We start from the raw sequence: 72,089 nt of genomic DNA on the forward strand, positions 1-72,089 counted from the left end.
TGTAAATAGTGCTACAATGAACACTGGAGTGCATGTGTCTTTTTGAATTATAGTTTCACTAGGTATATGCCCAGGAGTGGGATTGCTGGGTCATATGGTAGTTCTATTCTTAGTTGGTTTTTTAAAAATATTTATTTTTTTAAATTTTTTTGGCTGCAGTAGGTCTTCATTGCTGCACTTGGGCTTTCTCTAGTTGTGGCAAGTGGAGGCTACTCTTGGTCGCAGTGCACAGCTTCTCATTGTGGTTGCTTCTTTTGCTATGGAGCAACAAAGCCACAGTCCACAAAAAAAAAAAAAATGATAAGCTAGACTTCATTAAAATTAAAAATTCCTGCTTTGCAAAAGATATTGAGAAAATATAAAGACTAGGAGAAAAAAGCTTGCAAAATACATATCTGATAAAGGGCTGTTATTCCAAATACACAAAAAGTGTTAAACTCAATAGTAAGAAACCTAGTCAGTTGTCAGATAGGTATTTTGCAAGGTTTTTCTCCTAGTCTTTTTATTTTTTTGATATCTGTAATAATGCTAGTGGTTAAAAAAAAAAAAAAAAACCCACTTGCCAGTGCGGGTAGATGTAACAGACACAGAGTCAATCCCTGGGTCGGGAAGATCCCCTGGAGAAGGGGACAGAAACACACCCCAGTATTCTTGCCTGGAGAATCCCATGGACAGAGGCGGCCACGGCCCAGAGGGTCGCCAAGAGTCGGACACAGGGAAAGTGACTTAGCGCATGCGCACACACACACATGCACGCATGCACTCAATTATAAAATGAGCCAAGGACCTTAACAGATCCCCCACCAAAGAAGATATGTATGTAGATGGGCAAATAAGTGAGTGAAGAAACACTTCACATCATCGAACCCAGGTCTCCCACATTGCAGGCGAATTCTTCACCAGCTGAGCCACCAGAGAAGCCCTCATGTGTTATCTGGAAGATACCAATGGAAATGCCAATGAAACACCACTACACACTTATTAAAATGACCAAAATCCACCATGTTGCCTCCACCAAATGCTGATGAGAATGTAGCGCAATAGGAACATGCATTGCTGTTAGGAATACAAAACGGTACACCCACTTTGGAAGACAGTTTGACAGCTTCTTACAAAATTAAACACGTTCTTACCATATGATCCAGAAATTCTACTCCCTGCTGTTTACTCAGAAGAGTTAAAAACTTATGTCCACACAAAAACTTGTACACAGATATTTAACTAATGGTTTTTACCAATAATTATTTAACAAAGGTTGCAAATAATATTAAAATTGCATCTAAGATTCAATCTTAAATTCTTTAGGTCTCTGTTCAGAAGGTCCTTTTGTTCCCAGATCCATAGGTGGAGATTTCTCTTTCAGATTTCAAAGTCAGATCAATTTTGCAGGTTGTTTCACTCTTCTGATTGTAACTCAGTGGTCCTCAAACCAGAGACGCTTGGGGCTGTCACATAAGGAGGGAGAGGGAGATACTACTAGTAGACAGAGGCCAGAAATGCTGCTAAAGACCCGGACCACTGGACAGCCGCCACAGGTGGCACAAGGACAATCACGCCGAGTCTGGGAAAGCCTGCTCCAACACCTTCTGTCTCTTAGATGTCTTCTGTGTTGTTTCCTCCTCAGCCTACCTCCCATGTATTCTTCTAAATCCCTAGGCTAATTCTTGATTATAATGGCAATACAATGGTTCTTACAATAAGATCACTTGTGTCTCAGATAAAAACCAGTGTTCTTAGAATATGCATGTTATTTCTGAAAGCATTTTGTCAAATGTAAGTTTCTATCTCACAGAGATACGAGTTCATTATTTCATGTTTAGCCTTCTTTTGAGAAGAGATACTTGTCAAAGCTGGCCTACTTATTATTCTCCATCCTTAAGATATGTTTCAATGATGCATCTGACAACTTATACTCAGATTTTCTTTTGGATGTAATAGTTGTACCATAATAAAGATGAAGCCAATTGTAAGAATCTCCCAAAGTGTAGAATTCAATCTTGTAACTGATTAATTCCTCGCACAAAACCATTCCATCAAAGATGGGTGTTTTTAAATTCTTTATGATAAAACTTAAACAATACAAAGAAAAAACACCAAACTAGATATGCTACCTTAAGTTGCAGCTGGTGCCTCCCCTTACCCAAAATGCTCAATAAATATTAGCCCTTATTATCTGTAAAAATATACATATATATATTATTTGAAAGCACAATAGCTTCAAATAGATTAGTATTACTAGATCTGTTCTTATTTCAAGATGTACGTTTTAGTTTAAAATCTGTCCAAATCTTTAATATCCTAGTTCAAAATACATAGTCTATATAGCAAACCAAGCAATGAATTATTTAAGAAGCATCTTAAGAAATTTCTACTTTGGAATAAGTCTGACTGTCTCATGGAAGGCTTATCCCCTCGCTCCACTCTACTCCAGCCACACTGGTCTCCTTTCTGTTCCTTAAGACTTCCAGGGAGCCTCTTGTCTCAGAATCATGGCACTTTCTGCTCCCTCTCCTGGATACTCCTTCCCTAGGAACTCACGGGGCTCATCCTCTCACTTCCCTCAAATCTCCACACAAGTATTAATATCATTGTCATTCTTATTTTTAAATTTTTGGCCACAGTATGTGGCATGCGGAATCTTAGTTCCCTGATCAGGGATTGAACTTGTGCCCTCTGCAGTGGAAGCACAGAGTGGTAGCCAGTGGACTGCCAGGGAAGTCCCAAGTATCATTTTCTTAGGGAGCCTTCCTTTACCCACTCATTACTCTCTACTTGCCCAACATTATTTTTCTCCATGGCACTTATCACCTTCTAGTGAAAGTCACTAAGTCGCATCTGACTTTGCAACCCCATGGACTATACAGTCCATGGAATTCTCCAGGCCAGAATACTGGAGTGGGTAGCCATTCCTTTCTCCAGGAGATCTTCCCAACCAAGGGATCGAACCCAGGTCTCCCACATTGCTGGCGGATTCTTTACCAACTGAGCCACCAGGGAATCTCTATCACCTTCTAATGTACTATATATTTTAGTCATTTGTTGTAGTAAGTACTCAATAAATATGTGTGTGTTCACTTAGTAAATAAAAGGAAGGAAAGGTGAGGGTGCCAGTAATGTTTTGCTGGAGTGGGTGTAGTAGGCATGGTCTCTCCCTGGAGCTCTAAGGTTGGAGGAAGCTTCTGACTCCAGTCTGTAGCTATTGTAGCTAATTCTGGAAGTGTGCCAACAGGGTCTTTCTGATTCCCCAGCTTCCTGACAGTTGCAGAGGTAGCCCTTGTTTTAGAGAATATTCTGGGAGTCTCTCCTGGAGACCCAGAGAGAATCAGCTTTTCTTCACCATCTCTCATTCATCTTAGTTTATCCAAATGTGCCCTGTTATCTAAGACTGAACCCTGACTAATACTACACCCTCATCTGACATCAAGAAAGCTGATCATCAGGAACACTAAATGACCGCAATAAGCCACACCCGAGTTTATTTGACCCCACAAACTAAATGAACAATTCTAAATTCCTCTTCCAATGACTGAGTAACACCTACTCCATTTTAGAAATTTCTCTTCCTAATCCCTCAGAAACATGGATTTCTGGAACTGATGAAAAAATATATTCTTTCCAGCCCAGCCCTCTGTCTGGAATAGTTTGCACCTGCTGTGGATGACTGTTAAGACTGCTCCCCAGGGGCAAGAAAATTGTGCATCTCAATATTTGAGCATTTTGCATAATGTATCCTTAGGATATTTTGTGGAATTTTCAAGATATGTTGCATTGGGTAACTCAAATTAAGTCACAAAAACCAGCTGTTTGGTTATAAACCATCCATTGTGGATTTGCAGTGCATATTATGGATTCAAATCTTCTTTCAACTAAAAATGGCTTGTTTTCCTTTTCTGATTACTCAGTTGATGACTTGTGTGATTTGGGACAATCAGAGCCTGAGAATCTGGCTGTTGCTTCCTGTCTTCTGTACATTCTGTTGAAGCAGCTAAATTCTGTGTCTAGTGTGGTTTTTCCCTTCTTTTTTTTTTTTTTTTTTTTTGGTATATCTGTGGTGTTTGCCTTTGAAACTGAAAACATTTTTCAAAGAGAAAACCATCTCAGAAAAACATCATAGAGGGAAAATCCTCTTCACTGTTTGTATAATTTTATAGAGGCAAGCCAAGGACAGGCTACTCCTCTGAAAAGACAAACCTAGTAAGAGGAGATTTCTTAATACAGAAAGCGGGTGAAGTAGAAGGTATCAAGAGGATGGATAGGGCCAACATATTTTTTCATGGGTATGAAAATTTGTAATACAAAGTTACTGAATAACATGTGAGTCAATTATATTGCACTTTTAACATACTTTGGGTTTTTTTTTTTCTATTTGTTAAAGAGTTACTGTACGAGTTTTTAAGAGTTGGTTCCCAGGAATTCCTTGGTGGTCCAGTTGTTAGGATTCCGCGCTTTCATGTCCGAGGGCCCAGGTTCAGTGCCTGGTCAGAGAACTAAGAACCCAGAAGCTGCACAGCACAGCCAAAAAAAAAAATATTGGTTCCCAAAAAGTACAGAAGGGACTGTCCCTTCTAAAGTTGTAATTTATATCATGAGAAATTGTCATTGAACATTGTTTTTCAAAAGAGAGTTTCTCTTTTGGTTGTCCTAGTCAGTATATTTCCCACTTCAGATGAAAGTCAGACCCTAACAACAAAGAGAATGCGCTTTAAAAATGGGAGTCTTATATCATCTAACATAATAGCTTGTTAGGTGTTGAAGACAGGAGAAGAGAGAAAGCAGGAGAGAAAATAAATACTCTTGACAACCATTAATAAAATTTATATTTTTTAAAAGGGTTTTACATTAAGGAATTCTGCCACAAAACACCATTACATAAAATATTATCCTAAACATATGATATAGTGAGTATAAATAAGTTAACTCCTAGGATGTACCAAGAAGACTCAGGATAGAGGAATATTCCTACTGTGAGTATGCAGGAGTTCAAGATAGATTCTGCATGAATGAGATGGGAAAGGAAACCCTCGGAAGAAGAGCCTCATATTTGAACCTGTAGGATTTGTTAAAGGGCCCAGAATATACATATTTTAATTAATCACTAAATTCCACAGTCTGATACATTGCCACACACATGGTGTTTCAATACATGTTGGTCAAACAATGTGATACCAACGATGCCTGTTGAGCACATATATAGATGTCAATTCCTTTCTTCCTTCTTCTTGACTTAAAAGATGAAATGATACCTACCATAACAGGCATCATATTTCAACCATGAAGCCAGTATTCTTAGGCTGATAGGGCAGGAAGATGTAAAAGATGTGAGGCTTTGAGTTTATCAAGGAGTTGTTTGCTCCAGATGTTTTCTTATGTTAATATATATATTTTTTGCTTCCAAGTGCAAATTTATATTTTTTCTATTTTTTTATTGAAGTATAGTTGCTCTACGATATTGCCTAAGTTTCAGGTGTGCAAAACAGTGAATCACAGTTTTTAAGAGTTATAGTTCCTTCATAGTTATAAAATATCGGCTGTATTCCCCATATTGTACAGTAGATCCATGTAGCTTATTTTGTACCCAGTAGTTTGTGCCTCTTAATCCCTACCCCTGTACTGCCCCTCTCCACTTCCCTCTCCCCACTGGTAACTACTAGTTTGTTCTCTATGTCTATGAGTCTGCTTCTTTTTTGTTATATTCACTAGTTTGTTGTATTTTTTTCAATTTCATACTTAAGTGATAACATGTAATGCTTGTCTTTCTCTGAATTATTTCACTTTGCATAAAGTCCATCCATGTTGCTGGAAATGTCAAAATTACATTCTCTTTATGACCAAGTAGTATTCCATTGTATGTGTCTGTGTGTGTGACATCTTTCTTTTTTTTTTCCATTCATCTGTTGATGGGTACTTAGGTTGCTTCCATATCTTGGCAATTGTAAACATTAGGGTGCATGTATCTTTTCGAATTATGGTTTTCTGCAGGTGTGTGCCCACGAGGGGGATTGCAGGATCATATAGCAACTCTATTTTTACTCTTTTAAAAAACCTCTATACTGTTTTTCACAGTGGCTGCATCAATTTACATTTCTACCAACATTGTACAAGTTTTCCCTTTTCTCCACATCCTTGCCAACATTTGCCAACTTATTTGTTTGTTTGTTTTCAGCTACACCACACAGCATTCAGAATCTTAGTTCCCTGACCATGGATCAAACCCATGCCCCTGCAGTAGAAGCACAGAGTTTTAATGACTGGACCTCCAGGGAAGTCCCTGTAGACTTTTTATGAGAGTCATTCTGGAGAAGGAAATGGCAACCACCGACTCCAGTATTCTTGCCTAGAGAATCCCGTGGACAGAGGGGCCTGGTGGGCTGCTGTCCATAGGTCGCACATTCATAGCGTCACACAGAGTCGGACACGACTGAAGCAACTTAGCATGCATGCATGCATGCATTGGAGAAGGAAATCACAACCCACTCCCGTATTCTTGCGTGGAGAATCCCATGGACAGAAGAGCCTGGTGGGCTGCCGTCTATGGGGTCACACAGAGTTGGGCACGACTGAAGTGACTTAGCAGCAGCAGCAGCAGCAGCAGCATTCTGACAGGTATAAGGTGATATCTCATTGTGGTTTTGATTTGCATTTCCCTGCTAATTAATGATGTTGAACACCTTTTCATGTGCCTGTTAGACATCTGCATTTCCTCTTTGGAAAATATCTATTCAGTTCTTCTGCCCATTTTTTAATTGGGTTATTTGATTTTTTTTTATGTTGAGCTATATGAGCTATGAAGATAAAAAGAGTTGTACTCAGAAAACTATAGCACACTGATGAAGGAAATTGAAGATGGAAAGATATACTGTGTTCCTGGATGGGAAGAATCAATATTGTTCAAATGACCATATTACCCAAGGCAATCTACAGATTCAGTGCAATCTCTATCAAAATACTAAGGGCATTTTCCACAGAACAAGAACAAATAATTTTAAAATTTGTACGGAAACACAAAAACCCCAAACAGCCAAAACAATCTAGAGAAAGAAGAACAGATCTAAAGAAATCACACTTCCTGGCTTCAGGCTATGCTCCAAAACTGCAGTAGTCAAAACAGTAATGGTAGTGGCACAAAAACAGACTCATAGATCAGTGGAACAGGATAGACAGCCCAGAAATAAACCAACACACTAACGGTGAGTTAATCTATGAGGACAGAAGTGATAATTCACAATGAAGGAAAAAAACAGTCTCTGCTAAGTGGTGTTGGGGAAATGGAACAGCTACATGTAAAAGAATGAAATTAGGGCATTTCCTTGGAAGAAAAATTATGACCAACCTAGATAGCATATTCAAAAGTAGAGACATTACTTTGCCAACTAAGGTCCGTCTAGTCAAGGCTATGGTTTTTCCTGTGGTCATGTATGGATGTGAGAGTTGGACCGTGAAGAAGGCTGAGCGCCGAAGAATTGATGCTTTTGAACTGTGGTGTTGGAGAAGACTCTTGAGAGTCCCTTGAACTGCAAGGAGATCCAACCAGTCCATTCTAAAGGAGATCAGCCCTGGGATTTCTTTGGAAGGAATGATGCTAAAGCTGAAACTCCAGTACTTTGGCCACCTCATGCGAAGAGTTGACTCATTGGAAAAGACTCTGATGTTGGGAGGGATTGGGGGCAGGAGGAGAAGGGGACGACAGAGGATGAGATGGCTGGATGGCATCACTGACTTGATGGACGTGAGTCTGAGTGAACTCTGGGAGTTGGTGATGGACAGGGAGGCCTGGCGTGCTGCGATTCATGGGGTTGCAAAGAGTCGGACATGACTGAGCGACTGAACTGAACTGATAGCACCATATACAAAAGTAAGAATCCAGATACTATAAAATTTCTAGAGGAAAACATAGGCAGAACATTCTTTGACATCAATTACAGCAATATTTTCTTGAATCTGTCTCCTAAAGCAAGGGAAATTAAAACAAAAATAAACAAATAGGGCCTAATTAAATTTTTTAAAGCTTTTTCTCAGCAAAGGAAACCATTGGCAAAATGAAAAGACAGTCTCCTGAATGGGAGAAAATATTTGCAAGTGATATGACCCATAAGGCATTAATATCTAGTGTAAATGTTTTATTCTTTGTACCTGAAACCACTGTTATTGTAGAAAAAAAGGAATTCTTCATTGATAAACCCCTAAAAGGAAGAGTGCATCTTTTTTCTAGGTACTGAAAGGTAGGCCTGATCTGATGTCACAACAGTCTTCTCGGATAAAGAAAAACACGAAATCATTTGTTTGCTGATGTCTCCAATTCTTTATGCAACATAACACTTTATCCAGAACATGTGATATTGACTCATACGTATTTGTATAGTACCTATTTGGGCATTATTTTTGGGTCTGTTCCAAGAGAGAATTTCCTGTTTGGGGAAGTTCTTGGCTCACAAATTCAGATAACCTGCAACATAATCTGTTTTTCAATTATTACATATTTCCTGCTTCAGCCATTGCTAAGCTTTTGTTCTCAGACTAATCACAGTGCTACCATTAATTCCACAAATGACCACCTCTGAAACTTTCCTTCACAAACCATAAACCTGGGTTCTCCCCTCAAACAGTCATAGTCACCATCTGTGCCAGTTATCAATTTATTGTCTCTGAGCTCCTAATTCAACTTTGTTTGCTTTGCTTTGTGCTAGCTGGACTCTGCAAGCATTTCCCCATATCAGCTAGTGCGATGTTAGGCTTTGTCAGCAGAGGGCGAGGCAGTGCTATTGCTGGAGGCAGGGACTGCTCTTTTGGGCTCTTGTGTGAAGATGGAGGGTTGGGGCTGTGGGGGGAGGTTGCTCCTACAGCTCTTGACAGAAAGCAACATATAGGACACCCATGCAGCACATAGGCACTCATGCGCCAACATGTTTTGCCAGGGATATGCAAAAATCAGAAAGTGAGTTTCTCCAGCATCCCAGAGGGCTGATTCCCAGCTAGCTTTCCTAGGGCCCCAACAGGTGGTTTCCAGCCAGCCCTGGCTGGTGGCACTTCAGCAAACTCTCTGTCATTAAGTAGGCCATAGCCACACCCTCTCCAACAGGGCCTGTATGTCAGTGTTGGCTTCTTTCCAAATCTTCTCCTTCCATGGGTTTTAGCCTCAGCTGTAGAGGTAGTAGCCCCTCCCTACGTCTGCTTTTCTTGTATTCGGTCAAGTTTACTTTATTGCTAAGATGTCACCTCCTCTTATTTAGTTAACTATTAATTATTTATCCCTTAGTTACTTAATTGCTATTAGTAGTTCATTACTATATAATAATGCTTTATATTTAAATGTTCCATTCAATTTACTGAGTGGTTTCTATCTCCTGGCTATCCCCTGACTGACACATCTTCTGTAGGTCATTCATAGCAATTCTGCATGGGCTGTCTTTATTTTACAAAAATTTCAGGAGTCTACTAACTTCCAAAATAAATCAGCCTATCAGTTGTAATGTTAGACATGTACAACCAAATTTCCAAGCCTGATAATCTAGTACATTAAATTTAAATTCTTTCACAAAGGTTCAGAAATCAGGAAAGATTCAGAGACATTGAATTTCTGTTGGTGGCCTTTCTTAAAACCCATTAACATTTATATTAATTATGGTTCCATGGTCATATTTCAAATAGTCTGAGAACTAAATTGCATGTGTAAAAACTCCAGTGTTTAGGGAAATATTTGGATATTAGATATAGGCTCTAGAATTGCCTACAACTAAAAGATCTGAGAGGATGAGAGTGAAAAAGCTGGCTTAAAACTCAACTTAAAAAAAAACAAAGATCATGGCATCTGGTCCTATCACTTCACGGCAAATAGAAGGGGGAAAACTAGAAGCAGTCTTAGATTTTATTTTCTTGGGCTCCAAAATCACTGCAAACGGTGACTGCAGCCATGAAATTAAAAAATGCTTAATGGAAGATGCTCCTTGGAAGAAAACTCTGACAAATCTAGACAGCATATTAAAAAGCAAAGACATCACTTTGCCAACAAAGGTCCATATAGTCAGTTCAGTTCAGTTCAGTTCAGTTGCTCAGTCGTGTCCGACTCTTTGCGACCCCATGAATTGCAGCACGCCAGGCCTCCCTGCCCATCACAAACTCCCAGAGTTCACTCAGACTCACGTCCATTTAGTCTGTGATGCCATCTAGCCATCTCATCCTCTGTCGTCCCCTTCTCCTCCTGCCCCCAATCCCTCCCAACATCAGAGTCTTTTCCAATGAGTCAACTCTTCGCATGAGGTGGCCAAAGTACTGGAGTTTCAGCTTTAGCCTCAGTTCCTTCCAAAGAAATCCCAGGGCTGATCTCCTTCAGAACGAACTGGTTGGATCTCCTTGCAGTTCAAGGGACTCTCAAGAGTCTTCTCCAACACCACAGTTCAAAAGCATCAATTCTTCGGCGCTCAGCCTTCTTCACGGTCCAACTCTCACATCCATACATGACCACAGGAAAAACCAAAGCCTTGACTAGAGAGACCTTAGTTGGCAAAGTAATGTCTCTGCTTTTGAATATACTATCTAGGTTGGTCATAACTTGTCTTCCAAGGAGTAAGCGTCTTTTAATTTCGTGGCTGCAGTCACCATCTGCAGTGATTTTGGAGCCCCCAAAATAAAGTCTGACACTGTTTCTACTGTTTCCCCATCTATTTCCCATGAAGTGATGGGACCAGATGCCATGATCTTAGTTTTCTGAATGTTGAGTTTTAAGCCAACTTTTTCACTCTCCTCTTTCACTTTCATCAAGAGTCTTTTTAGCTCCTCTTCACTGTCTGCCATAAGGGTGGTGTCATCTGCATTTCTGAGGTTATTGATATTTCTCCTGGCAATCTTGATTCCAGCTTGTGTTTCTTCCAGTCCAGTGTTTCTCATGATGTTCTCTGCATAGAAGTTAAATAAGCAGGGTGACAATATACAGCCTTGACGTACTCCTTTTCCTATTTGGAACCAGTCTGTTGTTCCATGTCCACTTCTAACTGTTGCTTCCTGACCTGCAAGCAGGTTTCTCAAAAAGCAGGTCAGGTGGTCTGGTATTCCCATCTCTTTCAGAATTTTCCACAGTTTCTTGTGATCCACATAGTCAAAGGCTTTGGCATAGTCAAGAAAGCAGAAATAGATGTGTTTCTGGAACTCTCTTGCTTTTTTGATGATCCAGCGGATATTGGCAATTTGAAATCTGGTTCCTCTGTCTTTTCTAAAACCAGCTTGAACATCAGGGAGTTCACGGCTCACGTATTGCTGAAGCCTGGCTTGGAGAATTTTGAGCATTACTTTACTAGCATGTGAGATGAGTGCAATTGTGAGGTAGTTTGAGCATTCTTTGGCATTGCCTTTCTTTGGAATTGGAATGAAAACTGACCGTTTTCAGTCCTGTGGCCACTGCTGGGTTTTCCACATTTGCTGGCATATTGAGTGCAGCACTTTCACAGCATCATCTTTCAGGATTTGAAATAGCTCAACTGGAATTCCATCACCTCCACTAGCTTTGTTCGTAGTGATGCTTTCTAAGGCCCACTTGACTTCACATTCCAAGATGTCTGGCTCTAGATTAGAGATCACATCATCATGATTATCTGGGTCGTGAAGATCTTTTTTGTACAGTTCTTCTGTGTATTCTTGCCACCTCTTCTTAATATCTTCTGCTTCTGTTAGGTCCATACCATTTCTGTCCCTTATTGAGCCCATCTTTGCATGAAATGTTCCCTTGGTATCTCTAATTTTCTTGAAGAGATCTCTAGTCTTTCCCATTCTGTTGTTTTCCTCTATTTCTTTGCATTGATCGCTGAAGAAGGCTTTCTTATCTCTTCTTGCTATTCTTTGGAACTCTGCATTCAGATGCTTATATCTTTCCTTTTCTCCTTTGCTTTTCGCCTCTCTTCTTTTCACAGCTATTTGTAAGGCCTCCCCAGACATTTTGCTTTTTTGCATTTCCATATAGTCAAAGCTATGGTTTTTCCAGTAGTCATGTACTGATGTGAGTTGGACCATAAAGAAGGCTGAGTGCTGAATATTTGATGCTTTCAAATTGTGGTGCTAGAGGTGACTTTTGAGAGTCCCTTGGATTGCAAGGAGATCAAATCAGTCAATCCTCAAGTAAGCCAACCCTAAGTATTCACTGGAAGAACTGATGCTGAAGCTGAAACTCCAATACTTTGGCTGGTGACATGATGCAAAGAGCTGACTCATTGGAAAAGACTCTGATGCTGGGAAAGATTGAAGGCAAAGGGAGAAGAGGGTGGCAGAAGATGAGATGGTTGGATAGAATCACTGACTCAACGGATGTGAATTTGAGCAAGCTTCAGGAGATAGTGAAGGACAGGGTAGCCTGGCGTGATGCAGTCCATGGGATTGCAAAGAATTGGACACAACCTGGTGATGGAACGACAACAATGAAAACAAAGGATTTCAAAATTTGTATCTCTACTAATAATAAGCCTGTAGGCAAACTAAAAAAAAAAAACTCTACTCAACCCACACAATGAAATATCGTTAACATTTGAGAATTTTGGGTTTTGTGCTAATCTTTGTCAAGAATGACCCATAGAGAGAAAATATCTACAAATAATATACCTGATGAGAACTTAGCGTCCATAATATATTAAGAATTCATATAATTCAGCAAGAGAAGACCAACAATCCAATTAAGGATGGACAAAGTATTTAAATAGACATTCTCTAAAGAGGAAATATAAATGGCCAACAAGCAGGTGAAAAAATGCTCAGTGTCATTAAAGAAATGCAAGTCAAAACCACAATGAGATACCATTTCACATCCACTTGGATGGATAGAATTAAGAAATAAAACAAAATAACTAGTGGTGGTGAGCATTTAGAGAAATTGGAAACTTAATACATTGCTGGTAGGAATATAAAATAGTACAGACACTGGAGAAAGAGTCTGGCTATTCCGCAATGATTAAATTCCACCTCTAGGGATAAACCCAAAAGAACTGAAAATAGGTGTTCAAACAAATGACTAAGCAAATGTTGATAGCAACACTATTCACAATAGACAAAAGGTGAAAACAAGCCAAATGTCCATCAGCTGATGAATGATTAAACAAAGTGGCATATCCATACAATGGAATATTATACAGATATAAAAAGGAATGGACTACAAATTACACTACAATGTGAATGAACTTAGAAAATATTATACTAAGCTAAAGAATTAGGTACAGAAGGTCACAAGTTATACGATTCCATTTATATAAAATATCCAGAACAGGAAAATCCAGAGATTAGTGGTTTCCAGGGGCCAGAAGGAAGATGGAATAGGGAGAGAGAGTTGAATGGGTATAGGTTTTCCTTTTTGGTTGATAAGGTTCTAGAATTAGACAGTAGTGATAGTTGTAGGACATTGTAATTATACTACATGCCACTGAACTATACACTTTAAGGTGGTTAAAATGGTGAATTCTGTATTGTATATACTTCACTGCAGTGAAAAGATTGTGGAAAGGAAGGAACTGGAGGTGCAAAACATGAACAATTCTTTAAAGAAATTTGGATGTAAAGAGTAGTTGAAAATGGTGCAATGGCAGGAAGGAGATGTAGTGTGAATGGAAAGTTTTTAAAATATTAAAAAATTTTAAAAGTAGATTGAAAACAGTGTTATCGTATAGTAATTATCAAAGGTACTTGCTGAGTGGTAATTAGGTGTATGGTTACCACACAGACATAGAGGGTGGCAACACTGGATGAAGAGCCATTGATCTGTTAGATCCCAAACATAAGATACAATGATCACCTTTGCCTCTGATTCTCATGGTCTCACTGCATGAAAGAAATGAATGATAACAGTAGGTAAGCAAGATAAAAGATAGAAGACTATAGGGACTAACTGTGTGTGCGTAGTTACTCAGTCATGTCCCCATAGATTGTAGCCCTCCAGGCTCCTCTATCCATGGGATTCTCCAAGCAAGAATACCGGAGTGGGTTGCTATTTCCTTCTTCAAGACCCAGGGATCGAGCCCACCTTTCCTGCTTGGTAGGTGGATTCTTTACCACTGAGCCACCTGAGAAGCCTCAATCTCAGGGGTTGACAAATTCACATTCCCACCTGGTCCAGAGACCTGCAGCATCCCTGGGGCCACTCCTGGCCCCTGGCGATATTTCTTTGCAGACAGCTACCTGCCAGAACAGACCTTTAGCACGGCCTTGACAGGGATGTTTGCTGCACCTCTCCAGAGCAGGATCCTGATTCAAACCCACATTCCGGAAGCTGAGCATGTGATTGTGAATGAAATCTAACATTTCTGTGATTTAGCTAACTTAATAATATGATATTTCAATACCAATGTTTTGTCCTTAGTCCTGCTGCTTCTTAAATATAATACATCTGACTATAACATTTTTGACTATGTTGTCCTTAGAATGTGTTCCCTTTTTGATCAAAATAGTACCATCCTTTTTAGGGATAAAAAATATTGTTGACATTAGAAGAAAAGTCAGAATCTAAACAGAGAAAAATGGACATAATGACTGGAAAATGTTTATACCAAATCTTAAAGGGTTTATTCACTCTTTCTGGACTCTAATGAACTTTAATAACCTCATAAAACAAATATTTTATACTTTTTTATTTATTTAAATAACTTTTAAATTCCGTTACAACATACTTAACACTCATACTTAACACTCCATTATTAATCCTGAAAATCTGTCCATTTGCCTTATTGCTCTCTTAATCTAATCTCTCCTACTTTTAATCTAACCTCTCCTACCTACACTATATATTTTATGCCATAGAGAATTATGTTTTGAAAGTCTAGCAATTCTGATGATTAGGTCTATGAAGTTGTGTTTACATCTTAAAGAACTCTGTTACCGTGTGTTGATCATCTACTTCTGTAACAGTTTTGTTTTTGCTTTGGTTGTTGGCTGAGCTGGGTCTTCCCTGCAGCACACGGGCTTTCTCTAGTTGTGTGGAGGGGGCTACTCTCTCGTTGTAGTGTGTGGGCTTCTCATTATGGTGGCTTCTCTTGTTGAGCCCAGACTCTAGGTGTGCAGGCTTCAGCAGTTATGGTGCCTGGGCTCAGAAGTTGCAGTTCACAGGCTCTAGAACATGGGCTCAGTAGTTATGGTACATGGGCTTAGTTGGCAGCACTGCATGTGAAATCTTCCCAGACCAAGAATCGAACCCATGTGCCCTGCATTGGCAGGTAGATTTTTAACCACTAGACCACCACGGAAGTTCTGTAAATGTTTTAAACATTTAATCTGTATTGGTTGAGGGAAATAACATTGAAAATAATAACAGTGCTTGCACCCCTTCCCTACTTAGCTTGGAATTTCAACAGCTATCCTTATTGCCAGCCCCTGAAAGTCCCCATTCAGTTTAGTTCAGTTCAGTCGCTCAGTCGTGTCCGACTCTTTGTGACCCCATGAACGGCAGCATACCAGGCCTCCCTGTCCATCACCAACTCCCAGAGTCCACCCAAACCCATGTCCATTGAGTTGGTGATGCCATCCAACCATCTCATCCTCTGTTGTCCCCTTCTCCGCCTGCCCTCAATCTTTCCCAGCATCAGGGTCTTTTCCAATGAGTCAGCTCTTTGCATGAGGTGGCCAAAGTATTGGAGTTTCAGCTTCAACATCAGGCCTTCCAATGAACAGCCAGGACTGACTTCCTTTAGGATGGACTGGTTGGATCTCCTTGCAGTCCAAGGGACTCCGAAGAGTCTTCTCCAACACCACAGTTCAAAAGCATCAATTCTTTAGCGCTCAGCTTTCTTTATAGTCCAACTCTCACATCCAATACATGACTACTGGAAAAACCTAAAAGACGATGCTGTGAAAGTGCTGCGCTCAATATGTCAGCAAATTTGGAAAACTCAGCAGTGGCCACAGGACTGGAAAAGGTCAGTTTTCATTCCAATCCCTAAGAAAGGCAATGCCAAAGAATGCTCAAACTACTGCACAATTGCATTCATCTCACACGCTAATAAAGTAATGCTCAAAATTCTCCAATATGTGAACTGTGAACTTCCAGATGTTCAAGCTGGTTTTAAAAACAGCAGAGGACCCAGAGATCAAATTGCCAACAATCAGCTGGATCATGGAAAAAGCAAGAGAGTTCCAGAAAAACATCTATTTCTGCTTTATTGACTATGCCAAAGCCTTTGACTGTGTGGATCACAATAAACTGGAAAATTCTGAAAGAGATGGGAATACCAGACCAGCTGACCTGCCTCTTGAGAAACCTACATGCAGGTCAGGAGGCAACAGTTAGAACTGGACATGGAACAATGGACTGGTTCCAAATAGGAAAAGCAGTACGTCAAGGCTGTATATTGTCACCTTGCTTATTTAACTTCAATGCAGAGTACATCATGAGAAACGCTGGACTGGAAGAAACACAAGCTGGAATCAAGATTGCCCGGAGAAATACCAATAACCTCAGATACGCAGATGACACCACCCTTATGGCAGAAAGTGAAGAAGAACTAAAGAGCCTCTTGATGAAAGGGAAAGAGGACAGTGAAAAAGTTGGCTTAAATCTCAACATTCAGAAAACAAAGATCATGGCATCCGGTCCCATCACTTCATGGCATATAGATGGGGAAACAGTGGAAACAGTGTCAGACTTAATTTTGGGGGGATCCAAAATCACTGCAGATGGTGATTGCAGCCATGAAATTAAAAGACACTTACTCTTTGGAAGGAAAGTTATGACCAACCTAGACAGCATATTAAAAAGCAGAGACATTACTTTGACAACAAAGGTCCGTCTAGTCAAGGCTATGTTTTTTCCAGTAGTCAAAGTCCCCATTAAAAAATAGCAAAAAAAAAAAAAATTGCCCAACTAAAATAGGAGTTACCAAGTTCCTGCTGACATGACCACTAGGCTAATGGACTCCAGCTTGTGAGTTGAACCCTGCCCCAAGCCAAAATCAGGTGACTCAGAATAAGTGGAGCAGAAAGCTGCTCACTTTCTTATCAACCTGTTGCTACAACACAAGAAAGTTAAAAGTGAGTTGCACAGTGTGAAAACACTGGAAGGGTCCAGGGCAGTTGAAAAACTAGCACACAACTGGGCTGGATTAAAAGCACTAGGTGTCCATATCCAAAGATGATGATCCTACTCTCCTTCTCTGGCTTGGAGCATGATGTCTAGCTCAGGGTGCCATTCATTAGGGGGGGGAAATTATAGGGGAGAATAATTTTGATAATGATAATGAAGATATTAAGTAATAAAACTTAGATTACTTGTAATAGGCCATGCGGCATTCCAAAAGCTTCTACACATATTAATTCATGAATCCTCGCAACAGTCCTCTCAGGTGATAAACCAAAAGCACAGAGAGAGGCTGTTACTTACTCATGGTCATACAAGCAGAATTTGGCAGGGCCTTGTTGTAAAGCCCTTAAGTTTGGGGCAGGATGAAGACCTTTTCTTATAGTAATAGTGTTATCCTACATAATACGGAGGATCAGGGAAGACTCTTGAGGAGGTGACTTTTCAACTAAGATGTGTAAGATTATCTAACAAAACAGAAATAAAGTTAGGGATGTAGGAAACAAAATTTACAGTAACCAGGGGGTAAGGGGGTGGGGGATAAATGGAAAGATTGGGATTGACATATACACACTACTATATATAAAATAATAAGGACCTACTGTAGCACAGAGAACTCTACTCAATACTCTGTAATGGCTATTTAGGAAAAGAATCAATGAGTGGATAGATTGTGTGTGTGTATAACTGATTCACTTTGCTATATACCTGAGACTAAAACATTGAAAATCAACTATACTCCAATAAAACATTCTTAAATTAAAAGCAAAAGAAATCAGACAAAAGGGGAAGGGATGGAACTGCAAGACTGTTTTAACCACGGGGGCCAACGAGTGGAAAAATCGTTGAGGCAGGAGCGTTCGTAGTGCATTCGGTAATTTAAAAGGCGGAGTGACTGGAGCACAGTGAGGTAGAGAGGGGCCAGGAAGCTTGAGCAGGAGGCGGGGGCAAGACCATTGTATTTTCTTAAGCACTTTGGGAAATAGCACTTAGGCAGATATTATCTCATTATATAGTCATTAGATTCCAGACCCTAGCATGTGTTTCAAAGACCGTCTATAACTATAGGTTGACTGAATGAATGAACCCCTACATTTTAAATAATTTATATAATGGTTTTATGCTACCTTAGTTGCTACAGAATCATTAAAATCAATGCGTCAGGGGCACATAAAACTGCACAAAGACAAGTTGTTGTCTTTTTTTCCCCCTTTAAAATAAGCCAAAGAATAAAACTGAATCCAATTAGCGCTTCACTGGCAAGCACTGCGCGTGAGCCACTTGCCAGTGTCGCGAAACTAGAAGACCCTCTAGCAAGAGCAACCCCTTTGCGCTTGCTCAGTCCGGGGCTGCTCAACCAGAGGGCGGGTTCCTAGGAAAAGGAAATGGTCGCTGCGCTTGCGTCGCTCCTTCTGGGTCCTAGGCTGGCTGCGCAGGCGCACAGGTACCATTTTTGACCGTAAACATCCTGCCGATTTGAACCGAGGATTTGGGCGGCAGGAAGAGCCGCGGCGTAACGGCAGCCATCTTGTTTGTTTGAGTGAATCGGAAAAGGAGGCGGCGGCTGTGGCGGCAGCGGGAGCTGCTGCGAAGCTACACCGCACTAGGGCTCCCCTCCCTTTCCCCGCCCCCTCCCCGACCCTTTTCCCCTCCCCAGGCCACCCAGCCCGCCCAACTCCCGGCGGAGAGCAAGGTAAGATAGACGGCCGGCCCCTTCTTTTGCTCCAGCTTCCTCCCTCCCCCCCCCCCCCCCGATCCCCGCCGTCTTGCCGTCGGGGAGCCGGACTCCGGCGCGGGGCGGGAGGGCGAGGAAGACCCCGGCACGGCCCGCGCCCCGGGACGGAGCCGTGCTAACTCTTCTGAGCTCCGGGACGGCAGCGCCGCCCGCCCCGGGTCCCTGGGCCGGGACCCGCGCCGCCTGGGCCCGCATCGTCTCTTGTTAGCTAACAAATGGTCCAGGTCTGTTTCTAGGCCAGAGGAGCCGTTACTCGGCGGGTCCCTCGGGGAGCGGGGGAAAGCCTGGGCCGCGGAGGGCGAGGAGGAGGTTTAAACGAGCCCGCTCTCGGACCGGGCCGCCTACTCCTCGGGTGAAAATGGCTGTCTGGGAGGACGCGGGATTCGGGGCGGGAGGCGGCGACAGCCCGCGATGCCAGCTCCGAGGGGCCGCAACCGTCTTTCGCGCGCGGGTGCGGGGATCGAAGACACGCGGGCCGGGAGGATGCGGCGGGCCCCCAGCCGGGGACTGCTGCTGCTCCCCTTTTCCTCCCCTTTTTTTTTTTAAGGAAAATGGTTACGATGGGGATAGCAAATGTTAGACCAATAGAAAAGGCGACCAAGGGAAGTTGCCTCTGATTCTTGGGAAATTAGCATAATTGGTTTTCCTCCCAGACTTTTCTTGGAGATTGAGGATATTGAATGTTGTGTTTGGGAGGGAAGTGTGTGTTTCTGACAAATAAGTGGTGTCTTTTTTTCCTCGCTGAGAAGGCTTTGAGAAGGATCTGTAATAGTTCAGGGGTGACACTGTCGAGCTGTGCTGCCAGACTTCGCGACCTTCTTCAAAGAGGGAAATGCTGGAGGGTTTGGCCGCCTTTAGATTTGATAGATAGGCTACCAGCGTTTGAAAACGCGCTTATGTTTTTAAGGGTTTCTGGTAAAGGCTAGTGTTTATCGGCTTCTCTTTGCAAGCCAAAGTTTAACATCTGCTCTCCTTACGCTGTTTATAGAGTAATCATTGAATTGCAGAAAATAAATTTCTATTTTCTTCCAATGAATGTCGGTGCCAGTGAGCTGTGTGATTGTGCAGAATGTTGAAGACAGATTGGGGAAGCTTTTTGAAGTTGTAGGGTCATTAAATTGCCTATTGTTGGAGGCTGCTAATCAGTTACTTTTAAAAAGACGTTGATGGGGACCTGTGCCATATCCAGTGATTAAATTATTTAACAGTTTGCAGATGAGATGACAGTAGTGAATAACTCAGTGGACTTTGTGCTTTTTTATATACAAGTCAATTATGCTGGTAGCGCATAATCTTTACCATTTTTGTGTTTAGAGGCAACACATTACTGCACTCTAGAATTAACTTCTTGAGGATGAGATTCTCCTGGTGAGTTCCCATTTATTGGAACACAAAGATTCTGAGTTTTCTCTCGTATAATTTGGTACAGAAAGGAAAGTTCTTGATATTGAAAATGAAGATTTTATGTTTTATGTTTAAATGTTGTGATATCAGAGTTGTTAGGCATGTTCTTGATAACTTCTGTATACTTTGGAGGAGATTTTTTCTCAGAGTAACTGCGTCTATAAAGGCATTGTGTTGGGTATGATGTTTTATTTAATTCTCAAAATCCTGTTTAGGAAACATCCCCATTTTAGAGCTGAGAAGGCTGAGACTCACATGTTAAATCGGTTTCAACAGTTACAGAACAGCGAAGGAGGGAGCTGAACTTGAACCTAGGACTATCTGGTTGTAAAACGCTCCTTCAAAGAACTTTAGTATCAAAAGGGACGCAGCTCTAATGTGTAGCATTGCAAATACCCTTTGTTCTGGAGACCCTCCCCCCAAATACCCCCCAGAAGACAGTTCCATTCTTACCTGAGTTAGATGTTGATGTTTTCCAAGGTTAGTAATCACTGAATTTCCACCTTCCAATTTTTTATGGTTAGGAAAAATGAACACCACAGAATAACCAGCCTAATTCACTAGTTACTGAGAAAGCACTCCCAATAGAATTGTTTTTACTTTGAATAGGTGACATTTGTGTATGCTTTAAGTTAAAAAAAAAAGCCCGGCGGTGCAGAAGGGTAGGCCTTACTTACTCACTGGACCTACTTTTCAGAGGTGACCAGTTTCATCAGTTCTGTTTTCACTCTGCAGGTATTTTATGCTCCTGCAAGTGCGTGTTAACATACATGTATAGAGAGAATTCTCTTTTTCAATACTTTATCATTGTTTTGAGAGTGCATAGAATACTAATGCCTCATTGTATTGATTTGCTTAAAATCATTTCTTAGGGGCTGCTGCTGCTAAGTCGTTTCACTCCTGTCTGACTCTGCGAGCCCACTAGGCTCCCCCGTCCCTGGGATTCTCCAGGCAAGAACACTGGAGTGGGTTGCCATTTCCTTCTCCAGTGCATGAAAGTGAAAAGTGAAAGGGAAGTCGCTCAGTAGTGTCCGACTCTAAGACCCGCTGGACTGCAGCCTACCAGGCTCTGCTGTCCATGGAGTTTTCCAGGCAAGAGTACTGGAGTGGGGTGCCATTGCTTTCTGCGTCTTAGGGGCTAGGTAGGTTTTTTTCTAATACCTTGTTGTAGTCAAGCTGGCAAGGCAACAAAACATTCAGTTAGGCTTGTGAGCTCTGAAGTTCAAGTTGCATTTGCATTGAATACTGGTGACCTTTGCCAAGTTCCTTATACTTCTCCTTCTCTTTCTTGGTCTATAAAATGGGCCAGTATTTATCTTCTAAGACTGTCATGAAGAGGATAGACACATAAAATCCTTAGAGCTTAGTAAGTTTAATTTTTGATCTGTCATTATTATACGTCCTCAAGTATACCTTTGGCTTATTAATGGAAGCCCAGTTTCTGGCTAGAGAGTATAAGATTTTGCCAAATTGCCCTTCAAAGAGGGCATACCAATTTATACAACCACTATCTTGCCCTGCTTTCTAACAGATGAGTGAAATATTAGAATGATTTAACATCATTGTAGAAACATGAGCTGTAATTTGACTTTGGTTTTTCCGAAATATCTTAAAGAAATTGCCATTTTTTGCGTTCCTGAATATGTTCCTAAATACTAGTCTGCCATTTCATATCAGATTTTTAAAATTACTTTTTAGGATCAGTTTTTAAAAGTTGCTGCTTTAGAAAAAAATTGAGAAATTACGAAATTGCTAAGCTATGTTTCTGGTAAGCAGAAATGTAGGCTTTTTGCTAAGATCTATTGTAAGGGAGTTCCAAAATTTAGAATCTTGAGAACTTTTAATCAACCTTTTTTTGTGGGGGTGGGGGTCAGGCTAAAGGTTTGGTATCACTAAGGGAAAGAAATGCTGCAAAAAGCGAGGATGATCAAATTTTACTGTTATCTAGATAAAAGCCAGTAGTTCATCACTACTGTCCATCAGGCTTCCTTTAGTTATTAAGGTGATTTCCTGTTGCTAATTGTTTCCCAGATTAATTTTAGCACCACTCTGCTTTAGTTACTCCCCATCCAGTGCCAAGAAAGCATCTGTTTGGGAATCTCTGTCTGGACATAGCTGGGATATTTTAAGCATGGAACTCTTAACCAGCAGCTGAAGTGCTGGCCGTGAGCTACTGACACCTGTTGAGACATGCTAGTTTCAATTTCTAAAATTTCCAAAATTTTTTACATGTATCAATTATGAGATCACTTGGTGTATTTCATTTCCATTTTCATTAAATACATATTTAGTATTTGACTGCAGCAGAGTCTTGTAGGTGCTAAATAGTAAGAGTTCTTTTAACTTATTTGGAACATGACTGTCTTCTGTAGTAAAACTTGGGGCTTATTGTGCATCACCGACTTGATTTCTAAGTCAGTGTTTTTAGTAACATTTCAGAGCCATATTGGATTTCTGCAAAATCCTGTGGATTATATTTATAATGCTATAGAGGCAGCCTGATTTTTATACTAACAGACTTTAAAGCTTGAAGTAGAAGTGCTACAACATAGGAGGCTCTTCTTGATTATGGGAAGCATATTTTGATTTACTAGGGTATAAGGTACACTTGTGCTGTTTTTTTGTTTTTTGATGGGGCCGGTGCGGGGAGGTTTAGTCCTTTTACTTTAGAGTGACCTGAATTCTTCTTTAGTTCTTTTCTTAACTCCACATGTGCAAGAAAAACTTCACAACTTTAGGCAGTTGATGAAGCCTATTTTTTCTTTTGAATAATTTTTCCTTGTGTGAATTAATGATCCCCTGAAAGCATCTGGTTCAGAGAATGAAAATTCCATCAAATTATTGGCATCAAGATGAGGCAAACCTGACCTTATTACTCTTGTACCACCACCCTCCCAAACATTTTTGACAGGTGTGAAATCTCTTGCCTGGAATATGTTTAGTATATATGTATTTTCTGTACCGTACGGGAAAGAATGAGCACAGTTTTTAATTGAAAATACAGTAAGCAAAGTTCTTATTTAAAGTTAGGGTCCCTTTATGAAAGCATGAAAATTCAAATTGACTTAGTCTGGATCTTTTTTTCTTAAGCTAATTCAAAAGGAAATTTTGCATTCCCAGTAGCCATTTATGATATGCGGCTTCTCTGTACCCTCACCAGCATGAGCTGTTGCCGTTATTTTTTATTTTAGCTCTTACGAGAGGTGTGCAGTGATATCTCATTGAGTCTTAATTTGCATTTTCTTAACTAGCAGTGCTAAGCATCTTGTTCTTAATTTGCCTTCAGTATATTCTCTTCCTTGAAATACCCGCCCTTTTCTAGTTGGATTTTTTTTTAACTCTTTAGTTTTGAGAGTTCTTTATTTATATTCTGGATCCAGGTCCTTTTCAGATATGTGGCTTGCACATATGTTTTCTCATTTTCTGTCTTGTCTTTGCATCCTCAGTGGGTTCCTTCATAATAGGTTCATCCCCTTTATGGGACATGTTTTTGGTGTGATGTCTAAAAATTCTTACAAAGCTTCAGGTGTTAAAGGTGTTTTCTTGTGTTTTTTTTCCCCCCTTAAAATTTTATAGTTCTATATTTGAGTCTGTAATTTAATTTTTATATAATGTGTGAGATTTGGGTTGAGGGTTTTGTGTTTTTGTTGTTGTTTGTTTTGCCTGTGGGGTGATACCTAATCACTGAAGTGTCATTTGTCAAAAAGACTAGTAGACTACCTCCCTCCTTTGAATTCTGCATCTTTGTGAAAACTCAGTTGGACTTAACTGTGTGGATATATTACTGTGTTCTCTACTCTGTTCCACTGATTTGTGTCTTTCTGGTCACACAGTAATTGACTAGTATATCTCTAAAATAAGTCTTAAAATTGGGTAGAATGAGTCTTCACAGTTTTTGTTTTTCAAATTAGTTGTTCTAGGTCTTTTGCCTCTCCTTATGAATTTTAGAAAAATCTTGTCGGTAGCTTATTTTAAAAAGCCTCATTAGAATTTTGATAGGAGCAGTGTTAAAGTTTCTTTAAAAATTAAAGGAATATTTATTGTGCTGTCCAGTCACAGCTCAGACTATTTGTCTTAGAAAGTGAAAACTTATATTCACCAAAAGTCTGTATACACAAGTATTTATAGCAGCTTTATTTGAAATAGTCAAAAAACTTAGAAACAACCAGATGTCCTTCAATAGGTAAAATGGCTAAGCAAATTTGTGGTACCATATCCATCCCAGGGAATGCTGCTCAGTGTCGAAAGGAAACAAACTATTAATACATGCACCAAACACCTTGATAGATTTTTTAACATGATGCTGAATCCAAAAAGCTATTCCAAAGTCAGATACTGTATGATTCCATTTTTGTAACATTCAAAAAATGATAAAGTTTAGAGAAAATTTGGTGTTTGGCCAGAACTTAGGAATGGTAGGGAGCAAGGGATAGGTGTGCAGTAAGTTTTAAAATTTTACTTTCTTTTCATGCTTTCTGTAGAGGTATGACTTACCTTTTTCCAGTTACGGACATTTTAGAAAAAAATAGAAATTCATTTGGTGAAAGATTTTTAAAATTCTGTGGAAAAGAAAAACTACATGGTATAAGGGAAATGACCGTTTGACACAGTTAGTGTGTTTTCTAAGCTGGAGTATTTCAGGCTGTTTTTTTGCTTTAAGTATTTCTACATTAGATTACTAAAAGGAAAATAACATACTTGTATTTCTACTAAGAATATCATGATGAATTGTATACTGTATCATTGTTTTAGATTTAGTATTTAAATTATAAGAGGGCAGGTGCTTTCCAGACTCCTGAGTTGAGAAAACTTAGATAATGCTTCTTTTTAAGGCTCAGCTTTTCTACACTACTCACTTGTAAAATGGGGCCAACCCACTTACTTATCAACTTGGTGAAATGTAAAATGCTTGACATGAGGTAGCAATTATTGTATAATGCATTTGGCTGAGAATCTCATTTTTAAATGGGGTTCTAAAATGGAAATTTCCTCATTGATTAATATCTGTGCTTGAGTGTTTTTTTTCCTGGACATTCTTTTCTTATCATGAGGAATAAATTTTCTAACTTTTGGCCGAAAGCAAACTTACTTCTTACTTTCACAGTTAGTAGTCTGGATTGGAATAGAATTAACACTGGATGGAACTTCAAAAAGAGTAGATTTTCTGATGACAATTTTTACTTAAGTGAAAAAACATACTAGCACTTTTATTATAAGATGACAGTGTGGCATGAAAGTGATCTGACCTTTGTCCCCTTTTCACCTTAATATGGGAGGAGCAGTCTTTTTCTTAATGCTATCAAAATTAAACAATAGGTTTTTCTCTTTTAATTTATACTCTACTTCACTTGAGCCTTTCATACATAGTTCTCAGATTTAAAAGGAAACTTTTCAGGTTTTTTTGAAAGTGGCTCAGTCGTGTCCAACACTTTGAGACTCCATTTTACAGTCCATGGAATTCTCCAGGCCAGAATACTGGAGTGGGTATCCTTTCCCTTCTCCAGGGGATCTTCCCAACCCAGGGACTGAACCCGGGTCTCCCTCATTGCAGTCGGATTCTTTACCAGCTGAGCCACAAGGGAAGCCCAAGAACACGGGTGGGTGGCCTATCCCTTCTCCAGGGGATCTTCCTGACCCAGGAATCAAACCGGGGTCTCCTGCATGGCAGGTGGATTCCTTCCCAACTGAGCTGTCAGGGAAGCCCGATTTCTTGTACATCTTGATAATTCAGTTCTCATGTGGCATTTGTACTTTTCTTCCCCCTCAGGTTTCCTCCTGTTTCATAGTCAACCAGAACAATGTTCTACGCACATTTTGTCCTCAGTAAAAGAGGGCCGCTGGCCAAAATTTGGCTTGCGGCCCACTGGGATAAGAAGCTAACCAAAGCCCATGTGTTTGAGTGTAATTTAGAGAGCAGTGTGGAGAGTATCATCTCACCAAAGGTATGTTTGATGTTGATATTTTTATTCACTTTGTTGATTGTTCACTGATGTGTGAAATAGAATTCTATAAAAACGACTTATTAGGCAGGCATCTGTGTATATTGGGAGTAAAGAAAATCCACAGATTACCCAGAGTTTCAATTTGATACTCTCTTCTCTAAAAATTCTGTGGTGAGTACAAAGATAATTTTCATTTGCCTCTTTTAATGACAGATAAGGATGGTCTAGCAGTACCCAAATATTTTATATTTGACTTTCTAGATGTTTTTGTACTAAATATGTGTATAGGTGTTCTTGATTGAGGAATTTATAGAATTTATATAAAGTTTTCAAAATAAGGACCCATCATTTGGAAAATGTTACAGGGCCAGATCTCACTACTTTATCCTTATGGGGAACAGTGTCCAGAACACTTGCTCCACCTCAGCTTCACAGGCCTACTTGCTCTTTCTTGACGATACCAACCTTTTCCCATCATAGAACTTTTGTACTTGGCCATGCCCTTTCCCTAAATACTTAATCACTGTGTGCCCCTAGAATGGAAGGCTTGGGAATGTCCTAACCTTATCTGCCTTGTTTGCTGCTCTGTTTCTAGAGATTCTCTTGATATCCTCTGAAACTTCTGAAGCAGTGGTTTTCACCCTTGGATTTCACAAATAGTATGACTTAATACATGTTTTTTGTGTTGCCAAAGAAGGACCATTAAAACACACAGACACAAAGCTACTAACATTATTAGCATTTCATTGAGGAACAAACAGGTTGATTTAAAAAATGTATGAAGGGCTAATCTCAAAGGTATAGTCCTTGAATGTAATTTTTTATACATATATTACGTCTGTGTTTTAAAGGTCCTTTCCTGTATGTTGTATTTTTACATATGCATATACACATAAATCTACCAGTTTTCCTGTTTTTAAAGATTCCAGATCTCTGGATCAGCATTGGGAGCTACTGTTACAATTGACAGTTAAATGAGAGTAGTTCTTCATTGCTGAAAGAGCAAGAGGATCCAGGAATAAACCTGGGATGTAGCAGACACTTGTTCAGAAAAGTTATGTGGAAAAATGTTTTACAGGGGAGAAGTGAAAGTTTGATTTGGAATTAGTACATTATAAAGTTTCTGTGGAACTTCAGCCAGCTTTAGAGTTATTAATATAGAATTTATGGTGTTAAAGATGTTTTATTATTTCTAAGACAATACTAATTAGAAAACTTTCTGCAAATGGGAAAATAAGTGACCTTTAGTCCTATCACCTAGAAAAACCTTTAGTATTTTGGTATGCCTTCTAGACTTTCATGGGTGCATGTGTTATACATGTAATTTTCTCCCTTTTAATGAATGTATACAAAAACTGCATTGTATGTTTTGTAACAAGACTGCGTTCGGGAAAAGCTCTATTCATAACTCTGCCGTCGTTTTAGCAGTTGTATTGTACAGTGTCATAGTGTCTTATGCACAGAACTTAAAATACAGAGAAAAACCCAGAAACACACTTGACTGTAATTGAAGTGAGGTCATTTGTGTTTTCATAAATTCACTGCGGAAACACTAAAGTGTATGATTTGGGGGGGGGGGCGCTGTTGCAGACACTTCTGGGAATGTTTTGATAAATGGCATGTGTACTGCACTGACTTTATAATATTCAAAAAAGCTTTGAATTCCAAAACGCAGTTGGCCCCTAGGACTCCAGAGGAAGGGACTGGACTTCGATTCATAGCTGTGGCTGTGCAGGATTCGTTTCACCAGCTGCAGTCTTTGAAAGGAGGGAGCTGATCCATAGTTTTCCCCAAATTTTCTGCATTGCTCTGGTTTTGTAATGCAGCCATTAAAAATTACAATAACACTATAGACAGAGCTTTTCCTGGATAAAGGCTCATTACAAAACAATATGCAGTTTTATGTACACATACACACACAAAAAGGAAAATTGTGTGTATGTACATATAAAAGCCTAGAAGGCATGTTAAAACATTACTAAAGATTGCTCTAAGTGGTATGATTACACGGTTTTATTTTGCTCTTTAAAAAACTACCATTTGGTAACCGTTACTTGTAAAATCTTTTGTTCTGTGTCTTTCTTTAATGTTGATGTTTTAGGAATATGATTGTTGGAGCAGGTGATATACTTATTTTTAAGATATCTGATGCATTAACAGTGTAGTCTGTGGGGAAGTTATACCAGTGTGCACTGCTGGTCAAATTGAGAAATGTTTTCTTTTTATAGGTATGCTTACTGAATTAAGTAAACGGAGAAAGGAGAAATTGCACTCTTTTCTGGAAATGGATATGTGTGGCTAATCTTTAACAAAATCCATAAGCAAATACTGAAGCTGATTTGGCTTTTAAAAAAACATATTTTTTCATAATACGTGCAGAGTACTTTGTACGCCATTAGGGACACTTATAACTTTAAAATCATTTCTAAGTCTGTTCTTAGATTTTGGTTTATTGTGATCGAATGTATCACAATAGATACCTCCACAGGGTGAAATGACCTAAAAATTTCTAATGTTAGATCTGGTTGTGCAGTTCTTGTGGGGAAATGTTGATTTAGTCGTTTAGAACAAGTGTCAGACAGATGGTACACTCAGAACTCCGTGCCTTCCCCCGCTCTGGTTGGAACGGTCCCTCTTAGCCCCTGTAGAGCTGTCCTTGGATGTATATAGCCTGTGTTCTTGATCATACCTACATGCTTAATAATGAGCAAGCTCAGCAGCAAAAATTCCACTCCTCATTTTACCTCCTTCTAGACTAAATTATGAACCAAACTAATCTAGAAAGAAAGAAAGCCTTTGCCCAAACACTACATTTTTTTAAACTATTACCTTCATTTGTAAGTAATTTACTTTGAGGTGATATTGATCTATAACATTACGTAATAGATTTTGTATTTCTACTTTTGTATCCCGTGCCCCGAGCTCACCACCTAAAGTTCTGTTTCCATCCACTCCCATAGAGCTGATCCCTCTGCCCCTTTGCCTCTCCCCCATCCCCTTCTTCTAAGGTAACCGCTACTCTGTTTTCTGTATACCTCCTTCTAAAAGTTGCTAATTCTGGACAAGATAATGGCATACCATTGTTGAGTTTTTTGCCTCCTTTTTTCTCACGGGAAGGGTTAGGCGTAGTCATTATTAATTTCAAATTTCCTGAGGCAAGCCATAAAGGGAGAGTCTGATTTTTCAATTAAGAGCAGTGTTTTAATTGGGTGAGAGATTCAGCATCAGATGTGTCTTAGATTTAGTCAGAAATTTATTACAGTTTGAAATAAGAATTTATAACTCTAAACTTCATAAGAATCCCTTATGATTATACAGTGGAAGTGAGAAATAGATTTAAGGGACTGGATCTGATAGCGTGCCTGATGAACTATGGATGGAGGTTCATGACATTGTATAGGAGACAGGGATCAAGACCATCCCCATGGAAAAGAAATGCAAAAAAGCAAAATGGCTGTCTTTTAACAGTAGATGTTCAGTTTGTTAGTGGAGTCCATCCGTTCAGTTCAGTTCAGTTCAGTCGCTCAGTCGTGTCTGACTCTTTGTGACCCCATGAACTGCAGCAGGCCAGGCCTCCCTGTCCATCACCAACTCCCAGAGTTCACTCAAACTCACGTCCATCGAGTCGGTGATGCCATCCAGCCATCTCATCCTCTGTCGTCCCCTTCTCCTCCTGCCCCCAATCCCTCCCAGCATCAGTCTTTTCCAATGAGTCGACTCTTTGCATGAGGTGGTCAGAGTATTGGAGTTGCAGCTTTAACATCAGTCCTTCCAAAGAACACCCAGGACTCCTCTCCTTTAGAATGGACTGGTTGGATCTCCTTGCAGTCCAAGGGACTCTCAAGAGTTTTCTCCAACACCACAGTTCAAAAGCATCAATTCTTCAGCACTCAGCTTTCTTCACAGTCCAACTCTTACATCCATATGTGACCACTGGAAAAACAATAGCCTTGACTAGATGGACCTTTGTTGGCAAAGTAATGTCTCTGCTTTTCAATATGCTATCTAGGTTGGTCATAACTTCCCTTCCAAGGAGTAAGCATCTTTTAATTTCATGGCTGCAATCACCATCTGCAGTGATTTTGGAGCCCCCAAAATAAAGTCTGACACTGTTTCCACTGTTTCCCCATCTATTTCCTATGAAGTGATGGGACCTCAGTCTAGACCCACCCCATAAACACTGGTCAAGATCCACCTTGATAAAATACAGGCTGAGGAGTGTGATTTCTTGTTAAAAAAAAAAAAAAAGAGTACTGTTACCCTTTATCGGTTAGTATGCTTTCCAGTCAGGTGATAAAAACTAAAGTGGCTTAGGAAATTAGCAGTCTTGTTTAACTAGAAGTTTTAGAAGTAGGAAGATCTAGGATTGGTTCAGCAGTTCAAACATGTCATCCAAGGACTCACCTAGACTCACCTTTCTTAGTTTGTTGGCTTCTTGTCCTTTGTCCTCATGCTTGTGCCCTGTGGTTACAGGGCTACTGCAAGCAGCTATAAGCTCCACCTACTCAAAGTGCAGGAGGGGAGAAGGAAGAGAGTGTTCAGTTTTTTTGTGGAGATTTTTGTTTTGTTTTTTTAATTGGGAAAATCTCAGAATTCTCTGACCTACTTAACTAGGTTATATACCCACTCAGAAACAAGCATCAGCAGAGATGAACGAGACCATCATCTTTCGAGTCTGGGGATGTTCACTTCCCACATAAAATCAGAGTTCAGTTAATTGACAGGGAGCAGTGACTCTGGATTGGCATCCAAAAGTGTCACATACTTAGTGTGCTAATGATAGCACTTCATGGGTTGCCTTAATATTTGCTTAATATGTACATTCACATCCATGTTCATTCATGGATTTCTGTCAGTCTGTTCTTTGGGTATACTCAGGAAATTTACAGGTGAGAAAAAATATACATGATTATGCTGCTGCTGCTAAGTCCCTTCAGGCATGTCCAACTCTGTACGGACCCCATAGACGGCAGCCCACCAGGCTCCCCCATCCCTGGGATTCTCCAGGCAAGAACACTGGAGTGGGTTGCCATTTCCTTCTCCAGTGCAGGAAAGTGAAAGTGAAGTCGCTCAGTCATGATTATGAGGTAACTTCAAATAAATGGTTAAAAGTATGAAGAGATATAAACTGCCTATAAATTGCACAACATACAGGCTTTGAAATTTTCTCTAAAACCAGAACATTACTATATAAATTAATGTTAATCCGCAGGTGAAGATGGCACTCCGAACGTCAGGACATCTCTTACTGGGAGTAGTTCGAATCTATCACAGAAAAGCCAAATACCTCCTGGCAGATTGTAATGAGGCATTCATTAAGATAAAGATGGCTTTTCGGCCAGGTATTGTTGACTTTTTTAACTTCGAAGTTTACTGTGTTCAGGGTGAAAAACTGCTAAGCATGTATTTCTAGATGGTCATAGTTTAATTGCAGTACAAGGAGCCCTTCAAAAATGGGCAAAGCTTGGAGAGGCAGTGTTTCAAGGGAGATAGCCCATTTCAGTTTTGTTCTGTGGATGGAATTATGGCAGACCTTTTTTGTTATTCCTTTGGAGCTACCCTTTTAACTCCTTTTTCAGCAGTCATCAGAGGTTGAAGTATTGAAAACTCATTGTTATATGTTTTTAAAAATACAGCTCAGAAAAAAATCTTAAAATTTTGATGTAGTCTTAAAATCAAATTCACTTTTAACTGAAGTTGTTAAAACTTTATTAAATGTTCTCTATATTTCTTTGTTGTTTTGTTTCAGGTAATAGTTGATTTCTAAAACTGAACCCTTGGAACCAAACTTCCATCTGCATAGATAATTACAATTGTATAATTTTTTTTAAGTATTGATGAAATTTTATTCTGATTAAAATAATCTCAGTGTGTAGGAGAGCTGCTTTATACTGTTAATTTCTACTGATGTTGTATTCTTCTATTTCAAATTATTGTAACATGAATAGTGAAATCTTTGAGATTCTAAGATTTGATTAAAAGTGAAATGCTTAGGCAGAGGGCATGATACCTGATTGTTTCCTACTTTGTAGGCTACTAAGCATATTTTGCTGAAATAACATTTTGTTTCTTTTTATCTTAAATCAATGTATGTTTATTATAGACCACTTTAAAATATAGGGGAAAATGTAAAGAAAATAAAAAATAATTCAATCCCACTTTTCTAAAATAACTAATTCCTCTTAACGTTTGTGATACTCTTGCAGTCATTCCTTTTCCTCATAAATTTCATGCTTATATAGAAAGCTATTACTGATACTTATTTGTTGCTATGTCCTTTTATTTAAGATTTCTCAGTTTAATTCATAATTAGTGCTTTGACCTTTTTCTTCTGATTCAAGTAGTGTGAATTATGATTCTAGAAAAACTTAAAGTACTTGTGCTTCAGTGGTACTGAAGCACCCCTCATGGTATCTAACCTTAGGAAATTAAACTGATATTTTACCTTCCTTGACCCCTTGATAATCTTTGGTATAGCCAGGGCTTGAAGCTTACTGTTACTTTTCCAGGTGTTGTTGACCTGCCTGAGGAAAATCGAGAAGCTGCGTACAATGCCATTACTTTACCTGAAGAATTTCATGATTTTGATCAGCCACTGCCTGACTTAGAGTATGTCTCTCTCTCTTTTTCTTTTCTTTTTTTTTTAATTATTGACTTGGTGTACCAAAAAACATTACTGGCTTACAAATACATAGTTTTCTTGGGATGTTTTGACATTGAGTTAACATGTAGCTAAAATGCATATGCTGTATTTATAATAGTATATAAATATGAAGCATATAATTAGGAAGTGTTTCTTCTGTAAGAAAACCATGTAAACGATGTCAGCTTTACCACTGCTAAGGAGAATTTGATTTGCTTAGGCCGTAATGTAAATTGAACAGCTGTCTAGCTGTTCACTTTACATGAGAATATCAATAAACTTGAACTGTAGCTTCATGATTTTTTCCCAGAGGTATTTACTAACATCTTCTAGCATTTTATCATCTTGACCAAGCTATACTCAGCCACAAGTTTTTTTTTCTTTTTTTAATAAACATGTGAGATAACTTTATACAAAGAGCGAGTGAAGGTCGTTGTCACAACACACACTTGAGAACAGAAAGTGGTACAGAGACGGCCATTGTAACCGCGCGCTTTGCTGGGTTGTCTGCCTCTTCTCAAGTCTTCAGAAGCCAGGTCTCAGGACCGTGACGGGGCATGCGACTGTGACCAAGTGATTGAGTAGCACAGTTAACCAGGAAACCCTCTACCTCAAGCCCCATTCACTGTTGAACTTTTTTTTTTTTTTTTGCTTTTTAAAAAAACAATCTGGCTTAAATGTAAATTTATTACTTACTTTGAATTTATTGTGTTAATTAGTGCTTGGCACTATTTGACTGCTTTACTTTTTCTCTTTATACTTTGGTGGGTTTTTTTGTTTGTTTTTTGTTTTTTTAATTTTTATGGTGGAATTTTTCCTTTTTAACACAGCTAAAAAGTAAGAGTGATTAGTATTATGAACTCCAGGTACTGATCATCCAGTTTCTTTCATTATCAATACATTGCCAGTTGTACATAATGTGTACAGTTGACACTTAACACCAGTTTCACCTGCAAGGGTCTGCTTATGTGCAGGTGTTTTTTTCCCCACTAAATGCATGCTGCAGTATCACCCAATCTGAGGTTGGTTCATATTAAACAGAGTTCCAGAAAAGGCAGTTAATGTCAGTGTTCACATTGCCTATAAATTGCAGGGCCCTGATGGAAACCCATGGTTCTCTAACCCAGGCATCTCTGAGTTCTTCCTTTCTGTATTCCATGTTGCTTTATATAGTGATTTCAGCATACTATATTTTGCTCACTGGTCATTAACATTTTTAAAATGTAAATACAAATGAAATTCGCTTCTAAATCATTTAGATTCTTGGATTGTATTTATTTAATGCCAAATATTTAGGCTCCATAGGTTGTGTGTTTGCTTTTCTCCCCCCTTATAGAACAGAATTTGAGATATGTTTTCCCTTATAAAACAATACAGTGAGAATTGAGACTAAAGTGTTTTTGGAATTCTTTTATAGTGACATCGATGTGGCCCAGCAGTTCAGCCTGAACCAGAGTAGAGTGGAAGAGATAACCATGAGAGAAGAAGTTGGAAACATCAGTATTCTACAAGAAAATGATTTTGGTAATAGAGAAGGAAATCATTAGCCACTAGCTGTAATGTTAAAGTTATGTCACTAGACATATTTAGGATAACCTTAATTTGGATCTTATTTGAATTTTCTGATCATGCCCCAGAATCGGTTTATGCAGTGTAAATGCTGAAGATTTAAAGTTTAAACCAGATGTTTCAATATTCAAAGACTTTATTAGGCAAATATGGCATTCTAATTAAATCATAAGGCATTTTCTTTTGTGTCAGCAGTATTTCTAACTTTTTTCAATTAATGACTGACTAAAATTTGTTTAGGTGACTTTGGAATGGATGATCGTGAGATAATGAGAGAAGGCAGCGCTTTCGAGGATGATGACATGTTAGCAAGCACTGGTGCTTCTAATCTCCTATTAGAGCCTGAGCAGAGCACCAGCAATCTTAATGAAAAAATTAACCATTTAGAATATGAAGATCAATATAAGGATGACAATTTTGGAGAAGGAAATGATGGTGGTATATTAGGTGAGTCACTACAAGGTGATAAATTATTTAGTTGCAGTGTTTTAGAGTGGCTGCTAATTCTCAGTCTTGAGCATCTCTCTGGGTATATGTATGTGAATTGTGACCAGTTGGTTCAGTTGAAGTTTTCTGTAAGCCTGTAACCTTAAAATGTTAGCAATACCTAATTTTGTTTATAAGTGCTTGTCTTGGAATTTTAAGTTTTATTAATTCTTCAGGCTTCTCTATCTGTGTCTGTAAGTATAAGTTTTAAAATTAAGAAGGAGACTTTTTTCCCATGTGTGGAAGTATTTAATACTTCCGTATACTACCATGAAGAGAACAGATGCATACTGAATACAGATTTAAATTTTTAAAATTTCCATTTTGACATAATTTTATTTTCCCAGTGATTGGCTATTGATCTTTCAGCATTTCTTTTCTAAACTGCAACTAAGTTACATTCCCTATTTCAGATGACAAGCTGATTAGTAATAATGATGGCGGTATCTTTGACGACCCCCCTGCCCTGTCTGAGGCGGGGGTGATGTTGCCAGAGCAGCCTGCACATGATGATATGGACGAGGATGATAACGTGTCAAGTAAGCATTTCATGCTCAGTGATTGCATGTGACTGTATGGCATCCAAAAACATATTTCATGTAGGAGACCAAAAACTAACCATTTCAGCTTTTAATGAACTGTGAAACTTAAAAGGTGCTTATACTTGAGTCTCTTACGTGTTTAACCCTGTGCTCCTCGCTGTGTTTTGGCCAGGAGGTCAACTGAAAAGACCTTATAATTAGAAAAATGTTTTCTCTTTGGTACCAGTGGGTTTCTTTCAGTTACTCGCAGGGGTTTTTTCCCTGCCATTTGTTGGATGTATAGTAAATTCCAAGCCTTTTGTGATCAACTTTCTGCTTTTATAGTGGGTGGGCCTGATAGTCCTGATTCAGTGGATCCTGTCGAACCAATGCCAACTATGACTGATCAGACAACGCTTGTTCCAAATGAGGAAGAAGCCTTTGCTTTGGAACCTATTGATATCACTGGTGAGCAAACACACTTCCTAGTAATCTCCTCATTTTAAATAACTTCTCCTTTGTCCAACATCTATCGTAGAATCTTGAATCAATGACAATTTTAGTATCTTACAGAATGTTTTTACTAGTTGCTGTGAAATAGCTTTCCAAAGGATGAAACAGGCTTCCTGCAAATATGTATCTCAGTCTTTGGGGGTTACAAAAAAATGCAAACAGGTCACATGTATAATAGTTTAAAAACACTGCAAGGCATTTTTCAGTAAAATAACAAGATTGACTAAATCAGTTATAGTGCTTAAATAAGAATTCTTGCATAGCAAAGTATAATTGGAGGTGCCTCTTCTGAGTAGAAAAGGCAATATGTAATTTGGATGTGAAACTTAAAAATTTCTAAATGGTTTTTGGGTACAGTGGGATGGAATAAGTTATTTACAGTGTGACTCAAGATATTGTTATTACTTCTAAGTTAAAACAAGATTAACTTTTCAAGATTTTCTACTTAGAATCTGATCACCAAAATTGGTACATGGCTTCTGGTTTAAAAACAGTGCTTTCTGTGTAACGAACTCGATTTAGGAACTGAAAATATAGAAATGAACAAGTCTTTCCTCCCGGAACTTCACTAGTAGGGTAACCTGGGTAATTAAGTAAATTTTGTACTGTATTATTGACAGATATCACAGAGATCTTTAAAAGGACAAATACTGCATTGTTTAAGACAGCTGAGTTTAGCCAGCTGTTACAAGAACTTGAACTTTTAATTTCAAGGAAGGGAACTCAGTAGCTGGAGGACAGGGGCTGGACAGAGGCTATCACTGTGTTAACAGCTTCTTGAATTTTGAACGACGTGCATATTTTATCTCTCAAACCAATAGAGTTATAGAACGTATGACAGAATGAAATCTTAAGGAATTTATTTAATACCATGAGCCTTTCTGTATCTTAAGAAACTTGAGATAATGTTACCTGCTTTTTAAGAATTTAGTAAGGATTAGAAATGAAAACACAAAAAGTGTACAGGATGGAGTTTCAGGTTCATTTAACTGGGTTTGGGCTTGTTTCACTTCATCAAGGTGCTTATGCAGCTGCCATATAGGAATTGTAACTTTTCTAATAAAAGTCATAGTAATTGCAACCATTTATGGAGTCCTCAATCTATGCCAGACACTATACTAATTATTTTACAATCCCTTGTAAATGGTTGGCCATATTTCAGATGAGAAAATAAAGAGGTTAGCAAAGTAAAGTTAATTTTTTTTAATGGTCACTCACCTAATTGGCAAAACCTAGCGCTTGGGTCTAACTCTGAATGAGGTGTGACATGTTTCGTGTTTACAGTATAAAACTACATGGGCAAAAATGAATTGGTTCTTAGAAATTTTTTTTTTTTGCCGATTTTGTGCTAAAAGTCTATACATATTCATTCGGCAAATTTTTATTGAATATTTATCATATGTCAGCTTCTATATGGTGCTTGGGAAACATCAGTTAAAATAGATTGTGTACTCATCAAAGTTGTAACATTTCTTCTAGGCATGTAGAAAGGCAGAAATACAATGAGACCAAAGTTGTACAGTTCTTGCTGGCGTCTCAGAAAGATGACCTTATTTTCTTTTATCATGACAGTCAAAGAAACAAAAGCCAAGAGGAAGAGGAAGCTCATTGTTGACAGTGTCAAAGAGTTGGATAGCAAGACAATTAGAGCCCAGCTTAGTGATTATTCTGATATTGTTACTACTTTGGATCTGGCACCACCCACCAAGAAATTGATGATGTGGAAAGAGACAGGAGGAGTGGAAAAACTCTTCTCTTTACCTGCTCAGCCTTTGTGGAATAACAGACTACTGAAGGTAATAGCGTTCGCAGGATTTTAAATTTCATACAGATTTTGATCATTTTTTTAAATAAACTTTAAAACCTTTTCTTTACATCGTTTTTGATCAGGTATTGTTCAGCCAGCCATATGGCATCTTCTGTTTTCTCCCTTAAACCACAGTATACTGAACATAAACCTGATCTGAAAGATTATGATAAGTGACACCTACATTTCTAAAAGATGTGAATGAATTTTCACTATTCTAAAAAGCCACTGGTGTTTTTAGTAATAGTTCTCTCTCCTCAACTTCCTGTGATAAAGTATTAGTTCTGTTGCCTTAGTGTGTACTGTGGTTCAAGTCTATATTCTGTAGATGGTGCTTTCTGGCTAAAACATGGCTTGGTTCTACTTTACCCACAATACAGATTTCTGGCTTTATGAGAATTTCTTTTCATTTACAACCCCTTTTCTAGAGTTGAAATACTCTTAGAACCAATTTTTTTTTTTTTTAGTAATCAAAAGTCTCTAAAGCAGCAAACTTTGTTAAAACTGCTGTTTTTTCAGATGCACAATCATTTGGAAGAAGGTTCTTAAGTTGTTTGTTTTGACTTAGTGGTTTCATTGTCAGTAATTTTTCCTGAGGAGATAATTTAAAATATGGGGGGAAAAAACTACTCCATGAAGATGTTAAATAATTATTTACAGTTAAAATTTTCTAAAGAACTTTAAAATATTAAAAAAATCTTTCAAATGTGGCATATATATGCACACCCATATATATTTCCACCCAGTGGAATATTCAGTCATTAAACATACTAGAAATAATAAAATTGTCATATCATTAAGTGAAAAGGGTACCATGTAAAGCTATTGGGTATGATTTCAGTTAGATTGAGTTTTAAGTGTATAAATGTGAAAATAAACTGCAGGTCAATAAATTTAAAACTAAATCTCCAAGGTAAACAATGGATAAAAAAATTTCCTCAAATTTTCTAAAATTGCTGCAATGAAAATCTTACAGGACTTCAAATTATAGAATGGAGTGTGAATATGGTATAACATTAAGTAGAAATCGTGTTCAATTTTATGTATATATACACCAACTATTAAAACATTGTAATGTTAGTGGTAGGTTTTCATTTCTTGTGATTGGTAGTAAAGATTATATAATTGATCTTTTAATTTTTTATAGCTCTTTACACGCTGTCTTACACCACTAGTACCAGAAGATCTTCGAAAAAGGAGGAAAGGAGGAGAGGCTGATAATTTGGATGAATTCCTCAAAGAATTTGAAAATCCAGAGGTTCCCAGAGAGGACCAACAGCAGCAACATCAGCAGCGTGATGTTATCGGTCTGTTTTATTAGAATAGTTCCCTCATAAAGTTTAAGCGAACATTTGGCTTAAATTTTACCTATATATTGCCAGAGTAAAAGAAATCAGGAACGAAGAAGTGTACTCAGATTTTGAACAGGAAAATACATGCTTTATATTCTCTGATTGCATAGAGGTTTAGGACTTGGCTGAGTGCTAGTCTGCTAAAGGATTGTCCTGCCTTGGACTGGAAGTGGCATCTGTCCTTTTGAAGCTCCCTCCTACTTTTAAATGTATTGTTATAAATTGAGTAACTTTTGTGGAGGTAAAATTCTGTCTTCCTTACTAGGGAAAGTACCTATGTTGTAGCATATTAATATTAAATGGTTCTAAAATATTCTTAAGGACTGTATGACCTAAGTCTTCTCTTCATATGACCAATTGTAGATGAGCCTATTTTGGAAGAGCCCAGCCGCCTCCAGGAGTCGATGGAGACCAGCAGAACAAACTTGGATGAGTCAGCCATGCCCCCACCACCACCTCAGGGAGTTAAACGAAAAGCGGGACAAATTGACCCAGAACCCGTGATCCCTGTAAGCACATCTCTCCATCAAAAACGTTCGGGATGTTCAGACAGTATTTTAAGGATCCCTATTAGTAGCAAGTGTTATTTAAGGAGACCTTGTGAAGTATCTTGGTTTGGGCAGAAAATAGCAAGGAATGGATCCAGAGAGAAAGAACGGCAGCCAGGGATCTAAACACAGTGTGCCCTGAGTGGGAGTGGTTTTTAGTTTAGAAGTTTTTGGTTTTTTCTGACTCTTCTTGGATAAGCTTGCTTCAGACTGGCCTGAACATCCTTGGCTAATATGGAATCCTTGACACTAGGTTCTAATTTTATTTTATTTCTCAAACATTAGCCCATGGTGAATCAGACAATTCTAGATAGAATAAGAAAAGCAACATAAGGAACCTGTTAAATACATTTTGAGTAAAATAGAACAAGCTTCCTGCTGATGAATAACTGTTAGCAAGAATGGAACATTTTCCCTCCATTTTTATTGAGATAAAATTGACATATAAATTGTATTAGTTTGGGGTGTACAGTATAATGACTTGATACATGTATATATTGTGAAATGATTAATATGATAAGTTTAGTTACTATCAATCACTTTACAGAATTAGATTTTTTTCTTGTCACACAAGATCTACTCTGAGCAATTTTGAAGTCTGTAGTTATAGTTGGTTGACCCTCCATATCCATGGATGTATACTGAGGGCTGTCTGGAATAAGTGTTTTATGTAAGATACTTGAGCAATCCATGAATTTTTCTATTTAGAAGGGATCCTGAAACCAATCCCTTGCAGATACGGAGGGACAATTGTATTGTTAATTGTAATCATCATATTGTGTATTAGATCCCCCAAACTTACTTATAACTGCAGGTGTATACTCTGACCAACATCTACTACATCGCATTCCCTCCACCTTCTAGCCTTCATGACCACCATTTTACTCTCTGCTGCTATGAATGTCAGCTTTTTAAGCTTGCGTATATAAGTGACACAGCTGTCATAGAGGACTCACCTTTCATTTCACTTGGCATAGTGCTCTCCAGGTCCATCCATGTTGTCACAAAAGGCATAATTTTTTGTGGTGAATAACAGATCTGTGTGTGTGTCGTATTCTCTTCATTCATTTATGTGTTGATGGACCCTTAGGTGGTTTTCATGGCTTAGCTATGAGCATGGAAGCATCTTTTCCAGATAGTAATTTCATTTCCTTTGGATAAATACCTGGAGGTGCAATTTCTAGTTTTAATTTAAGTTTTAATTTTTTGAGGAATTTCCACACTGTTTCCCTAATGGCTGAGCCAATTTACACTTGCACCAGCAGTGCGTGAGGGTTCCCTTTTCTCCTCATCCTTGCCAGCACTTGCTGTGCTCTCGTCTTTTTTGGTGTTCTAACAGGTTAGTCATTCAGACAGGTGTCAGGTGGCTTTTATTTACATTGACTAATCAGAGGTGTGCTGAGCACCTTTTCTTGTACCTGTTGGTCATCAGGTATATTGTCTTTGGAAAAATTTGTGTTCAGATCCATTGCCCATTTTCAGTTTGTTTTGCTCTTGAGCTGAGTTGTTTATATATCTTGAATATTAGTCTCTTATCAGATAAATGATTTGCAGATATTTCCCCATTCTGTAGGTTGCCTTTTCATTTTATTGATGGTATCCTTTGTAGTGTGTTTTAGTTTGATGAAGTCCAACTTGTTTATTTTTGCTTTTATTGCCTTTGCTTTTGGTGTCAAATCCAAAAAGGTCTGTCAAGACCAATAAGTTTCTTACCAGTGTTTTCTTCTAGGAGTTTTATGGTTTCAAATCTTAGATTCAAGTCTTTAATCCATTTCATTCTTATACATGTGGCTGTCTAGTTTACCCAACACCATTTATTGAAGAGATTGTCCTCTCCTTGTCTACTCTTGGCTCCTTTGTGCTAAATTAATTGACCATATAGTGTAGATTTATTCCTAGGCCTCTGTTCTCTTCCAGATTCTGGTTTATTGTTTAGCAAACGTTCCTGCCTATCTGTAGTACAGAGTAGTTTCAGGCTATCTCGTTGTCCGAAAAGTAAAGTAGCATCTTGCTACTTCATTTAAACTGGCTACCATTAAGTTCACTTCAGTGTCCTATTGTAAGTGAAAAGAAAGGTGGTCTGGTTTGAAGCTTCCCAAGCTTAAGTATAGAATACATTAATTTGGACAAAGGGAGACTTTTGGGTACCTTAGGCTCTTGGTTCAGCCTCCATCAAGACACTGGCAAAAGAATATTCCTTGCAAATTTTAAGAACTAGTTCTCTAAGCCCCCCCTGGTGTTAAGGAGCTGTAAAAGGCTGGGCGTATTTTTCTTTTTGAGTTCAGGAAGGGGAGCAGGTAATAGGTGGGTTGCTTTAGTACCACTCTCTGGATAATTGTTCCCTTGTCAGTATTTTAATGTTCTCATTTGTTTGTATTAAGTCAGAGAAGAAAATACAAGAAATGGATCCAGAAAAACAGTCTCCTCATTTGTATTATTTGCTTCAGGAAGAGCCCAAAGGCCTATTTAGCACTCAAGCTGAGTTGCAATAACCTTAAAGCAGTCTTATACAGTTTTGGTTGCCTGTGCCAGGCTAATTAATGTTAGAGCCTTTTTGCATTGCCCTGGAGTCAGTGGATTCTATTTATTCCTAAAATGTTAATACAGAAAGTTTTGAGGGTTTTTTGTTAAGTGTTTGCAAATAGTAAGTAAAAGCAAAGCACCTTTGCTCTAGGATAAGACGACAGAGAATGGATTTTCTTTTGTAAACTAATGTTGAGACTTGTAATCAGTTTTTGATTATGAGGAAGTGTGGAGGTGTGACCCCAGTATTTCTTTTCATTTTGAAAACTGCAGCAACTACATACTTAAAAGAAGCTACCTTTAAAATGTGCATCCTTAAATTGCCTTGTTTTCATTGCTTTAAGCCTCAGCAGGCAGAGCAGATGGAAATACCTCCTGTAGAGCTGCCCCCAGAAGAACCTCCAAATATCTGTCAGTTAATTCCAGAGTTAGAACTTTTACCAGAAAAAGAAAAAGAGAAGGAGAAGGAGAAAGAAGATGAGGAGGAGGAGGAGGTAAGGAAATGTAAAAAGATCTGATGAGTACATTCCCATCCAGATTTAGTGAAAATCTCCCACCAGCTTGTTGTTATTTTTCGTATTGGAGCTGAGTTAATTAGAGTGATGAAAAATGTTTGAATAAAAGCAAAACTTAGCCAAATTCTTTTGTTTTCCCAACCCCCTACCCCCCGCCTTTGTTGGGTCTTTAAGATTGTTATGGAAGACTTAGATATTTTTCTGTTTGATGTCCTGTCAAATATTTTATTTAAACCTTTATGTGTAAAGTTTATTCCAAGACTAATTCTCATTACCATCTGTTCATATCTGTAATTTATGCCAGCATAGGTTTCATAACCATTTAGGGCTTGATTATGAGCCTTACATTGTTTTAAAGTAAGAATTTAACCCCGGAGTTCTTCCAACCTGTGTTCTAGCGTATCTCAGACTGTGTTCAATTACTATTTAAAATTATGCTTTCTGATATTTTTGAGATTGTTAACTCCTGGTCCTTTGGATATTATGTATAGTTCCAACATAGTTTGGGAGTATCTCAGCTCTTGCCCAGTGCCAACCTCCATCTTGTAGATGGCAGGTGACTAGGAACCAGGCTATTACAGTTAAATATATATTATAAATTATAGCCCATTTCTTTTGAAACACCTGATATAAGTTTCTTAGCAGCAGCCAATAACCCATTGCTTGCCAGCATTAGTCCATGGACCACACTGTGTAGATCCCATGCTTCCAGATCAGTACAGAATCATATAATCAGCTAAATGCACAGAGGACATTCTTCTGTAATTTAAAAAAGACTGAACTAAATGCTAAGTGTTTTTTCCACTAACCAAAATACACAATTTAGAGCTTTCAGGAGGTAACAGAAATGCTTCATTTTGTAGCAGTTTTGTCAGTTTTGTGTGGGGTCATTTTCACTTAGGATGAAGATGCTTCAGGGGGTGATCAGGATCAAGAGGAAAGAAGGTGGAACAAAAGGACCCAGCAGATGCTTCATGGTCTTCAGGTATGCCGGTGAAGGCTTAGAGAAAAAATTCGTCAAAGGCTTTTGGCATTGTTTCCTTAAAAGGAAAAGTTACATGCTACATAACCAGCAAGTCTGCCTTTTGTGAAACTTCTTCCAAAACCACATACCTTAAATTACTTTAATACATAAGCTGTTAGGCTAAAATCGAGCCTGGAAAGCATCCAGGTGAACACTTTCCCATTGTTACTCTGCAAAGCAGAGCTCCTTGGTGTGTGTATACATCTTATTTTTGGTTGAGCAAATTTAATATGTTGAATCATTAAATTTGTCAAATCATTGTACAGGGTTAGAGTGTCACTTATCCTTGGGCCTTCATGTATCAGATACAGAGGAGATTGCTTGAGTGTCTGAAATACCAGGCAAGATGCTCAGGATCTCCTAAAATAGATTCAAAGGATAGTTGAAAGTTTGCGAAACTGTAAGTGCTATATTTTACTATTTTATCCGTTCAATTAAATCTACAAAGAAATGAGTCTGTGTTAACACTGTCCCTTTGCTTTAACATGAGAAACATTCACATAATATACAAAAATAGTATGCTTCTAAAATTACTGATTTGGTCTGCTGATTACTTTCATTTAATCCTTCCTCTCTTGTTTTATTTCAGCGAGCTCTCGCTAAAACTGGAGCTGAATCTATCAGTTTGCTTGAGTTGTGCCGAAACACAAACAGAAAGCAAGCTGCAGCAAAGTTCTACAGCTTCTTGGTTCTTAAAAAGCAGCAAGCTATTGAGCTGACACAGGAAGAACCGTACAGTGATATCATTGCAACACCGGGACCAAGGTTCCACATTATTTGAGCAGCTAGAAGCATTAGAGCTAGTGTTCATTTCACTAGTGTGTACAAATCGCCCCCATGTGTAGGGCACACAAAACCCTTCCAGAAAATTTAGATTTTTGTCTGTACAAAGTCTCTGCCTTTTCATTTTTTCCAGTATTTTAAATGTACCCATTTCCTCTTTAAGCAGAACTGCTTGTATGGTGTTTGTATTCTGGTGGAGAAAGCAAGCACCCCAAGATCAGTCCGCAACAGATGTGTGCAATATTGGCGCATATAATTGAGTAGCGACGGAAGGTTGGAGTTTTTAATCTCAGTTCTCCATTACTGCATTATAAAGGAGAACATTTCAGGAAAAAACATGACAGTTAAGAACAGTAGTGTGAATCTTTGACAGAAATTGTCTTTTCCCATCAGCAACACCCAGCAGTCTTAGAAGGGAGCACTGTCCTTCAGGGATGGTGCCCCAAATAGACTGTCTTCTTGGGATAAGTTTTAAAGTATAATTTCACAATTCACCATCGGGGGTAGGGGTTGGTATGTGAAATTGTACTGTATAAAAAGATAGGACTTGGTTTAAAGTGCCCTATTTTGTAAATCATTCCATTTGAAACTTTTTAATGAATCTTACTATGCTGAAATCTGTTGTTTTTAGTGAGACTCTAAAATGAGCAGAAATAGACTTTTTAGAGTAGAATGAATATAAAAAGCATCTATAATTTTCCAGGAGCTATAAATCAAGGTTTTAAAAAGATGTTTGGACATATTTGAGTATTCAGATCATGAAAATAGAAATTGCTATGCTAACTGAAAGGACAGACTGATGGGAAATTGTACAACTGGTAAACTTAACCTTTAAGCAGACAGTGCTGTAAAAACTAATGGCTTCTTTGATATTTATTGTAAGTTTTAGTACTGATCTTTTTTTCCAAAGCTTGCACACTCCTTTGTTTGGAACTGTAATAGCTTTGCAACAGAAATCCAATAGTTTCCTATAAATTAAGTGAAGAAAAACATCCAGATAAAGGCTTTAAATATTAACAGACCAGGTAGCACCAGAAATTATGTGACTGTTATGATTATCAAAACATGTCTTAACTTTTTAGGGCAAAATTACACACTAAAAGTTCTAGCTTAAGTGTTGGCACTTGTATGGGAAAAAAAAAATCATTCAGACTTCAGTGTATACCCAATAATTTTAAATTATGTGAGATGTTTTAAATTTGTGAACTCGTAATTCCTGTTTTGATGATTCAGTTTCTTGAGAATGGTAATTGTATAGAATTGCTATTGCCGCTTTATTTCAGTATCATGTGCCTGTAAACCATGGATTTTTCTCCCTTTGTATAAAGACATTGTAGATAATTGAATGTTTGATTATAGAAAGGTCGTTAGTTTCTTGTTACACATTTTGTTTGTTAGTCTGGTTTTTTGTTGCTTATTGGGTTTAATATTGTTCTTGAAAATAGTTGATGCTATGTTATGTATAACTTTTCTAATAAAAGTTGTGTTATAAGCTGTAAATTTTGGAGTATTGGTGTTCAGTTGGTGGCATCCCGCAAGAATATTGCTTCATCTTTTTTGCCTTAACTAGAAATAATTATCTACACAAATAGTGAATTTTTAAAGAGATATTTAGAGTACAAAATAATAAATCTTTACAAGGTGTATTAGAATGTATTAAGATTAAAATGAAACCAGTAAATGGCTGATGCTGAGGAATCTTTGGGGGCATAGTTATAGTCTTGTAATTGCTAAGTAAATAGAAATTATGACATGGGGGAGGTGTGCCCTTGGGGGTCTAAACAAACATAGCCAATTAACAATGTCCTGGAGAATTGCTGGCTCCATCTGAGAAATCTACTTTAGCCAGGGCATTCAATAGGTAACTTGCAACGAACCCATCTTTGTATTCAAGCATCTGACTTGTCCCACCACCAGCTGTGAACTTTTAAGACACTTAAGACTTCATGCACTCAGGAAACAGACAAAGAAAAGCTGCTGTTTGAAAGCTGATGCTTGGTAGCGATGCAGAGGTACAGAGCACTTGTGCACACAGCAGGGGAAGAAGACGGGTGGAGCAGATGCAGAGAGCACTGACATACATACAGGACCACGTGTGAAACAGCTAGTGGGAAGCTGCTACATAACCCAGGGAGCTCAGCTCGGTGCTCTGTGATGACCTAGAAGGGTGGGACGGAGGCTCAGGAGGGAAGGGATGTATGTATGCATACAGCTAATCCACATTGCTGTACAGCAGAAACTTACAACACTGTAAAGCAGTTATACTCAAAAATATTTTTTTAATATAAATACACAGAGGGGAGAAAAAAAGCTGATGCTTAGGGTTCAGGCTTCTAATTTAGCACTCCTGTAGGGGCTGACTGTGATCCTCTTCAGAGACTAGGAAAACCAACAGACACTTCTAGCTTGCTTCAAGTCACCAGTATATCCCTGAGATGAGATCATACACATGTCTGATGCCCCAGCTTTTATGGCTGCTGCCTGAGGGAAGGACCCTTCATGAGCTAATTCTAATAACCAACAGGATTCACAAGCTGACATTCAAACCACAGGACTATAGCAAACAGCAAAGGAATTAACTGACTCAGGAGTACACGTGCACACAGACCCAGGCCCTAATCAGAGGGAGCAGACAAAAGGCCCACCTGGAAGGTGCCTAGATACAAACTTTACCAGCCAGTTAACTTACAACAAAGGAGCCAAGAATATACGATTGGGAAATGACAGTCTCTTCAAAAATGGTACTGGGAAAACAACAACCACGTACAAAAGAATGAGGCTGAAAATTAAAGAATTTACTACAAATCAAGTAAAGTTTGAATATAACACGTAAAGCCATAAAATTCCTGTAAGAAAACAGGTGATAATCTCCTTGAAATCGGTCTCAACTAAGATTTTTTTGGATCTGACCTTAGAAAGCAACAAGACTACCAAGTAGGACTAAATCAAACCAAAAAGCATTTGCACAGCAAAGGAAACTGCCAGAAAACTGAAAACAAAATTGGAGAAAACATTTACAGTATATATCTGATAAGAGATTAATAGGACAAACTTGAAGAAATCATACAACCCAATAGCAAAACAATCATTTTAAAATGGGAGAGTGTCAGACATTTTTCCAAAAAAAATACAGATGGCCAACAAGTACATGAAAAAAATAAGATCATCATCTCTAATAATCACAGAAGTGGAAATCAAAACCACAATGAGATAGCACTTCACACCTGTCAGAATGGCTATTATCAGAAAGACAAGAAATTACAAGTGTTGGTGAAGATGTGGAGAAAAGGGAATACTTGGTATGCTGTTAGACTGAATAGGTGCAGCCACTATGGAAAACAGTATGGAGGGTCCTTTAAAAATTAAAAATAGAGTCAACATATGATCCAGCATATCTGCTTCTCAGTATTTACAGGAAGAAATCAAAAACTAACTGAAGAAGACACACATTCAAATTTATTGCATCATTATTTATAATAGCCAACATATGGAAGCAACCTGTGTCTATGATGGATGAATAGATAAAAACTGTGTCTTTTATACACATACAGACACACAATGGAATATTCTTCAGCCATAAAAGATGACATGAAACCTCACCATTTGCAAAAACAGAACTTCAGTGCTAAATGACATAAGTCAGAGAAAACCAAAGACCATGTGATATCACTTATATGTGGAATCTAAAACAACAAAAACTCCCAAATTCACAGATACAAGGAACAGATTAGTGGTTGCCAAAGGTACATGGGGAAGGAGGGATTGGTGAAATGGGTGAAGGAGGTCAAAATGTATAAACTTCATGTTATAAGTCATAGGGATGTCATATATAGTACGGTGACTACAGTTGTTAATACTGTACTGCATAACTAAAAGTTGATAATAGTATACCTTAAATGTTCTCACAAGAAAAAATTTGTAATTACATATGGTGATGGATGTTAACCTGTGATCATTTTGCAATATATACAAAGATCAAATCATCATGTTGTGCACTTGAAACTGATGATGTATTCACCTGAAGAAGGCAAAGTGGTTATCTGAGGAGGCCTTACAAATAGCTGAGAAAAGAGAAACAAAAGGCAAAGGAGAAAGGGAAGGATAAACCCAAGTAAATGTAGAATTCCAAAGAAAAGCAAGGAGAGATAAGAAAGTCTTCTGAGTGAACAATGCAAAGAAATAGAGGAAAACGACAGAATGAGAAAAGACTAGGGATCTCTTCAAGAAAACTGGAGACACCAAGGGAACGTTTCATGCAAAGATGGGCACAATCAAGGACAGAAACAGCAAGGACCTAACAGAAGCAATTAACAAAGGTGGCAAGACTACACAGAACTATACTGAAAAGGTCTTAATGAACCAGATGGCCATGATCACTCTAGGTGTGGTCACTTACCTAGAGCCAAACATCTGGGAGTGTGAAGTCAAGTGGGCCTTAGGACATATTACTATGAACAAAGCTAGTGGAGGTGATGGAATTCATGCGGAGCTATTTCAAATCCTAAAAGATGATGCTGTTAAAGTGTTGCACTCATTATGCCAGCAAATTTGGAAAACTCAGCAGTGCCCACAGGATTGGAAAAGCTCAGTTTTCATTCCAATCCAAAAGAAAGGCAAGCCAAAGAATGTTCAAATGACCGTACAATTTCACTCATTTCACATACTAGCAAGGTAATGCTCAAATTCCTTCAAGCTAGGCTTCAACTGTATGTGAAATGAGAATTTCCAGATGTACAAGCTGGATTCAGAAAAAGCAGAGGAATCAGAGATCAAACTGCAAATAACTGTTGGATCATAGAAAAAGCAAGGAAATTTTTTAAAAAATCATTTCTTCTTCACTGACTATGACTATGTGGATCACAACAAACTGGAAAATTCTTAAAGAGATGGGAATACTAGACCACCTGACCTGTCTCCTGAGAAACCTGTATGCAGGCCAAGAAGCAACAGTTAAAAACAGACATGGAAAAATGGACTAGCTCAAAATTGGGAAAGGAGTACATCAAGGCTGCATACTGTCACCCTGCTTATTTAACTTACACGCAGAATACATCATGCGAAATGCTGGACTGGATGAAGCATTAGTTGGAATCAAGATTGCTGGGAGAAATATCAACAACCTCAGACATGCAGATGATACCACCCTAATGGCAGAAAGTGAAGAGGAACTGAAGAGCTTCTTGATGAGAGGTGAAAGAGAAGAGTGAAAAAGCTGGCTTAAATCTCAACATTCAAAAAATGAAGATCATGGCATCCAGTCCCATCACTTCATGGCAAACAGATGAAAAAAAGTAAAAATGGTGACATTTTATTTTCTTCGGCTCCAGAATCACTGCAGATGGTGACTGCAGCCACAAAATTAAAAGACGTTTGCTTCTTGGAAGGAAAGCTATGACAATCCTAGACAGTGTATTAAAAAGAAGAGATACCACTTGGCCAACAAAGGTCCATATACTCAAAGCTATGGTTTTTCCAGTAGTCATAAATGGATATGAGAATGGGGCTATAAAGAAGGCTGAGCGCCAAAGAATTGAGGCTTCTGAACTGTGGTGCTGGAGAAGACTCTTGAGAGTCCCTTGGAGAGCAAGGAGATCAAACCAGTTAATCCTAAAGGAAATAACCCTGAATATTCATTGGAAGGACTGAAGCTGAAGCTCTAATACTTTGGCAAAGAGCTGACTCACTGGAAAAGACCCTGATGCTGGGAAAGATTGAGGGCAAGATGAAAAGGGGGCAACAGAGAATCAGATGGCTGGATGGTACCACTGACTCAATGGCCATGAGTTTGAGCAAACTCCAGGAGATGGTGAAGGACAGGGCAGCCTGGGGTGCTGCAGTCCATGGGGTTGCAGAGATAACACCTCAATTTAAAACAGAAATAACTGCTGAGAACTTTCCAAGTCTGGGTAGAGAATTATATATCTAAGTATACAAAGCTAATATAACCCTATTAACTCAGTGCAAATAAAACCATATCTAAGACACATTATAATGACCTTGTCAAAAATCAAAAATAAACATAATCCTAACAGCAGCCAAGGGAAAAAGATAATAACCTATAAAGAAATTCCCATCAGGCTCTAAGCAGATTTCTCAGCTAAAAGTCTAGGTCAGGAGAGATGCAATGACATATTCAAAGTTGAAAGAAAAACAATTGCCAGCCCAAATTTTCTAGAGCAGAAAAAAAATCCGGCAGAGCTCATCACCCCTAGACCCGCTTTGCAAAAAATGCTAAAAGTAGTTTTTCCAGCTGAAATGAACTAATGCCAATCAGTAACATGAAAATGTACAAAAGCATACAGCATATGGGTAAAAGTAAACATTCAAACTTAGAAAACTAATTCTGTAGTAGGATGATGTGTTACCACTTAACTACAGTATAAACATCAAAAGAAGAAGAAGAAAGTCGCTCAGTCATGTTTGATTCTCTGCGACCCCGTGGACTGTGGCCTACCAGGCTCTTCCGTCCATGGGATTTTCCAGGCAAGGATACTGGAGTGGGTTGCCATTTCCTTCTCCAGGGGATCTTCCCGACCCAGGGATTGAACCCGGGTCTCCTGCATTGTAGGCAGACACTTTACCATCTGAGCCACCAGGGAAGTCAAAAACATCAAAAGAAAAGAGTATTAAAAATAATCATAGCTATTATAATTTGTTAATGAACACACTAATAAAAAGTAAATAATGCATCAAAAATTTAAAGGCAGAAAAGCAAAAAGGTGAAGCTCTTGTAGACAATTAAAGTTTCTGTCATCTTAAAATAGACTATTTATCAGACGTCTTCTGTAACCATCTTAGTAACCACAAGGCAACAGCCTATAGGAAAAGTGTAAAAGATAAAGAAAGGAGAAACGGAATATATGCTCATAAAAAATCACCAATTTACAAAAGTAGCCAGAAACGAGGTAAAAATAAACAATGGAAATATAAAACGAACTGATTATTAATAAAACTGCATTAGTTAAGTCCTTACATATCAATAACAACTCTAGATATGTGTGAGTTGAATTCCCCAATGAAAACACCCAGAATGGCTGAAGGGATTAAAATCTAGACCCAGACATATACTACCTACACAGACTCACTTCAGAGTGAAGGGATAGGAAAAGATATTCCTTACAAATAGAAACAAAAAGCATGTGGAGGCAACTAATCTTGTACCAAACACAACAGACTTTAAGCCAAAAACACTAATAACAGACAAAGAAGGTCAATGTATAATGATAAAGGGCTCAATTCACCAAGATATAGTGATTATGAATATTCACATACCCAACATCAAGGCACCCAAATATACACATTATGCGTCCTCAGTCGCTTCAGTCGTGTCCAACTCTGTGGGACTCCATGGACTGTAGCTCTAGGCTCCTCCGTCCATGAGGATTCTCCAGGCAAGAATACTGGAGTGGACTGCCATGCCCTCCTCCAGGGAAACTTCCCAACCCAGGGATCGAACCCAAGTCTCTCATGTTCCTTGCATTAGCAGGTTGGCTCTTTACCACTAGCACCACCTGGGAAGCCCTTGCTTTACAGCAAATAATAAACATCTCTGCAGGGAGAAAAAGGCAGTAACAGTAGGGGGTTTAGTACCCCACATTCCACACTGGATAGATCACCTAGACCAAAATTCAAAAATGAAATGTTGGACCTAAGTGATACATTAGACAAGATGGATTTAGACATTTACAGAACATTCCATCCAAAAGCAACGGAATACACATTCTTCTCAAGTACACATGGAACATTCTTCAAGGATAGCTATGTATTAGACCATCAAACATGTCACCAAATTAAACAAAACAAATAATACCAAGCATCTTTTCTGACAACAATGGTATGAAATTAGAAATCTATTGCAAGAGGAAACTAGAATATTCACAAGTATGGGGAGATAAAACAAAATGCCCTTGAGCAACGGATGGGTTGAAGAAGAAATTGAAAAAGAAATAAAAAATAAACTGGAACAAATAAAAATTGGAAACAGATAAAACCAAAACTTATGGGATGCAGAAGCAGTTGTAAAAGGGAAGGTTACAGCAGTAAATAAAAATACCTACATAAGAGAGAAAAAGATTTCAAATAGCCCACCTAACTTTACATCTTAATAAACAATAAAAAAGGAAAAACTAAGTCTTGGGTTAATAAAATGAAAGAAATAATAAATTCAAGTAGAAATCAATGAAATAGAGACTAAAAAAGATATTAGGGGAAAAAATGAAACTAAGAGCTTTTTCTTTTAAAAGATAAAACAGACACATGTCTGTTTATTAGGCTACTAATAAAGAAGAGAGGACTCAAAATTAGAAATGAAAGGGGAGAAATATTGATAACAGAAATACAAAGTATTATATGGGAATATTATAAATAATACATGGCAACTGAGAATAGTGGATAAATTTCTAGAACCTACAAGACTGAATTAGGAATAGAAAATCTGAATAGAAAAATCACAAGTGGTGAGATTGAATCAGTAATCAAAAACAATCCACTATTAAAAAAAAAAAAAAAAAGCCCAGGAGGAAATGCTTTCACTGGTGAATTCCATCAATCGTTTGAAGAATTAACACCAAACTTTCTCAACCTTTCCAAAACATAGAAGAGAAGGAACATGTGCAGATTTATCTTACCAGGCCAGCATTACCCTGATACCAAAAACAAATAAGGACACTACAAGAAAAGAAAACTATAGGCCAATAACCCGGTGGAATATAAATGCAAAAACAGCAAAATAGTAGCAAACTGATTATAACAGTATATTAAGAGGATCATACACCACAGCCAAGTTAGGTTTTTTCCCAGGGATGTAAGGAGGGATCCATATCTGCCGATCAGTCAACATGATACACTTCAGTAACAAAAGGGTAAATATCAACAGAGGTACAGAAAGCATTTGACAAAATTCAACATCTTTCATTATCCAAACTCTCAGCAAAATGGCTATAGAGGCAATGTACCTCAACACAGTAAAACCCATATATGACAGGCCCACAGCCACATCATACTACATGCTGAAAGGCTGAAAGCTTTTTCTCTAAGATGAAGAGTAAGGCAAGAACACCCAATCTTTGAGCTATTTAAAAAGTACAGTTTTTATTAAAAACAGTACAACAGTACAATAGTCAGAGCAATTAGGCAAAATAAATAAAAAAAAATAAAAGGCATCCAAATCAGAAAATTAAAAGTACAGCTGTATCTACTTACACAGGATAGTATGTATCAGTTCAGTCGCTCAGTCGCGTCCAACTTAGTCGTGTCCGACTCTTTGCGACCCCATGAATCGCAGCACGCCAGGCCTCCCTGTCTACCACCAACTCCCAGAGTTCACCCAAACTCATATGCATCAAGTCGGTGATGCCACCCAGCCATCTCATCCTCTGTTGTGCCCTTCTCCTCCTGCCCCCAATCCCTCCCAGCATTAGGGTCTTTTCCAATGAGCCAACTCTTTGCGTGAGGTAGCCAAAGTATTGGAGTTTCACCCTCAGCATCAGTCCTTCCAATGAACACCCAGGACTGGTCTTCTTTAGGATGGACTGGTTGGATCTCCTTGCAGTCCAAGGGACTCTCAAGAGTCTTCTCCAACACCACAGTTCAAAAGCATCAATTCTTGGGTGCTCAGCTTTCTTCACAGACCATCTCTCACATCCATACATGACCACTGGTAAAAACCATAGCCTTGACTAGACGAACCTTTGTTGGCAAAGTAATGTCTCTGCTTTTCAATATGCTATCTAGGTTGGTCATAACTTTTCTTCTAAGGAGCAAGAGTCTTTTAATTTCATGGCTGCAATCACCATCTGCAGTGATCTTGGAGCCCCCAAAAATAAAGTCTGACACTGTTTCCACTGTTTCCCCATCTATTTCCCATGAAATGATGGGACCAGATGCCATGATCTTAGTTTTCTGAATGTTGAGCTTTAAGCCAACTTTTTCACTCTCCTCTTTCACTTTCATCAAGAGGCTTTTTAGTTGCTCTTCACTTTCTGCCATAAGGGTGGTGTCATCTGCATATCTGAGGTTATTGATATTTCTCCCGGCAATCTTGACTCCAGCTTGTGCTTCATACAGCTCAGCGTTTCTCATGATGTACTCTGCATATAAGTTAAATAAGCAGGGTATATATAGATAACCCTAAAGACTCTCCCCCTCAAAAAAAGTTATAATAAACAGATTTAGTAAAGTTGTAGGATACGAAATCAGTACACAAAAATCAGTTTCATTTCAACAAACTAACAATAAATTATTAGAATGAGAAATTAAGAAAATTATCTGATTTACAATTATATCAAAAAGGATACAATACCTAGGGATAAATTTTATTAAGGAAGTGAAAGAGCATACACTGAAAACTATACAATATTGATGAGAAAAACTGAAGACATGAATAGATGGAAAGATACTCCGTGCTTATGAATTAGAAGAATATTACTAAATATCCATACTACCTAATGCAATAAACAGATTCAATGTAATCCCTAACAATTTTCCAACAGAAATAAAATAATCAGAGGCAAACAACAGACAGGGAAAGCCTAGAGATCTCATCAAGAAAATTGGATATACCAAGGGAACTTTTCATGCAAAGATAGGGACAATAAAGGACAAAAATTGCATGGACCTAACAGAAGCAGAAGATATTAAGAAGAGGTGGCAAGAATACACAGAAGAACTCTACAAAAAAGATCTTCATGACCCAGATCATCACGATGGTGTGATCACTTACCTAGTGCCAGACATCCTGGAATGTGAAGTCAAGTGAGCCTAAGGAAGCATCACTATGAACAAAGCTAGTAGAGGTGACGGAATTCCAGTTGAGCTGTTTCAAATCCTGAAAGATGATGCTGTGAAAGTGCTGCACTCAATATGCCAGCAAATCTGGAAAACTCAGCAGTGGCCACAGGACTGGAAAAGGTCAATTTTCATTCCAATCCCAAAGAAAGGCAATACCAAAGAATGTTCAAACTACTGTGCAGTTGCACTCATCTCACACGCTAGCAGAGTAATGTTCAAAATTCTCGAAGACAGGCTTCAACAGTACGTGAACCATGAACTTCCAAGTGTTCAAGCTGGTTTTACAAGAGGGAAAGGAACCAGATTTCAAATTGCCAACATCTGTTGGATCATCAAAAAAGCAAGAGTTTCAGAAAAACATCTATTTCTGCTTTATTGACTACAGCAAAGCCTTTGACTGTGTGGATCACAACAAACTGCAAAATTCTGAAAGAGATGGGAATCCCAGACCACCTGACCTGTCTCTTGAGAAATCTGTATGCAGGTCAATAAGCAAAAGTTAGAACTGAACATGGAACAACAGACTGGTTCCAAATAGAAAAAGGAGTACATCAAGGCTGTATATTGTCGCTCTTCTTATTTAACATATGGAGAGACGCTGGAGAAATGCTAGATTGCCGGGAGAAATATCAATAACCTCAGATATGCAGATGACACCACCCTTGTGGCAGAAAGCGAAGAACTAAAGAGCCTCTTGATGAAAGGGAAAGAGGAGAGTGAAAAAGTTGGCTTAAAACTCAACATTCAGAAAACTAAGATCATGGCATCCAGTCCCATCACTTCATGGCAAATAGATGGAGAAAAAGTAAAAATGGTGACAGATTTTATTTTCTTGAGCTCCAAAATCACTGCAGATGGTGACAGCAGCCATGAAATTAAAAGACGCTTGCTCCTTGGAAGGAAAGCTATGACAATCCTAGACAGTGTATTAAAAAGAGGAGACACTACTTTGCTGACAAAGGTCCATATAGTCAAAGCTATGGTTTTTCCAATAGTCATGTACGGATATGAGAGTGGGACCATAAAGAAGGCTGAGCACCGAAGAATTGAGGCTTCTGAACTGTGGTGCTGGAGAAGACTCTTGAGAGTCCCTTAGACATCAAGGAGGTCCAACCAGTCCATCCTAAAGGAAATAACCCTGAATATTCATTGGAAGGACTGAAGCTGAAGCTCCAATACTCTGGCAAAGAGCCGACTCATTGGAAAAGACCCTGATGCTGGGAAAGACTGAAGGCAGGAGGAGAAGGGGGCAACAGAGGATGAGATGGTTGGATGGCATCACCAACTCAATGGACATGAGTTTGAGCAAACTCCAGGAGATGGTGAAGGATAGGGGAGCCTGGCGTGCTGCACTCCATGGGGCACAAAGAGTCGGACATGACTGACTGAACTGAAATGAACTGAAAAATTTGTATGGAATGACAAACGGCAGAGTAGAAGGACATGCGCTCATCTTCTCCTGTGAACTCCAAAATTACAACTCACTGCTGAACAACCATCAACAGAAGAATGTTGGATCCCACCAAAAAAAGATACCCCATGTCCAAGGGCAAAGGAGAAGCCCCACCAGGATGGTAGGAGGGGCGAAATTACGTTTAGAATCAAACCCCATACACAGCAAAGATGCTTGGAGGGCTCAAACAAAACCTTGTGAGACCCCACAGAGACTGAACCAGACCTCCCTTTGAGTATTTGAATGTCTCCTATAGAGGAGCGCGTCAGCAGTGGCCTGCCGCAAGGGCAGGGGCTCTGGATGCAGCCATCCTGGGTGTGGAATAAGCCCTCTTGGAGGAGGTTGCCATTAACCCTACCACAGAGCCACCAAGCAGATGACTGACAAACTGCAGAACAGTTATACCAAATAAATTCTCATACTGTTAAGAAAGTTCTAGGACCCTCAACAGATTTCCCAACTTGAGGATCTGGCAAAGGGACTAAGGACCCCAAGGGAAATTGACTTTGAAGACCCCGAATAGCTAAAGAAATTTTGAGAAAGAGCAAAGCTGGAGGAATCATAGTTCCTGATTTCAAATTATATTTCAGCGCTACAGTAATTAAAACAATACAGCATTGGCAATAAAAACAAACAGATCAAAGAACTAGAATACGGAGCTCAGAGATAAATTCACTCATATATAAATCATTTGATTAACAACAAAAGCACCAAATAAATAACACTGGGATATCTGGGTTGTTGTTGTTTTAGTTTCTAAGTCATGTCCAACTCTTTGCAGCCCCATAGACTGCAATCCACCAGGGTCCTCTGTCCGTAAGATTTCCCAAGAAATCTGCAAAAGAATGAAAATGGGCCCCTATCCTATACCACACAGACAAATCAACTCAAAATGGATTAAAGACTTGAACTTAAGACCTCAAACTGTAAAACTCCTAAACAAAAATACAGGGTGTAGAGTCCTTGACATTGGTCTTGGCGATTTTTTGGATTTGACTCCAAAAGCAAAGGCAACAAAAGCAAAAATAAGTGGGATTACAAAGTAAAAAGCTCCTGCAAAAAGGAAACCATCAAAAAAATGAAACGGTAACCTACAGAATTGGGGAAATATTTGTAAATCATCTGTTTGATAAGAAGTTAATATTCAAATTATACAAAGAAGTCATACAACTTCAAAGCAAAAAAGAAAAAATAGAAACCACAATGAAATATCACCTCTCACTAGCTAGAATGGCTATCACCAAAGAATAAGCCAAGATATGGATTGCAGCCATGAAATTAAAAGATGCTTACTCCTTAGAAGGAAAATTATGACCAACCTAGACAGCGACTCGATGGACGTGAGTTTGAGTGAACTCCAAGAGTTGGTGGTGGACAAGGAGGCCTGGCATGCTGCAATTCATGAGGTCGCAAAGAGTCGGACACAACTGAGCAACTGAACTGAACTGAACTGAGACAGCATATTAAAAAGCAAAGACATTACTTTGTCAGCAAACGTCCACCTAGTCAAGGCTATGGTTTTTCCAGTAGTCATGTATGGATGTGAGAGTTGGACTATCAAGAAAGCTGAGCGCAAAAGAATTAATCCTTTGAACTGTGGTGTTGGAGAAGACTCTTGAGAGTCCCTTGGACTGCAAGGAGATCCAACCAGTCCATTCTAAAGCATATCAGTCCTGAGTGTTCATTGGAAGGACTGATGTTGAAGCTGAAACTCCAATACTTTGGCCACCCGATGCAAAGAGCTGACTCACTTGAAAAGACCCTGACGCTGGGAAAGATTGAGGGCAGGAGGAGAAGGGGACGACAGAGGATGAGATGGTTGGATGGCATCACTGACTCAATGGACATAAGTTTGGGTAGGCTCCAGGAGTTCGTGATGGACAGGGAGGCCTCGCGTGCTGCAGTTCATGGGGTCGCAAAGAGTCGGACATGACTGAACAAGTGAACTGAACTGACGGAAACCACTTTAGTGTTTTTGAACGACAACAACAACAAAAACAGGGAAAAAATGTGAATATACAATGTAAATACAAATGTATGTAAATATACGTCACAGACAATGGAATATTATTCAGTCATAATGAGGAAATCCTGCTATTTACTACAACATAGATGGACCTTGAGGACATTATACTAAGTGAAGTAAGTCAGAGAAAGACACATACTGTGTGATATCACTGACGTGTGGAATCTAGAAAAGCTGAACTCATAGAAGCAGAGTAGAATGGTAGGACCACAGGCTGAGAGGTGGGGGAAAAGGGGAGTTGTTGATCAGAGAATAAACTTCAGTTATGAGATGAGTCTGGGAATCTAATGTATATGATGGTGATTATCATTAATAATATTTTATTATATCCTTGAAAGTTGCTGAGAGTATAGATATTTAATATCCTCCCTACAAAAAAAGAAATGGTAATTATGTGAAGAGATAGCAGAACTAGTGAACACCATATTGGTAATAATTTTGTAATAGATAGGTGTATCAATCAACATGCTGTGCTCTTTGTACAATGTTATATACCAATATAATCTCAATAAATTTAGAGAAAAAAATGAATGAAAGAATGATCATTATAGTTAATTGGCAAAACTTTCCCACTTTCTTTGAAAGAAATTGCAGATTTTAATACACTTTCTTTTAAGGATCTTGTTCTAAAAATATTAAACCATACAATGCTAAATAATTGAAAAATAATTATAAATTCTTAGAAGTTAGAATGAGTCACCTGTGATCATCCTAACCTAAAAGCAAGTAAACATTCCTATCATGTAGAAAGACGCTGTTAAATTTCTAAGGTGGCATGACCTACTGGTTAGTATAACACAATCCAATAAATACCATTGTATATGTCTTCAACCATAACATGTCTCTTGAAACCATGAAAAAAAATGAGAAAATATAACATTAGACTCCCTGGTAGAAAAACTACTGACTTCATAATCAGACACAGTTGAATTTAAAATCCCAGCTCTGTCACTTTACCTTTTTACACAGAAGAACTGTACGAGAAAGATCTCAATGACCGGGATAATCATGATGATGTAATCTCTCACTCAGAGCCAGACATTCTGAAGTGTGAAGTCAAGTGGACCTTAGGAAGCACTACTGCCCATAAAGCTAGTGTAGGTGATGGAATTCCAGCAGAGCTATTAAAAAATTCCTAAAAGATGATGCTATTAAAGTGCTACACTCAATATGTCAGCAAATTTGAAAAACCCAGCAGAGGACACAATATTGGAAAAGGTCAATCCTCATCCCAGTTCCCAAGAAGGGAAGTACTAAAGAATGTTCAATTCTTCAGTACAATTGCACTTATCTCCCATGCAAGTAAGGTTATGCTCAAAATGCTCCAAGCTAGGCTTCAGCACTACAGGAACCGAGAACTTCCAGATGTTCAAGCTGGATTTAGAAAAGGCAGAGGAACCAGAGATTAAATTGCCAGAGATCAAATTTCTCACTGGATCATAGAGAAAGCAAGGGAATTCCAGAAAAACATTTACCTCTGTTTCATTGACTATGCTAAAGCCTTTGACTGTGTAGATTGTAACAAACTGTGGAAAACTCTTAAAGAGATGGGAATACCAGACCACCTTACCTGTCTCCTGAGAAACCTGTATGCAGGTCAAGAAGCAACAGTTAGAACCCTGTATGGAACAACTGACTCATTCAGGACTGAGAAGGGGGTATGGCAAGGCTGTTCATTGTCACTCTGTCTATTTAACTGAAATGCAGAGCACATTATGTGAAGTGCCAGACTGGATGAGTTACAAGCTGGAATCAAGACTGCCAGGAGAAATATCAACAACCTCAGATATGCGGATGATACCACTCTGACTGCAGAAAATGAAGAGCTAAAGAGCCTCTTGATGAGGGTGAAAAGAGAAGAGTGAAAAAGCCGGCTTGAAACTCAATATTAAAAAACTAAGATCATGGCATCCAGTCCCATCACTTCATGGCAAATAGAAGGGGAAAAGGTGGAAGCAATGACAGATTTCCTCTTCTTGGGCACTAAAATCATTGTGGATGGTGACTGCAGCCATGAAATTAGAAGACAATTACTTCTTGCCAGGAAAGCTGTGATAAACCTAGACAGTGTGTTAAAAACAAAGATACCACTTTGCTGCCAAAGGTCCATATAGTTAAAGCTATGGTCTTTCCAGTAGTCATGTACAGACATGAGAGCTGGACGATAAGGAAAGCAGAGTGCTGAAGAATTGAAACTTTCAGACTATGGTGCTGTAGAAGACTTTTGAGAGTCCCTTGGAAAGCAAGGAGATCAAACCAGTCAATCTTAAGGGAAACCAAACCTGAATACTCTTTGGAAGGACTGATGCTGAAAGCTTCGCTGATAGTTTGGCCACATGATGCAAAGAGCCAACTCATTGGAAAAGACCCTGATACTGGGAAAGATCGAAGGAAGAAGGAGAAGAGGGCAACAGAGGATGAAAAGTTGGGTGGCATCACTGACGCAATGGACATGAACTTGAGCAAACACCGGGAGACAGTGAGGGACAGGGAAACCTGGTATGCTGCTGTCCATGGAGTCGAGAAGAAGTGAACACAACTTGGCGACTGAACAACTGTCACTTACCACTACTATGCTTTAAGCAAACCTCTTCTTTTCTCTGAACCTCAGTTTCCTCATCTTTAAGGCTGGGTAGCAAGATCTACCTCATGGGTTTGTGAGATTCAAATAACATACTCTACGAACACAACAAGCATCAAGCCAGACCAACAGCTGGTACCTGGAAAGTATTAGGAAGTATGTAACTACCTGCATCAAAACATTTTTGTTTTGTCACTATATACACATTATCACACACACACACAAATTCATTTCTACAAGTCTATAAGTCTCTTCTATGAAAGTAATTTATGGCTTCCCTGGTGGTGAAGAATCTGCCTGCAATGTGGGAGACCTGGGTTTGATCCCTGGGTCTGGAAGATCCCCTGGAGGAGGAAATGGCAACCACTCCAGTATTCTTGTCTGGAGAATTCCTTGAACAGAGCAGCCTAGTGGGCTTCAGTCTGTGGGGTCGCAAAGAGTTGGACACAACTGAGCAACTAACACTTTCACTTTCATAAATGTAATTTAAGAATTTATCACTTCAGGAAAACAAATACTGTATATTAATGCATATATGTGGAATCTAGAAAAATGACATAGATGATTTAATTTGCAAAGCAGAAAGAGACACAGATGTAGAGAACAAATAGGGACACCTTGGGTGTGGGGGATGAACCGGGAGACTGGAATTGACAAATATACACTTACCACATATAAAATAGACAACCAATAAGAATCTACTGTATAGCACAGAGAACTCTACTCAGTGCTTGGCAGGGTCTAAATGGGAAGGAAATCCAAAAAAGAGGAAATAAATATGTATGTATGGCTGATTCACTTTGCTGTACAGCAGAAACTGACACAGCAGCGTAAAGCAACTGTGTGTGTGTGTTAGTCACTCAGTCGTGTCCAACCCTTTGCAACCCCAGGAACTGTAGTTTGCCAGGATTCTCTGTCCATGGAATTCTCCAGGCAAAAATATTGGCATGGGGAGCCATTCCCTTCTCCGGGGGATCTTCTCGACCTAAGGGTTGAACCTGGGTCTCCTGCATTGCAGGCAGATTCTTTACCAACTGAGCCACCAGGGAAGCCCAAAAAGCAACTATACTCCAATTTAAAAAAGAAGAAGGATTTACCACTTACAGAACCTAGAGGACAAGGACATACATAGACAACCAGCCTTGCTCCATAAATATGGGAAGCGACCCCTGGATGTGACCTCCCAGGTGGAGCTGAGGCCCTGGGCATTAGGAGGTAACTGGAGCCACTTACTTTGACGACCTTCTGGTCCTGCCTTGTCATCTTGCTTTCATGCTGTTTCCTCTAAACATTTACATTTTTTTCAACTAGTGAGTCAACACAGGAATTTAAAATGGTGGGGGGCTCTTATTCCAAGAACACGCTTCCAGTAGTCTCTGCTTCCTGTTCGGTATTCTTCCCACTTCTCTCCCAGCCATGCATTGCCAAGAGGGTACGTGCTTAGGCACGTCCGGCAGGTAATGGAAATGAGTGACACGGTCGGTGTGCAGCAAGACAGCAGGAGGGGAATAGTGGTAAACTGGACAAACAGAAGTGGGAGGGGTGGGTGGTGACTGTTAAAATCTCATCAACTGCTGGTTCAGAAAACAGGACCCAAGGATGCCACATTGAGGGGTTTATCAAGAGAGGCCATGAATCCAGATTTTCTTGAACACTGATTTTTAAATATGATATATGATCCAAAATTGCTTCCAATACCATGCATATCCAGCCTCAGCTGTGTGGCTTCTGTTGCATGGAGTATAAAAGCTGGAAGGAAAGCAAGGCTTCCAGGACTGTTTTCTCTGTTACCGCTTCAAAGACTACAGGCTGGCTGCTTCCTCTTTAAATAACATTGTCTTCGTTTCTCCCAGGGCCTTTGTTTTATTCTCTAAGCCTAACAGGAGAGTTCTTATTTGACTTTATGCTTCAGCTCATGATAACCACCGTATAACCACTATATAAGCATATAACCTAACAGAAACCTCTTCTTAGAAGCAGGGCTAGAAAAAAATTACACATACAGACAAAAGTCTCACCCTCTCAAATTTCCAAAAGCCCAACAATGCAGTGTTTCTCAGATGTTATGAATGCAAGAGGCATGTGGGAGATTATGAATCTATAGGCCTGAAATCTGGCCCAGGAATCTGCATTTTTAACAAGCATTCCTGTGGTTCTGAGGCAGGCAATTCCCAGATGATATTTTCAGATACCACAAGTTAGCCCCAGCCTTAGAGTTGCCATGTCAAACACTTGGCCAGCATCTGGAGCCCCAACTGGAAGGAGGAAGAGCCCTTCCCGTGGTCAGTTATTATTTATGCTCTAGGACTAATTCGTTCTCAAATGGCCAACAGCTGTGCAGTGGGAAATTCCCACACAATTCAGAGATGGAATGAGGCTGTCCAAGTTGAGCGGACTGATACAGTGTTATTTCCACAGGGCATCTGGCCAAAGGGATTCTCAAGTCCCACTCTAATTATCACAGTTGCTGGCAGTCTCCGACACAGTAGGAAAATAAATAAGTGAACCAACTCATGGATGGATAATAATCATGTCAATAGAAATCATCAAAACATTGATAGGTATACTAAGTCAGAGAAACACAAATGTCATATGATATAATCCATACAAAGCACCTAATTTAATGATATAAATGAACTTATTTAAAAAACAGAAATAGACTCACAAATTTCAAAACAAATTTATAATTACCAAAGGGGAAACACATTGGGGGAGGCGGAATAAATTAGGAGCTTGGAATAAATATACACTACTATATATAAAATAGATAACCAACAAGAACAGGGATCTCAAGGCAATATTCTCTAATAAACTATTAGGGGGAAAGGATCTAAAAAAGAATAAATATATGTATCTGTATAACTGAATCACTCTGCTGTATACCTGAAACTAATACAAGGTTGTAAATCAACTATACTCCAACACATTTTTTTTTAATTGATAGTTTCTCTTTATTGAGAGAGTTTGGTTGAACTGAGGGCATGAAATTGGAATAAGAGAAAGGTGAATTGAGTAACAGCTGTGTCTCTAACTAGAAACCAACCATGGGACTGCCTTCACTTCTCTACATCTTGGTTCTCTACTGCAAAAACTAGTCAAGGATCCTAAGAGGATTAAATAATATAATGCAAGCAAAGCACTTACAGTGCTTGGCCTGCGGTCACTGCTCTTTATCTATTAGCTATTATGCAGGTACATCTTGAAAAACGCTGGGCTGGATGAAGCACAAGCTGGAATCAAGATCACTGGGAGAAACATCAATAACCTCAGATATGCAGATGATACCACCCTTATGGCAGAAAGTGAAGGAGAACTAAAGAGCCTCTTGATGAAAGTGAAAGACGAGAGTGAAAAAGCTGGCTTAAACCTCAACATTCAGAAAACTAAGATCATGGCATCCAGTCCCATCACTTCATAGCAAATAGATGGGGAAACAGTGGCTGACTTTATTTTTGGGAGCTCCAAAATCACTGCAGATGGTGACTGCAGCCATGAAATTAAAAGACGCTTACTCCTTGGAAGAAAAGTTATGACCAACCTAGACAGCATATTAAAAAGCAGAGACATTACTTCGTCAACAAAGGTCCATCTAGTCAAGGCTATGGTTTTTCCAGTAGTCATGTATGGATGTGAGAGTTGGACTATAAAGAAAGCTGAGCACCGAAGAATTGATACTTTCGAAATGTGGTGCTGGAGAAGACTCTTGAGATATCCTTAGACTGCAAGGAGATCCAACCAGTCCATCCTAAAGGAGATCAGTCCTGGGTGTTCATTAGAAGGACTGATGTTGAAGCTGAAACTCCAATACTTTGGCCACCTGATGCGAAGAGCTGACTCATTTGAAAAGACCCTGATGCTGGGAAAGATTGAGGACAGGAGGAGAAGGGGATGACAGAGGATGAGATGGTTGGATGGCATCACTGACTCAATGGACATGAGTTTGGGTAAACTTCGGGAGTTGGTGATGGACAGGGAGGCCTGGCATGATGCAGTCCATGGGGTCACAAAGAGTCGGACATGACTGAGCGACTGAACTGAATTGAACTGAAGGTTAAACCTTGATCTACAATTTCACAGAAGGTAAGGGAATATCATGTAATTAGGGATGATGTCTGGGAGTAACTATTTCAAGTTTTATAAACTTGAAAGTTTGGGGGAATTTCAACATTTAATGTTTTTCCTGATGAGATTCTGGGGCGAAAACAACTTTCCACAAACCCTGACATAGTTGATGGCTTCCAAAAACATAAACTAAAGGATAAAATTAATGAAGAGGGAGGTTTTCAACTTGACACACATTTATTAAACACCAGACACTGTTAATAGCACAAAAACGTAATCCTTACAATGACATCTTCAAAGATTTCAAGGAGGCAGTGAGCGGCATTTGAACCAGACCTTGAAGAATGAGTGTGATTTCATTTGCCAGGTAGAATACAGATGATAGATAGAAGGGCAGGGCAGGGACTTCCCTGATGGTCCAGTGGCTAAGACTCCACATTCCCAATGCAGAAGGCCCAGGTTCGATCCCTGGTCAGGGAACTAGACCTCACACGCTGCAACTAAGAGTTTAGCATGCTGTGAGTAAAGGTCCTACATGGCACAACTAAACCTGGCCTAGACAGATAGATTAAAAAAGATAGACAGGTACCTATTACACACATAATACATAATTGCATAAAAAAGGCAGGGAACATCCCAGATGAGCCAATGACAAATAATCTGCCTGCCAACACAGGAAAACAGGTTCAATTCCTAGTCCAGGAAGATCCCACATGTCATGGGGCAACTAAGTCCTAAGTCCGTGCACCCTGCGCCCTAGAGCCCATGCTTCCTCAAAAGAGAAGACACTGCATTGAGAAGCCTGTGCGCTGCAACTGGAGAGGAGCCCCTGCTCGCTGTATCTAGAGAAAGCCTATGTGCAGCAACAAAGACCCAGCACAGCCAAAAATAAATGCAATTTTTAAAAAAGAAGAAGGGGGTAGAGGTAAAAAAGAGCAGGATCGATTTCAAGGGCAAATGTAAGGAAGCAAAGCCTAGGTAGCAGGCAGTAGGCAGGATTAACTCTCGGGCTCCTCAATCTTGTTGGACTTTGTAGAGACTCTAGGCTCAAAGGACCACCTGGCATTTTCCTTCCTTCAGTACAGTCTTCTCCATATCCCTATATTTAACAACAAATAGGGGTTCTCAACAGACCTTTCTGCTTTTCAATCAGGTCATGTGGGATCTTCATACCTCGACAAACCATATAGAAAAGAGAAAGGTGAAAAACATTTCCAGACAAGAGTAAATCTGCTTGTTGAGTATGACCACTTTTTTAAGTTCACCTCATTCCGTTGCTTACATGGGAGCCTGACTGTGAGGAAAACTGAGCCGCCCCTGCAGCCTCCCGTGTCTCACACTCTGAGAGCTTGGACATGTAAGAAGTGCTCTGGACCCTGGAAAATCACTTAGGAGGAGAAAGAGCTAAATGCTTCCAATATCTTCAGACTTCTTCCTGGGTTGCCAACAGAGGCATTTGTGGCCAGGAATACTGGGGAAAAAGGGTAGGCCAAGGGAAGAAGGTAAAGAGAAGCCATCTTCAATTCCAGTTTTCCTGGAATGTTTTTGTCAATGGCCCTTGTCTTGATCCTAAGCCAAACTTCAGGGAAGAATGACTTTACAATGGCCCCAAAGTGACAAACGGTTAAGGGCTTAGGCAAAATCAGTTTTGCTCTTAAGAGAATCACAAAATGATGATGATAATAATAACAAAAGAACAATTTACCGCCCACTTAAAAATAAGTCATATCCGACTCTTGCGATCCCATAGACTGTAGCCCACCAGCCTCCTCTGTCCATGAGATTTCCCAGGCAAGAACATTGGAGTGGGTTGCCATTTCCTTCTTCAGGGGATCTTCTCAACCCAGAGATTAAACCCAGGTCTCCTACGCTGCAGGCAGTCTTCTGCTTTGCAGGTGGCTTCTTTACCAACTGAACCACCAGGAAAGCCCTATTAATAATACATTTATCATGTCTAGAACTTGTCCAACATTTGTTAGGAGTCAGGCTGTACATTAAGCATGTCACCTCCATTATCTCACTTAATCCTAACATCTGAGATAAATAATAGTAGTATTATGAGATCGATAATCGTATCTCCATGATAATAACAACAGTATTGCTGTTAATCATATCAACAGATATAGAAACTTAGTGTGTCCTACACTACAATGGTCAGTGAAGATTTCATTTGTTTCTTCATGCTTCATGACTTGATGATAGTTAGGTGAGGTCACAAAACTAGCTTTCACCCATGGGCTTTGCGCAGAAATGAAGCATAGTTAGTTCTTCAGAACTGAGGAAGTGAAAAACCCATTTGCACTTTCTTCTCCCAGTCCTGTTCCTCTCTTTCCCTGAGCTCAAGGGATGAAGGAGGGTGGGAGTGTGTCAGTAGCTACTAGCTGGTGGAACCTCCATCAAGCTGGTCCCTGAGTAACTAGGGAGAATAGAGGCTGCTCATAAACTTGGGATAAATATATACCAGGAGCAAGGGATAAGCCTTTGTTGTGTTAAGCCACTGAGATTTTAGTGCTAATTTATTAACAGCTGTATAATCTAACCTTTCCTGATAATACACTAAGAAACTTAGTAACTTACCCTAAATAACAGATCTAAGTAAGTGATGGGAGTTAGCACTAGAAACAACATCTTCTGGTTCCCAGGCAGGTCTCTGCTGTACGAATTCCAATCTGACTGTGATAAAGGTCACAGTTTCTACTGCTCCATTCACCATGTGTGTGGCAATGACTCCAAGAACCTACCCATGAAAGACCCAGCCCAGATGGGATATCTCATAAAGCAGCTAATAGATTAGCTCTGACAGGGCAGGCTGGCTAAAGGCACATGTGAAGACTGAATTCCCAGGCAGGCCCTGCACGTGACAAAGCCAAAATATCATTAAAAGCAGATACAAACAGAGGGATTGCCAAATAGTCTCACAAGGTCACACGAATTTACTATAGTCCAAGGTCTGACCCTCCTATTACCCAATTTGGTCAACAGACCCAAAGCAGTTTCATTGCTCTAGGTTCAACTTGGAGTATCCAACTCACAGAACATTTGAACCAGAAATCCAGTTTGTCATTTTATACTCAGCAATATGATTATCACATGGTCAATAATGATTTTGCTGGACTGACAACAATGATTTTGTTGGCACATTTGCTCATTCAACCACTTGGTTCGTCTTTGAAATGTATTCCTGACCTGGCTTCTGGGGTATTTCACATTCACTCTCTTGCTGTTTATTTTTTCCACTTCACTAGAAGTTCATTCTCAGGTTTGTTTGTTAATTCCTTCTCATCTTCCTATCTTTAGCATTGGAATACCTTAAGGCTCAGTCCTTGAAAGTCTTTTTCATTTGTGCACATTCCCTTGGTAATTTCTTCCAGTCTCGTGGCTTTAAATAGCACCCACATGCTGATGACGCTGAACCCTATACCTCTAGCTGACTTTAATCTTTAGCTCTTGACTGCCCGCTTGACCTCTCCCTGAGATGTCTATCAACATCTCAAATTTAACATGTCCAGAGCTGACCTTCTGAGCTTCACCTACAAACAACTTCCTCCTGTAACTTCACCATCAAAGTCAATGGAAATACCATTTCCTCAAACCCACAACCTTGGGGTCCCTCCTTGACTCCTTAATCTCCCTCATACATCTTACATCATACCCTCCAACAAATCCTGCTGTTTTGTTTTCAAAATATAGCCAGAATTCAACCACTTTTACCACCTTTTTATGGCTATCATCCAAGTGTCCATTATCTCTTTCCCTGGATCATTGCCATAGCCTCCCAACTGGTTTCCCTTTCACCTTAGCCAATTCCCCCACATCAAACTGTCCTCAAGGGAGAAGACAGAGTGATCCTATTAAAACCTCGGCCAGATGGATGACGACTCTGTTCGATACCTTCCAATGGCTTCCTATGTCACTTAGAGTAAACACCAGTCGCTGTAATGGCATTGGTCCCAGGTAACTTCACTCTCGTCCATTACCTCCCTGATCATATTTCCTACTTCCTTTCCCCTTGTTCACTGCATTCCAGTCACTCTGGCTTCCTTGTTATGCCTGGATCAAGTCAGGCCCATCATACTCCAGGAATATTATGCTGGTAACTGAGAATTGATGCTTTTGAACTGTGGTGTTGGAGAAGACTCTTGAGAGTCCCTTGAACTGCAAGGAGATCCAACCAGTCCATTCTGAAGGACATCAGTCCTGGGTGTTCTTTGGAAGGAATGATGCTAAAGCTGAAACTCCAGTACTTTGGCCACCTCATGTGAAGAGTTGACTCATTGGAAAAGACTCTGATGCTGGGAGGGATTGGGGGCAGGAGGAGAAGGGGACGACAGAGGATGAGATGGCTGGATGGCATCACTGACTCGATGGACGTGAGTTTGAGTGAACTCCAGGAGTTGGTGATGGACAGGGAGTCCTGATGTGCTGAAATTCAAGGGGTCACCAAGAGCCGGACATGACTGAGCAACTGATCTGAACTGAACTCTGTCTGGAATGGCTTCCCCTCAGATGACCACATGGTTTGCTGCCTCACCATCCTCAGAATTTAAGGCTTGATTCAGTAGGAACAGATCACTTCTGCTCCACGTGGTGTCATCTTTGCTCACTCCTGTTTTCATGGTCAACTGGTGGTCAATGACCTCAATGGTTCACCATTTGTAGAGACAATGTTATAACCAGGCCATGTCATTCATAATCTAGCATATTAACCAGGCTTAACAGGGTTCTCAAGAGCAGTAGGTGAAGGGAAGCCCCAATGCCCACATGTTTCAAGCTTCTGTTTTGTATTATTGTCCAACTGGCCAGAACAAATCAAACCACCAAGCCCAGAGTCAGTGCGGGAGGGAACTACTCAACCAGTATGGATTAGTGGCGCTAATGGATTAGTGGTGAAGAGATGTGGATTCAATCCCTGGGTCAGGAAGATCCCCTGAAGGAGGGCATAACAACCCACCCCAGTATTCTTGCCTGGAAAATCCGATGGACAGAGAAGCCTGGCAGGCTGATCCATACGGTTGCAGAGTCAGACATGACTGAAGTGATTTAGCATGCATGCATGCTAGACTTTTCAAAAAGAATATAACATGGTGTTAGATTAAAACAAAAAGCCCTGTAGTTGGGAACACCTGTACTATAAACCTTTTCTTCAAAGTAATTTTTTAATTATAAGGGTTACTACAGAGGAAGGGACTTCTTTCCTGTATAATTTTGTAAGAAAAAATTTATTAAAAGTTGCTTTAATTCTATAATGCTTATATACTATTTTTATTGTCCTAGAATCCTTTCAAGAACCACTCTTTTCTTGTCCCTGTCGATGGTTCTGGTGAGGTTGTTAGTGCCGTATCTAGTCCCTTCCCCCAACCCCATGACCAATCAAATGCCCTCCCTGGGAATGATATATGGATCTGCAGTTGGAGGGGGTGGGCAGGAGACAGAAAGCCCTTTGTCTGCTGGACAAATATGAATCTGGAGCTGAAAATCAGTAGCCATATTTCCCAGCACATAAGGGAAACCCACCTATAGAATGAAACATCAAAAAAAAAATTCATTGAATTCTGGTTCTAGTTTGTGAGGTCCAGGTTCTGACAGTAATCCCTCCTATCCTGCTTTACCCCTTTTGACACGTGAACCAATAAATTCCCTTTTTCATAAGCTATGTGCATGCATGCTCAGTCATGTCTGACTCTTTGCAGTCAAATGGACTGTAACCCATCAGGGTCCTCTGCCCATGGAATTTTCCAGGCAAGACTACTGGAACAGGTTGCCATACCCTCCTCCAGGGGATTTTCCCGACCCAGGGATCAAACCCATGTCTCTTGTGTCTCCTGCACTGGCATACAAAGTCTTGACTACTGGGAATTCCTTCCTTAAGATGAGTTGATTTTCCATCATTTGCCACCAAGAGCTCTAATGTGAAACCCTGGGACTGCTATTCAATAAGCTCATCTTCTCATTTAGCCCTATCACCATCTTCAGCTGTCAACTCTTGAAATGCTTCAAAACTTCACTAGAGAAAGCACTGTCAGGAAGTGGGACATGGAGGAGGAAGGAAAGGGAGCCTGAAGGAAATGAATGGGCCACTGGGATATGGAAATAGACAGGATGAAAAATTACCACTCAGAATGGCCTGATACAAGAAAAAGGAGACAGATAAATGGAAGACGCTTGGCAGCCAAGAAAGCAAATGATGGGAAAAGAAAGATGACATTGAATCCTAGGAACAGTATTACCTGAGAGGCTCATAGGAGTCAGAACTCTGAACAATGGCTTTAGGGTTGTCAGTGGTTGCTTTTTGGAAAAATATACTTAGGATCGTTAAGAGAAAGAAAAAAAGAAAGAGTGATGAGCAAGTCACTGTATAGAACATTAAAATAAAAAATGAGTTATGAGGAGAATTACTTCTTGATAGAAGCACAGCCTTCTTACTTTAAAATTTTGGTATTCTATCAAAAATCCATTAAGATGATACAGGCTTATCCTTACTCAGAAGTTATATACAGCCAGCCCAGAGGATCATATTGTAAAGTATAATCTAGGGCAATTATGTTCCAACCCTCTGTTCCCTTTGGCATATGACTAAATTCCTTTGCAAGCTGCCTATCTTGTTTTCTGCTGCTGCTGCTGCTAAGTCACTTCAGTCGTGTCTGACTCTGTGCAACCCCGTAGACGGCAGCCCACCAGGCTCCCCCGTCCCTGGGATTCTCCAGGCAAGAATATTGGAGTGGGTTGCCATTTCCTTCTCCAATGCATGAAAGTGAAAAGTGAAAGTGAAGTCCCTCAGTCGTGTC

General features: G+C 39.3%; 1 protein-coding gene and 1 non-coding gene across 3 annotated transcripts; both read left to right on the top strand.

The window, feature by feature from the left end:
- The first annotated feature begins 18,552 nt into the window (after positions 1-18,552).
- RAD21 (RAD21 cohesin complex component) lies at positions 18,553-45,885 on the top strand. Of its 2 annotated transcripts, none has more exons than XM_052651564.1 (14): positions 18,553-18,722; positions 25,936-26,110; positions 31,323-31,452; positions 32,620-32,719; positions 34,171-34,277; positions 34,563-34,769; positions 35,222-35,347; positions 35,675-35,797; positions 37,415-37,638; positions 38,797-38,956; positions 39,365-39,510; positions 42,417-42,566; positions 43,489-43,572; positions 44,201-45,885. In XM_052651564.1, exons 2-14 carry the CDS (start codon positions 25,967-25,969, stop codon positions 44,390-44,392), a joined length of 1,893 nt encoding a protein of 630 aa, XP_052507524.1. In that variant the 5' UTR covers positions 18,553-18,722; positions 25,936-25,966; the 3' UTR covers positions 44,393-45,885. The 2 variants fall into 2 exon arrangements, with proteins under 2 accessions (XP_052507524.1, XP_052507525.1); XM_052651565.1 differs by lacking the exon at positions 18,553-18,722 and adding an exon at positions 18,943-18,988.
- Positions 45,886-65,711: 19,826 nt separating this feature from the next.
- Positions 65,712-65,784, top strand: TRNAG-CCC (transfer RNA glycine (anticodon CCC)). Its single transcript has one exon. It is a non-coding gene; the product is annotated as a tRNA-Gly (tRNA).
- Positions 65,785-72,089: the final 6,305 nt, after the last annotated feature.

Source organism: Budorcas taxicolor, chromosome 14 (assembly GCF_023091745.1).
Source record: "Budorcas taxicolor isolate Tak-1 chromosome 14, Takin1.1, whole genome shotgun sequence".
NCBI lineage: Eukaryota > Metazoa > Chordata > Mammalia > Artiodactyla > Bovidae > Budorcas > Budorcas taxicolor.

Excerpts from the sequence above, each read along its gene's own strand:
- RAD21 (XM_052651564.1), top strand. The coding sequence starts at position 25,967 with ATGTTCTACGCACATTTTGTCCTCAGTAAAAGAGGGCCGCTGGCCAAA. Across the intron at positions 26,111-31,322 it reads AGAGTATCATCTCACCAAAG|GTGAAGATGGCACTCCGAAC; the intron begins GTATGTTTGATG and ends GTTAATCCGCAG. Across the intron at positions 35,798-37,414 it reads GGAACCTATTGATATCACTG|TCAAAGAAACAAAAGCCAAG; the intron begins GTGAGCAAACAC and ends TTATCATGACAG.